Raw genomic sequence first — 64353 nt, forward strand, 5'->3', positions numbered from 1 at the left:
TTGCATTTTTAGCCTTTGCAGGGTCCCACAGTGATGTTGCGGCGTGCTATTATCCAGGAATCCCAAGGAAGGTCACCAACACTGTTCCTCTCGTGGTGGGCTTTGTAGTAAGTGTTTTGTTTGTGGTGTTTCCTTCCAGGAGAAGGGGAATTGGGTATCCATTCATGTTGCTTAGGGAAGCCAGGTACTCTAGAGTTTGAAAGATGTTTTGGTTTCTTAATGCATAACTCCATCCTTGTACCTAGTATTGCTTTTTTTTTTTTTTGAAATTTGTAATGTTATAGATAATCGAGAAATCAAATTGAAATTGAACATGATTGGTAATATCTTTATGTACTGCGGGATGATGTACAATGATCATCATTTCAAACACAAAGGCTCTTCTGAAATAAAAAAGGACAGCAAGAATTTAGATGCTGGAGCCAATTGTATAAATCCTGCCTGACTATTGGAGTAATTTATGCTATAAAATGCGGAACGGAGAGGCCAATCCCTCCTCAATGTTTGGGATTCATCTCTCATCTATTAGTAATTTTGTAAGATTCTTTATATATCTCATAAGGGGTCTCGTATTAACGAAGAATTGAATAAACGAAGAATTAAATGATTCACGTTTTTAATCCAATAAATATATCTGTTAAATAAGTTAAAAAGATCTTATTTATAAATTTAAAACTCATCATATCTCTTATTGACAATGAGATTCGTGACATTTTCCTCTACTTATTCTATATCTTACTGATGCGCGGATTATAACTTCTTTTTTTACTCAATTATGTAAAATTTTCGATTTGATTTGAATTTATCTCAAATAAAATATGAGGTAAGGTTTAATACTATTTGTCACGAATTCATATTTTTAATCCATAAAATTTACTTATTAAGAGTTTTTTCCCAAGAAAAACACAAATGGCCAAGGTTACTAAAAATAGCATGTAAAATGTAAATGGTAAAGAAGCAGCATGCTCAGAAGTAGAAAGTAAAATTTTCAAAGTCAACGGATGTAGACGAAGAAAATAAATTTCTCCACCCTCCATACATGGATAAACATGATTGGTTCTTCAACAGTAACAAAGTGACAGCCGTGTCCCTTGGGCTCTCCTCGTCCACTCCAACAGAATCTTGATGCCTCGGCTCCTCCCCTCCCACACTGCTCCCCTTTTAACCCACTTAACCACTTGCACGGTTCCTTCTTTTAAGTCTCCCAGGAATCAACAACACATCAAAAGTAATAAAGCTTAACACACACTTCCATTAAGCCCAAAACTCGCCCGAAACTGAAACGAAAGAGTTCCGGGTAATAATTGTCTTTCCTCAGATCTCAGCTTCTGTTTGTTTGAATTCTTTTCTTTTCACTTATGTTTATTGTGTGGGTTTTTGTTCATGTATAGCTTAACATATACTTTCTTGCTTTTCTTGGATTGTTGGGTTCTGGTTTGTTTGTGTTCTTAAGCTCAGAAATATGGTTTTCATTTGTTGGGAACCCGAAATAGGAAGGTTTTCTAGAGATGGGTTTCTTTTTTTATAGTCTCTTTCATAACTGCAAAAGTGAAAAGGGAGGTAATTGAATTGCATTGATATTCATTTTTTAGGGTTTTGGGTTGTTGAAATGTTGGATATGATTTGCATATTGAACTATAAGTGTAAGGGGATGAAGTGGTCTTGTGTTGGATTATGAGGTAAATAAGGCATAGTTTGATGGATAATTGGTTGTAATAATGAATGTAAACGACTATTCTTTGGACTTTTTTGTTGTATTGCCATTTGGGCAATTTATTATATCATGCACAAATTGCAGTTTAGTGTTTTGCATATGAGATTTGATCATAAACTTTTGGAAAGGGCATATCTTAAGAGGGATAGTGTGGTATAAATATTGCAAGGCTAGCAAGGCTGTTGGGCCATAGTTTTTCTGATGCACTGTGTAGGGTTTGTAGGAAAATCATAGTGCATTGATAAACATATTCCTCTCCTTTCATACATCCAACATGCTTGTGATTCTAGCATGATTGTTGGGCTATAGGTCTTCTGATGCACTGTGTAGGGTTTGCAGGAAAATCATAGTGCATGAATAAACATATTCCTCTCCTTTCATGCATCCTACATGCTTGTGATTCTAGCATGATTGGAGTCATTCTATTTCCTTTTAAGAATCAGCTCAATAGATCATTTGATTATTGGTATAATTTGTATAGGTCTGCATGTGCACTTATAAATGAGATTGTCATCCTTGAAACTGAGAAAACAAGTTTGATTGTATATACCACATCTTTAGTATAGCATGAATCTCTTCTTGTGCATCATCAATAGAGCTGGGAACTACTACATGCCAATTTTGGTGGAAAGACCTGCTAAGAAAGTTGCTTATTTGTTTGCCATTGTTTGCTTTGGTCTTTTGATGTTGATTGGGATATGGGGTGATATTCGATTGTAGTCATTTAGATAAAGGACGAGGGGCTCCCCTCACCGGAACATCTTTAGGTATTTACATTTGTTCGATACGTCAGTGAGTTAGATGCTTTCGTCTTTTTTATTCACAAAGAATGATGCACATTTAAGATATTTTCTAGCATTTTGTATACCCATTTATGTGTGGGTAACATAAGAAATATCTAAGGAAAGGGAAATTAATGCTTTAATCAGCGGAAACTTTGATAGTGGAAGACATAACAATGATGGTAGACACACATGTGCATACATGCAAACATATGGAGATAGGGTTCTTCCTGTTGGTAGTCCTCAGAAATTTGATGATGCTTGGCAATTTGCTTCTTAGGCATTATGATTTTGTTAATGGAAAACCTTCTTGCAGATTCTGCTATTTTCCTCGGAGATGTGGTTTATCAAAGGTTAAAGTTAAAATCTACCAATAGCCTGTGGTAGAGAAGGTAACAAGTGAAGGATGTTAGTATAGCAGACAGGGCTTAATTTTAGAATTTTAGCTTTACATTCATGAAACAGCTAGCTTAATAAGCAGTCAAATCACTGTTGGTGAACTGAGAAATGTTCTGGTTTATCTAGAATTTCAAAAATTAAGAATTGCTCTCTGGTTTAGCTTGTTATTTGGAAGTTGGACAATATCATGTTCTAAAGCTTAAGTTTTAGTTGGGACTCTTCCCCTGCCTTTTTTGTTGGCTAATTGTTGAAAAAAAAATGCAGGAATGCCATCAAGGCTTACAGTGTAAGAGTTATGCATTTTGCTTTCAATGTACCATAGGCTTTGATAAGTGGACTAGAATTCACTATGGAAACACTGTTTCTTTTGGGTTAAGATACTACATAAGCCCCTGAGCTATCTCGAATTTCTTAGAAAAGCTCCTATCATTTCATTGTACCCAAATAAGCCCCTATCCTATGATTTTTACCCAGTTAAGCACTTACGTTGACGATAAGATTTCACATGACACATGACTTTAGTGGCTGTTAAGCTTATGGCTAGCTGGCATCCTTTGTACTCGTGGTAGATGATGTGGCTTTTTTGACATGGTGAAATTGGATTAGAGTGACCATGTCTTGGAGAGAAATTTTCCCACTTAGCCAATTTCACAATGTTAGAAAAGCCACATCACTATCCACATATGTAGAAAATGTCAGTTGATCAATGATTGTTAAGGTCACGTGGTACAAATGACATCTTTTCGTCAACATAAGGATCTATCTGGACACAAATTATACAATAGGGGCTTGTTTATAAAAAGTGAGAAAGTTCTAGGGCTTGTTTAGTATTATAGCCTTTCTTTTTATATCTTATTAAGATTTGAACTGAAATCATGCCCCGGTTCTATCGAACATGTTTATCAATTTTTTACAGTTTAGGGTCTATCAAGCCACATTCTTTATCTTGTTTGAACTTCAAATAATGGCTGAAGAGGTTATATGAAAGATCTTGTTATTTTCTCTAATGTTGGCTAAGAAAATAATGAACCATATCTGTGGTTTACTTGTTAAATTACTCGAAAGAAAGGCCAAGTAGTCTTTCTACCTTGCATTGAATTTGGAATGCACAATATGCTTGAAATAGTTCAATACTTTTTCTAAGTTTCATGGTTTACAATCATATGCACACTTTTCTGGTTTTATCTTCTATATATTCTGCTTAATCAAGATTCATAGTCTCCATGTTGGGCTCAACTTAGTTTTTTGTGATCTTTTTGCATTCTGTCTACAACATCTTAGACTTAATCATTGAACATGCTTCAAAAGGAAAAATGAAAAACAAAAAACAAGTGTAAGTCTTTCAGGAAGTGGTACTGCCAACTTGATATAAATTCAGGCAACTGGGTCAAAAACCATTGAGTTATTCTCCATGATGATTGTTAACATTGAATGATAATGACAGTCAGGTTTGCAGTTCCTCTTAGAGTAATTACTTTAGTTTTGCTTGTTATAGATGCTGTGTATGTACTTCAAAATGATCAGATAAATGAACTATTAGCTTCTTTAGCCTCTTTCTTCGACATTATTCTTTATGCTGCTGCGCTGTTGTAAATTTGTTTATTTAAATTTAACAGTTACATTTCTGTTTTGTTTATGAAACATTTAACATTGATTCGTTAGCAGCTTTTTCTATTTGAATTCTGCTTTCAATAATATATAATGAACATATGCTATGGAACATTTACACTATATCTTCTTATATCTGTTTGTATTATCACAGGATAAAAAGGCAATCTCTGGTTTGAGGGTCTTCAAGGCCGAAACATGAGTCTTGCATGTCTGGTGTGTCATAGTGTGGAAAGTCCGTCTCACTCTTTTAGGAGTTACTCTGTTTCAAGTTCAGATAACGAGGGAAGATGTTCAGCCATTGCTAACTGCTTGGCCCGAAAGTCATCTCTTCCAGCTGGGAGACCAACTATACCATCAACCTCCAAAGTGACCCCACAACCAAATTTTCAGAACAGCGTTGGAATGGCAGGCCCCCCACGGCTGGTGCGTAGTCGTGCTGTGAGGAGGGATCTTGTGAGAGACTGGAATTTTGACGAGGTTGTGATGGAGCGCTAGTTTGTTTAGTGTGAGGTAGGAGAGTGTCGGGCACTCTCCTCTTTGGGATAGCGTTAGAACCTTAATCCTTTGCCTCTCTATTTTGTAATAGTTTGCTGTGGGTGCAACTGAACTTTTCTGCTAGAAGAGCATGTGTATCAATCTGAGTAATATTGAATGTGCAAAACATTTAACATTTCCTTGCTGTCATTTGCTTCTTTATGGTTTGGGTCTTGGTACAGCCATGGCTTACAGTCTGTATAACTTCCTCATCCCACTACAATTTTGGGTTAGACAGGGTGGAACAGAGCAAGCCAGGATACAGCACAGAGGCTCTTTTATGTCCCTTGTGCCAGCTGGGGCAGTCATCATTTCCCCCTCGTGGGAAACATCTGCCTCCATTTTACTAAAAAATAATAATCTGACTTGAGTTGAGACCACTCAAAACAACCTTCCTCCAAAACAACCTCTTATTGTAAGCTGACCGAAATACCCAAATCTAAAAGCATCCTTTTCAAATTCAATACAACCCCTCACGGTCACAGCCGAAGCTCCCTAGCCAAAATGAATGAATGAAGCGCACAAGTTAGAAGGAAACTAAGGAGCAAAGCAAAGGAGGAGAAACAATGGCGATGAAAAGCAGCTCTACAGCAAAATCTCTGTTTCTCACTTTCACTCTCCTCTCCCTTCTCTCCCTTTCTCTCTTCATCTTCTTGTTCTTCACTTCCCCTACTACTCAACCTACAACTTCCCTTTCCCAAACTACCCTCCCTTCCTTCCAGAACTCCATCAAAGTGTACGTAGCCAACCTTCCGAGATCCCTCAACTATGGCTTACTCGAACAATACTGGGCTTCCAATCACCCCGATTCTCGAATCCCCGCCGACCCGGACCATCAGATCCCAGGTACCCATTTCTCCAAATCCACCAAATACCCTCCTTATCCTGAGAATCCATTGATCAAGCAATACAGTGCGGAGTACTGGATCCTTAGTGACCTGGAAACCCCTGGAGAGCTGAGAACTGGATCTTTTGCTAAAAGGGTTTTTGATGTTAGCGAGGCTGATGTTGTTTTTGTTCCTTTTTTTGCTACCCTGAGTGCCGAGATGGAGTTGGGATCGGGAAGCGGTGCGTTTAAGAAGAAAGCTGGAAATGGAGATTACTCGAGGCAAAAGGAAGTGGTGGATTTTGTGAGGAAAACTGATGCTTGGAAACGGTCTGGAGGACGGGATCATGTTTTCGTTCTCACTGGTAATGTGCTTAATTTTGAGTATATTTTGTATTCTTTTAAATCCATATGTTTATTGCTTAATTTCTTATTCTGAGTTTTTCTTTTTGTTGAATGTATTGGGATTTAGTTATTTAGGCTGTTTAGTTGTTACCTTTTCTATTTGTTTTTCCTTCCCGAAAGTCATTCAAGAAGCTTAATTGTTGTCTTAATTGATTCAAAATGAATATTGTGACTAAATTTCAGTACTGATTTCAACCTGATTATGTTATAAAAAGCAAAATACTGAATTTTGGTCTCCCAAAAATATTGCATTTTTTTTTAATTTTCTAAAACTAGTACTACTTGCTTCGAAGGACGATTTGTGCTATAGACTTGTTGCTTTCTGTGTTTCTAATCGCAAAAAGAAAGTGGCAATATAGCAATCATACAGCACCTTAGTCAGTAGTGTTTTGATTGGTTAGTCTTACCGGCAACTATTTCCTGTCATTGTGGACTTGGCTGTAGACTTGAGGATGGATTCTTTGAGTTTCCTTGATATTTGTTCTTGGATGGATAGGTTTTATTGGGCGATGGAAAGTGGAGTAACTTGTGTTTTTATTTTTTATTTTTTTTGAAAAGCAACTTGTGTTTTTATTTAGTCCTAAGATTTATATTTTTCTACCATTTGATAGCTAGTTTGTTAGTCATTAGCAGCTAGAAGAATATGATTATAAGTAGTGATCTTGGAGGGGTGGTTGGTCTGCTTGGATTAGGAAAATATGTGGGATTTGTAAACATGTTAAAGGAACAAGCACTCATTGCCTAAAGAAATAGTAAAATGATTTTAAGAAGAAAGTACTTGGAACTGCTTCCACAGTTTCTTTTCAGGGTACCAACATGTTCTTTGTTGGTGCAAGGCTCACAACATTAGCTCTTAAGCTTTAGAAGACAACATCTTTTTATTTATGCGTTGTATGGATGCATCATCCTAGTTGCTATTCTTGTGTTAGGGAGTCCTCTACTGATATGCTGATCATTTTGTGCACGATAGTAATTTTTTTAGTTCAATGCAAATTAAGCTTGTAGCCTGTATTGAAGATGGTTGCACAGCTGCTGTGCAATTTTCATAGAAAATCATTGACAATGATATCTGACACCAAATTGCTGTGTTTGATAGAAGACTGCTACTATTGTATGAAAGTGCCCTTGATGAAGGTCAGATTTTAAGGCAGAGGATAGCATGGTTGTCAATTTTGTGTAATTAGTCTTGTGATGACATAGAAGGTAGTTTAGGACAAAGTGAGGTGTAGACAGTTAAGCCGAGCCCAAATTGGTCACAAAAGAGAGATAGAGGTTTCAGACAGCCAAAAAGGGGAAGAGTCGTGTGTCATTCAGCTTGTTTAGAAAGGGGTGGCCTATTGCCCAAGGTCTAGCATTTTCAAATTTATTTAGCTAGCTTTTTAAGTTTTCAAAAATTGGTGTTAGGTATATATTGGTTGAAATCTGTGCCCCTCAGTAACAATCTTAGAAGGAATAAGAGAAACTGATTCAGGTGGGCTGTTTTGTTAGCTTTGATGTCTTACAGCTTCTGTAAACTGTTTATTGTCTTGTAGCTTGTAGGTTATACACCGTTCCTACTCCTCTAACTTTTATGGTTTAATTGTGTAATCCACTTTCCCTTTTTTTTTCTTTTTCTTTCTATATCATTGTTGACTACTTACTTTGAAAATACTGTGCCATGTAGGGTCAATTATACTAAAATATGCCATGCCTTTGAAATTGGCTCTTCATATAAGAATATAGTGATTTGTTGATAATTTACCATCAGTGCCTAAAAAAGAAGGAAAAAAGTGGGAAATTATTATGCATGCTTTACAGCTTATGATTTAGTCTCTGGATTGTCAGGTTATGTTAAACCTTGAGGCATTCTTTGGCAGACCCAGTTGCAATGTGGCATTTCAGAGTAGAGACAGCCCCAGCTATTTTACTGGTTGTGGATTTTGGTGGGTGGTTTAGGCTTGATACTAAATCATTCAATGGTAACTCATCAGACATGATACATCACACCCAAGTTTCATTGCTTAAAGACGTGATTGTTCCATATACCCATCTGCTTCCTAGGTTGCAGTTGTCAGAAAACAAGAAACGACAAACCCTCCTTTATTTTAAGGGAGCTAAACACAGGCACCGGGTTAGTATCTAACAACCTAACATTGGAGCTAGCTGCATATCATCATATAAATTAAAATTGTTTTACTTGATTGTTGTTTACCTTTAACTGTATGCTGAGGGTTAAGACATTTCAGCTTTGAGCTTCCTTTATTATGTTGTTAATTTCAGGCTGGCTTTATCACAATTCTTGCTGAAATATTTGTCTTTCCTCTGCTTGACTGTGTTGTCAATGTTATTAAAATTTTCAGGGAGGCCTAGTTCGAGAAAAATTATGGGACTTGTTGGTTAACGAACCAGGAGTTATTATGGAAGAAGGGTTCCCTAATGCTACTGGAAGAGAGCAGTCAATTGAGGGGATGAGATCATCAGAGTTCTGCTTGCACCCGGCTGGTGATACTCCCACTTCATGCCGACTTTTTGATGCCATCCAAAGTCTTTGTATTCCTGTGATTGTCAGCGACAATATTGAGCTCCCCTTTGAAGGGATGGTGGATTACTCAACATTTTCACTTTTTGTGGCAGTCAGTGATGCTTTGAGACCAAATTGGCTTGTTGCTCATCTTAGAAGTTTTGCTGAAAAACGTAGGGATGAATTCCGTCAGAATATGGGCAAGGTGCAGCCTATTTTTGTGTATGATAATGGCCATCCGGGTGGCATTGGGCCAATTCCTTCTGATGGTGCTGTAAATCACATTTGGAAAAAGGTTCATCAAAAATTGCCAGCGATTAAGGAAGCCATTGTTCGAGAGAAAAGAAAACCAGCGGGTATATCTATTCCACTTCGATGCCATTGTACCTGAATGCATGATTCTTTTCTTCTTTTTTGGCACTTGATTCTGTTTCAACTTGCATAATGCTATGGTTGTTTGACACAATGAAAAGTTCAAATCTATAAATTATAATGAAATTGTTATAGCAAGCCATTTTATTTACTTGTTGCTTGTCTCAGGGCATTGCATTTTTTGTCCTTATATATCCCTATTGTCCTTCATTGTTTCTAAATCTCAATTACATACGGTTTAAGAGTTTGATCTCTATTTGTTTAGGTCAAATTTGGGATTGCCTTGAATAGTGTTGTTTGAAAATTTTGAGTGTTTGATATTAATGTGAAAAAGGGTTGTGGAGAGTAAAAATATATGAAAAGAACATTGATGTTAAAAAACATGAGTATTTTCTTTTATTTTTAAATAATTACTGTTACTATGTACCAAAAAATAATTATTTTGAAACTAAAATTTAAAAATGCTCACTGAAACAACATTTAAATTTTTTTTAAAAAATAAAATTACTTTAAACTAAAAATTTTAATAGTTATATTTTCATTATATATTTTTATTTTTTTGCAATGTGTTAAAATTTAATTTAAATTCAAATATTCGAATAATTAAAAGGATAATTTTATAATTTTAAAATAAATATAAATGAGTATTTTGATCATTTAATAGTTAAAAATGCTCTTAACAATCGCAAAAGTGTATGTGTATGTCATTTAGGAATTGCTAACATTGTCGTAAAATTTACACACACGCAAGTGTATGTGGCGCATAAGTAACATAGTTGTAAGCAAGTATGTCTCTACAGGAAATTGTATCTAAATTCTCGTTAATAACTAAAATTGGGCATCTTAATCTTATCAAAGTAATTCTAATTTGACAATTAATTAAAAATGAAATTAAAAGAAACAAGCTAAATTAGAGAATTAATGCTAAAAAGTGCTAGAGAGTTAGTGAATTAAGGTCTAAGATTGAGGAATTACTGCACCTTTCATTTGAATTTAATCTCCTTCTTTATACTTATATCAATAGGTTGGTTTCTAGCTTAGAATTTAAATTTATTTACAAGTATCTATCGAGATGTTGTAAACATACCTATAATAATTAATTCTCCATATATATATATATGTAAATTAATTAAAATAGGTTCACTAAGCTTATGCTATAAATTTGGTTGCACATGATATTTAGGTATATTTCTATCCTAAAGACTAATCAAATCACCTAAACTCTAAGTGAAGTGAACACATACTATTTAAACACTTGATCTATTTTAAACTCCTTTTGTCAAATTACATTTAGGAACCCAAATCAATCAATTGTTGATAAAATAATTAAAAGTAATAAGCATAGATTTGAAATAAACAACATAATACCCATTAATAATAAATAAATAAAATTAAAATATTCAAACTACATGAAGAAGTCAACCACAATCTTAAAAAAAATATATATATATATAACTCATCATACTTTTAGTAAAGTTCAATATTCTCATAAAATAAATCATTTCTAAAATAAAAGATAGAGAGAAAAAGAGTAAACTAGTGACAGAAATGAGCTGTTGCAGCTGATGAAACCCAATCTTTCTTGATTTCTCCCCCTTTCCTCTTTTGTAGAAAGCTGTTCTTCTTTTTCCTGAAGGTTGCTTTGACTTCTGGTCTTTCAGCCACAAAAGACCCCTTTTTAAACCCCTCTACATAGGTCTCCAATTTAAAAGATCAGAGGGTGCAGGATTTCTAAGTTACGTGTCGGCGCCACAGCGCTGGGAGCATGGCACCGTGACGCTAAGGCTGCAGCCTTGCGGTAATTTGGGTGACTGGGGTGGCGTCGCAGCGCTAGGAGCATGGCGCCATGCTTGCTGTCCCATGGCCTAGCTTGGCTGAACAGAGGTGGTGCCGCGGTGCTGAAGCTACTGTGTTGTTGCTCTGTGCTTTCCAGCCTCAAAGCTGTCCCTACTGCAGTTCAGTCATTTCCCATGTGATTTTTGGATATGATCTGATTGGAATTAGGCAATGTGATAAACACAAAAGTTGTAGAATTTTCATTTAGCTTTCTAGTGGTTTAAAAATCATGGCAATCGGATATTTGTAGCTCAAGTTGCACTCAAAACACCGCAGCATGTTCAGTACAAATCTGCACCTAGCCATCCTTGCATGAATCATTGCCGCTTAAGCCCTTTTCATTTGTGGACCTTCAAAACAAGGGACTAAATCAATAGAAGTTAAAATTAAACATTTCAACCTACAAATGAGCTAAAATAACTGAAATTAAGTTGACTTAATATGCTTTCATTAACTTAAAAAAAACAATTAAAACAATTAAAAGAACTTAAACTACATCTAGAACTCGAGAACCTAGCTATTTTAACGTCCAAAATATGACAAGATAACTCTATGTAATAGAGTTATCAATCATTTAATTTGATTCTCGAAATTATGGCACTTTATTTTGATCCCAACAATTGATGTTAATACTGATAGTAAAGTACTATCATCGATAAAAAGGTGAAAGAAGTAAAAATACTTGCAAAAGGAAAGCTTTTAGTTAGGTTTATTTAGGAAATTGATATAAATGTAAGTGCTAAATCTGAAAAGAGACTTTGAGTCTTTATACATGCAAAAGGATGCACCAATTGCTAAGTTCTCTAACAGGATTACATTAATTATTAATAAAATCAGGGTACTTGGTGAAGATTTTCCTGATAGCAGAATTGTTGGAAAAGTAATTGTGAAACTTCCTTCGAGGTTTGAGTCTAAAATCTCCTCTCTTGAAGAGTCCAAGGATTTCTTTATTATTTCTCTTGCAGAACTAATGAGTGCTCTTTAAGCACAAGAGTAAAATAAGGCTCTCAAACAAGACAAGGTCACTAAAAGTGCTTTTCAAATGCAAAGCCAATAATCTGACAAAGGAAAAAAAATTAGTTTAGTAAGAAGAACAAAGGGTAGAATGGAGAGAAAAACAATAAGGAATGGTCCAAACAGAAGAAATATCCAAGTTGCACACATTGCCAGAAGACAACACATCTGGAAAAGTATTGCTGGTGGAGGCCTGATGCAAAGTGTGGCAACTGCAAGCAACCTAGGCACATCACCAAAGTATACAACTCCTCAGTCAAGATTGGAAATGGTGATCTCGTGCAAGTAAAAAGAAAAGGCTCTATTGCAATAACAACATGAAAGGGTATCAAATTGATCTCTAATGTGTTATATGTGCCTAATCTCAGTCAAAATTTACTGAGATTGGACAAATGCTTGAAAGAATCAATTCTTTAGAATTCAAAAACAATACTTGCACTATTTTTGATCCTATTGGAACTGAATTGCTATGTGTTAATATGAAAAGCAAGAGTTTTGCAGTTTCTTAGAATAGCAGTCTTCTCAATGTAACTCGTGAATGCCATAAGAAGCAAGAACCCTAACCAATCAAGCTCTTGGCTTTAACGGTAGTATACATGTTTTCACTTGAACCTTTTTGCAAATGAGAGAGATTTTAACTATACTTCTGTGCTTACAAAAGGAGACAATGTTTTTCATTTTCCATTTTTCATAAGGATGGTTGAATCACACATTTGAAAAATTGCTTCAAAAACAATTTTTTTTTCTTCACAAAGTAGGTGACGGCACACAAAGAGAAAACCCTTTTTTTTTGACAACTCCTTCTCTTCATATGTGGAAAAATAGTTAAAAAAGATTTATATAGTTAGGTTAAAACTAACTTTAATTTTGCAATAAGGCCCATCAAATTATAACATATTACAATATAGGCTCATAACTTAATTAAACTATTTTAATTAAGCCTAATAGAAATTAAATTGAAATAATTTCCTTTATATTATTGCAATTTTGGCATTATAATTATATATATTATGCTCAAAGCTTAATTAAATTCTTTTTAATTAAGTTTATAGAAATTAATTACCTAGCGTATGATTTAAGTTTAACTTAAATCATCACTTTCCCAATTTTATTCAAATGCAATCATTGTGTGTGACTTATTAGGTTCTTAACATATTAGCAATGGAATTGATTTATGACTTAATTGATTAATATAAATTTTAATCAATTAATTTATAATCAATTCCATAAACCAAGATTGACATTTAGTAATGCATCATGGCCACCTAATTGTTAGGAGAGTCAAAAGGTTCTTTGACAACCTTTCAGTGTATAGTCTATTAGTGTAATTCATTCTCTTATCATATATTTTAAAGATGATAAGAGCTAGGTATAGTATCTACTCTTATTGACTTCCATATTCGTTCCTGTAGTCACATCATTAGTTTTATAGAGAGTTATGAAACCCTTTTATAATCTCCAAGTCATCTTGGCCAAGGACTTCAATAAGCTAATGTTAACCAAGAGTTGATAGGATATGTCCTTTAAAACACTTAAGGTGATGATTCCTATCTTGACTATTCATTTGCCTTCACATGCTTCATACTATACCTATAAGCATCTTGTTTAACCATATTCGGTTAGGCACCCATAGGGATGAATTTAAAGCATAACACTCTACATATAAGAGAACTTGGTGTCTCAAGTTTAGAGAATATTTATACGACTAATACATGAGAAGTGTTGCATAAACAATAGAGTGTATTAACAAATGCACTCTTCATGACGGGTCATGTTCAGTGACCTTACTCTCCTAGGTAAGTACCTACATTCTAGTTTCAAGTATCTCTATACTTCAATATATGTGATCGATTGCTTACTTTCAAAGTAATGAATATAGAATGTATGAGTCTTTAAGCGTCATCGATGTCCAGTCTCAATGGTACATTGATCAAGAATATTTTGAGATTATGCTTTGATGCATAGGGATCTCATTACTGCAACCCATTATGATTCACTTGCAAGGCATATTAATCTCTTGTACTTCATCTAATTAGACTTATAACTTATTATAATTAATGTCTTATTGATGAAGAAAAACATTTAATCATTTAATATGAATGATATTATTACATGATTGGAACTAAGTCTTGACCAATCTCAACTGGTTGCAGGGCTCATCGCCACACTTTCAAACTATGTTAAGTATTTAGACATTTCAAAAGCAAATGCATGGGAGTTTTTAACATGAATAATTTAAGGAAAAAACTCATTCAAGCAATTTTGATCATTTTTATCGTTTCAAAACTATAATTAATTTAAAGCTTATAAAGCTAACACGCATGTAATCAAAAATTCCTTAAACCGACGAATTGGAGTAAATAACTCTCACATGTTGCACATTGTTTGGCTAGCACACCTACCTCTTCATTAGCCTCCATAAGTGTATGTGTGACCATCGAATTGGAAATTGAGCTTTGCAAACAACCAATCTATACCATTTGCTGTTTGAAACGCAAAGGAACTTTCAAAGGATTATTTATCTAGTTGACCACATTATAAGAGTCGTTTTCAATCCATAATTTCATTTGTGAATTTTTTATATGTCTGCTAAACAATAAGAAGGCTTCTATTGTAATTAGAATTTCTACTTGATTAGTATCACAAAAAGCGATGGACTTAGCAAATCTCATATCTACTTCCCCTTTATAATCTCGAAGAATTCCACCAATACTTACCTCTCCTAGATTAGAGTGTTATTCCAACTTAACATTCATTTATATTTATGGTTACAACTTACAATTTGAAATATAAAATAGTAAGTAATATCATTTGAATAAAAAAAATTAAATGATACAATTATAAAATAATGATGTAATTTTCAATATCTTTTTATAGATAAATTTAAAACTATTTATCAAAAGTTATCACAATCCATAAAAGTTTATCACCTTTGAGTTTTGATATACTTGACACCTTTTTTAATTAGTCTCCTTTCTAGTAGTTTCTAAAAAAAATTTGTTTTATACTACCTAAAGAAATATGGTCTCACCTTGTAACTTACAATTTAATAGGACCAGTTTTTCCCACAATCTCTACTCAACCAAATATGTTTGATCTCTTTATCCAAATGGTCAGAAGTAGGACTCTAGGTGTACAATTAATTTTCAACATTTTGGTAAGAAAGTTAATGTGTTCTTCTCCGAGCAATAGACCATTCAGAAAGAGGATAAGGGACAGGACTGACATGGGGAAAGAAAACCCATGAAAAACTTCCCAACTGGATGGCTATCTCTTCAGTGTAATAACAAGCCGTGGGGCATGAATTCTGACATTATTAATTGAAAATTTAATTTCTGATTGTTGCAGTAATTGAGAAAAAAAATTATTTGATACATTTAAGAGAAGGAATTGGTTTGCTTAAATGTGATGGTATTGATGTCTAATGAAACATAAATAATTCTATTGAATATTGGTATATATGACTAAAAGGTTAAATGTAGATAAGATAAATGTTTAATTAGTTGAATATAGGGCAATAAGAGCTTTGACATAGAGAAGTTGCTAAGCACCTAGTGTCTCTTAGATGTCACAGTGGTGTTAAGTCTAAGAGCTTCAACCCATTAACCCAAATGAAAGGAGAGTAGATGCTGTGGTCATGCGAGAAGGGAACAGTGTCACATAATCATAGATTTAGTATATAAATTTTGTAAATGTCTTTGCTTGAAGGAACAGGACACTTTAAATACCCTAATCAATGAGCATAGCTACTCGTTGTCCTCAAAACTCACCGACCACAGTTACCACATTTATTACCCGTGAGACAACAGTTCCAGGAAAATGAAGTGTTCTCTGGCCAAACTTGTTGGAATTGACAACTTCATTCATGCTTTGTCATTTTTTTTTTCAAACAAACCTTTTCTTTTTTCGGTTGCTTTTTCTAAGATGATATTTGAGAAAAAAAATGTAATTAATGCAATAACCTTATTGAAATTAATGAGAATAATACATTAAATAAAAAATATTTTCAAGAACGATAATTTAATTAACCTTAACTGATATGTATAGACTAGACATATCTAGGAGCTGAGTTCTAAGCTTGCGTTAGAGCCAACCAAGCTTGACACTTCTTGAATTTTGGGTTGAAGCAAAAAACGCTACACCTTTAATTTAACTTTTTTCTTTATTTGAAAAAAGCTAATCCAATCAACATAATTCTTTGAAGAAGAATACATTGAATCGAATATTTGAATTTTATTTTAAAAATTGTTTTATTTTAATATTCCGATTATGTTTTTCAATTCAGATTTGAGCAAAGAGATATTATAAGTCCAATTTAATGTTTGTTTTTAATTCCTGCCTTAATATGGTTGAGCATTTAAGAGAGAGGAAGATGGGCAGTTAGGCCACGGAAGGAGATGCTAAAGGTAGAAGTTTAAAATGAATAAAATAAATGTAAAAATTTATATATGCCCATATCTCAGCCTGGACTTGACTCTTGTAGCTTTGTTCAAGGTGCTGCTGAGTGCTGACCCTGACGCCATAGTGCACTAGACTTATTAATTAAGATCAATAGTAGTAATAGATTATGTCCTTCAATTTTTATCAGTTCTTTTATTTATTTATTTCTTTATTTCTTTTGGGCAACATCTATTGCCCTTACCCCATTCTTAACATTATGATTTATGACGTTGGGTTTTGTTCTTTATTATGTCATTTGCAAAATAATAGAGGAAAAGTAAAACATATTTTACATATATAATATTTGAAAAAATTTATCAATTATTAAAGAAATTTTAAATAAATCATTATTGTTCTATTTTATTTAATTAAATTTATATATTTTTATTTTTTAGATCAAATAGATTATTATAATTAATGGTTGATTAATTGTCACTAGTTAAAATGTCATTTATTATGTTCTATTCACGTGGTGTTGATATTAAAAATAAAAAATATCACATATTATATTATCATGTCGCATCAATATATTAAATAATTATTTATTATTATATGCTAACATGTTACGTTAGCATTACGTAAAATATAATAACAGATGATATTTTAATTAATAATAAAAAATTTTAATTATAGGTAGGTTATAAATTAGATAGAAGCAGTTTAGTTAGTATGATATTAATAGGGCATACAAGGAAGTTGATACTGGCAATTATGACCAAACATCTGAATGAATGGTAAGACCTTCGTTCTCCGTCTCCATAAATAAACCTCTTGCCCCTTCCGCACAAAAAACAAAATTAATAAGCTGATTGTTCAAAGCCCAGACCAGGGTAGAAAGCTTTACCCCCTTTCTCAAAATGATGACTAAAAATACAGCAACCTTGCTTATCCTTTTCTGCCTCCAACTCTTAGCCTGTTTCTTTCCATGCAATGGTGGGCAGGATGGAAGTGATCATCAGATCAAAGGGATGTTTGTTTTCGGAAGCTCTTTGGTTGACAATGGCAACAACAACTACCTTCAATACTCGACGGCTAAGGCTGATTTCTTACCATATGGGATAGACTTCCCCAATGGACCTTCTGGCAGGTTCACAAATGGGAAAAACGTCATTGACCTTCTCGGTGAGAAGCTTAGGCTTTCTTCTCTTATCCCTACCTTTTCTGACCCTTCAACCAAGGGAAGAAAAGTTGTCGATGGTGTCAACTTTGCCTCTGGTGCCTCCGGTATATTAGATGACACTGGTTTTCTTGCGGTAAGACCAAAATTCTATTTACTATCAACATCATTTACACCAAAATCTCCGGTCACAATCACTATCATCATCACATTATTGCCATAATAAGCTTTTGCTTTTTAGCTATCCCAAACTTGGTATCATCTTAGTATTGCTAAATTTTGGAGGGGTTTGGTTAGAACATAAATAAATTAGTTAAGTCATTTTCTATGAAATTCTTAAACATTTATGAAAGGAGGTTTCACCGAACTATTAGAGCATCTTTGATATGCATTTTGGGGGTATTAGGAAAACCTTTTGCTTGTGTGACAGAATAAACATGTAGGATCATTCATCATAATAGTGATATATGCTGGAATTTTAGGTGTGAGAACAGGCCAAGTTGTAGCAGATAACCATCAATTTTTGCTCATCATCTTTACATCAAAAAAATGATATGCAAAAGCTTTCCCTTAAAACTTATTTCGCACCCTCTTTAAGGATAGCAGAATTGGGCTAATTAAACTCTCTATGTCATGGATTTGCATTAAACAGCGCCAAGTAATCACTCTGAACCAACAAATCAGGAACTTTGAGGAGGTCACATTGCCAGAACTGGAAAAACAGGTGTGCTGCGGAAGCAGGGAATTGCTTCCCAACTACCTGTTTGTTGTGGGAGCTGGGGGGAACGACTATTCATTCAACTACTTCGTTAGGAAATCCCACAACATTGTCAGCCTTGAAGCCTTTACTGCCAATCTCACCGACTCACTTTCCCAGCAACTCAAGGTGCGTTCACTTCTCTTCTTTTCATTTATGGTACAACCATTCATTACTAAAAGCTTACCTAAGGCTAAGAGTTAGCATGTTTTGTGTGTCTAGTGATAGGTAGGGAACATGCAAATCAATGTATTTAACATGGAATTAACTTGTATGACATCATACATATGCCATATATATTTAAGTAGGCAAGTTTTTTTTATTAAACGTCACTTGTTAAAACTCTTTCGTCTTCTTCATATTTAGTGCAATAACTATTAGTTTCAACCTATGACATCCTCCAGTTGACCATAATAATCTCTCCAAATAAATAGAGTAAAGAAAACAAACTAGAAAAATTAACGGGTATTGAGTGGGGAGAGGTGAAATGGCATTGATTTTATCTAGATCTTTTATCAAGCAATTGTGAGGATAAGATGTAATGAGGAGTCTAGCAGCTAAATGAACTTTGAGCTTCAACAGCTCGATGCAAAGATTGCACTGTTTATCGCAAGACAGACTTGAAGTGAATGGGACCTAGTCTCCTTCCACTAGTATTTGGATTGTAGAGTACAGGTCTTGATATTTTCTTCGGTGAGTGGCGCATATGGTGTCACGTCATCCATCCAAGTAGTCAAAGTACCTTAATTTCGAAAGTGTTTGTTTCTTGTCTTACCCATGACCAACAAAAAAAAAAAAAAGATTTCGAGAAAAATGAACATTGAAGTGCTGCAAGGAGAAAGCGATTCTGGTGAACAACAAACAATGATTCTTGGGATACTTCAATTACATAAATCATCATATGATATTTCTTTGTGTCATAAACTTGATTGAGGTGTTTAACTTGTTCAATTTGGACCCATAGAGATAGAGGAAAAAAATAAAGTAAGCTGCCTTGGATTTTGCAGAAATTGTACAATTTAGGAGCAAGGAAATTTGTATTGATGTCAGTAAATCCACTGGGCTGTACTCCTATGGTTACAGCAGTGCTTAAGGGCAGGTGCATTACAGCTCTTAACCATGCAGCTACTCTCTTCAATGATGGGTTGAAGTCACTGGTTGATGTCGCCAAAGCCGAAATGCCATCTGCTAATATTGTTTTTGTCAACTCATACAAGATTATAAGGGATATCATCAATAACCCTGCCTCTAAAGGTGAGATTCATGACATCGTAGAAAAACATATAATGATCTACAAAGGATTTGAATAACAAAGTCAAACAATCAAATGAAAAGTATTAATTCATATATATATATATAGTTCACTTTCCTCTTCTTTTTCCAGGTTTCAGCAATGCTGACAATGCTTGTTGTGAAGTGGTGCCATCGAGCCTATTAGGAGGCAGTGGAGTTTTGTGCAAGGAAGGTGGGAAGGTATGTGATGACAGGAGTGCTCATGTGTTCTTTGATGGGCTGCATCCAACAGAAGCAGTAAATATTGAAATAGCAACCAAGGCATTTACTTCTTATCTTCACACTGAAGTTTATCCCATGAATGTCCACCAACTTGCCAAACTATAGATTTTTAAGCTCTATTACGATGACATTCTAGATGTAATGGATCATTTTCTCAACGCTTTAGCCTAAAATAAAGTTGCGGTTAAGTCTATGTAAGTTAATTTTGTCAAACTGTCACGACTCGGTACTCTCCTCGAGCCCGTGACAACCACCGCAGTGTCCCGGTAGACACTTACTGCCCGGAATATCAACCCGAAACACCGCAAGGCTTTACTATCAGTTTCTCTGTTCCCTTGTGAGCAACCATTGTCAAATATCGTGTTCTAAAAGATTTTAAGCTGTTTCCAACTTTAAACAAATAAAATATTAATTTTTCGTCTCACAAGGGTAATTTGGTCATTTTTTCAAAAATTTTGAAACTGGCTAAAACGTAATATACAAGTACAAAACACACAATTCATATTCAAAATGAGTTTAAAAGTCTTAAATCTTCATTTAAAACGAAATTACGGTTATTTGAATATAATAAGAAAATAAAAGAAATATTAAGGAAAATATTCTATTTTCTTATAAAACAATATTTATAGAGTTATACGTGAATAATTTTTATAGCGTAAAAGCTAAATAAATTTATACATACTGAAATACAGTAAGCCAAAATATTTAATTTAATTTACAATAACAAGAGGGCCCCCGAATAAACAAAAGTAAAGAGGACTGTGAACCTACGGTTTGGAAAATGCAGATCCAATGGTAGTCCTCGATGAGATCAGCTATCTACAGTCTATACTGAACCTGAAATGGGTGGAAAGGAGGGTGGTGAGATTATAAAATCCCAATGAGTAAACAGACATCATCATAAACATCTAGAGTTGAGTACATGGAGACAATAAAGTAAATCATCATAAACTGGGTTATACAATTAGAACACATCTCGTTCAAAATACGTAAAAAGGCTTATGAATCTCATAAAAATCTAGGCTTGTGCCATAAATCCATTCTCGGGGACACCTTGGCCGAGGCATCCTACCGAGACCGCCAAGGCTATTAAAATTCACATTTCACATAAATCATGTTTTTGTTTTGAAAACATAGCCGTTCCTTGGCGTTGGCTGAGTTCCCCCTCACGTGGTGGTTTAGCGTGAAGTGAACCCTAAACTTTACCCCAGGAGATACCCTACGCGCCTCTCCGTTCGAGGTAAGAATATAATGGGGTTTACCGTGCCCCTCTAAAAGGCTGGTCCACAGAAACCCCCTACTGCAGTGATTAATTAATATATAATCCACCATATAATAAAACTCAATAACATGATATGGCAATTTTGTAATTCGTAGTTTTTCAAGGTAACCAAACAATTCGCATTTCAATACAATTGCCAACTAGCCAATCATGCTCGATTTATCATAAGCCAGTTAATTTAAACAATCAAATTGCCACAATTAACAGTCTCCGTGTACTCTATTTTTCAAAATCACTATTAATTTCAAAACAATTTATAATTTAATTTCATTGAAACTCATTTATTCATAAAACATGAAAATTTATCTTTTTAAATTCCTTTTTCCATAGAATTCATGAAAGCATCTAAAAACCACCCTAGATAATTAAAATGACAGTAAGTTTACTCACAATGTCTAGAATGCAGACTTTCGAAGCACTCTGTCTACTGGTCCTCGGATGCAATTTCCTTGCCTTTATCGGAGGACTCACCACCTTGACACAGTACAAAATCGAGAGTTTCACCAAGTTGGTACTAAATCAAAATTAAACTAATTTAGACTACCAATGCATGATATGGAATGCAAAAATGCACTGGTAACTATCTAAACCCGGTATTGGCCTAATTCGTCTTATCACCCGATTAAATTCCTAACGGGTCCGTTTAAACTCCAATTTAATTCTTTTCAGTTTCTATACCTCAATTGCACCCAAATTAACTTAATGTCCCTCAGTGTGGTGCAAATTATCAGTCCCAACAGCAAATTACGAAAATACCCCTAGTGGGTAAAAATTCGTATTTTTGCTCCGAAAATTCCCATTATTTTTCTAGGCTCATAATTCATCATTCCTTAACCAATTCTCCTAGAATAAAATCAAACTCATCCTCACTCACTACATGGTAAATTCAGCCATTAATGGTTGGGGGAGAAAATAAATTCTTTTCTTGTTGTTTTGTTTCTAAATATGCTAAACTAACTAAAAACACTAACATAAATTAAAATCAAATAAATCCAACAACTTTCTCTCTCCTAACCCATTTTTTCAGAATTGAATTCATCATGAAAACATGTAATTTAATCATGGAAAATAAAGAGAAATGCTTGGGAATAAGAAAACTCAAGCTTAATAGAAAAAATCTCACCTTTTTCACTTAATTTCCTTGAAAATTCACACTTTTTCTTTGATTTTCTCTCTCTAGGGTTTTGTTTTTTTTTTCTCTCTCTTCTTGCTGGTTTGGCCGGCCATGGGGTGGAAGATGGGCTGATTTTGTGCCTTTTAAAAAGGAAAATAATAAATTAATAAAGGCATGACACATGGCATCATGTCATTGGCCCGTTTTTAAAATTTTAAAAATTTAAACATTTTATCTCCACCACATGTTTAGTCAAGGGTCAAAGATGAAGACAAAGGAAGACCATGTGCTGGAAAAAATATCCTGGTGGTGGAAAATTACAATTTTGCCCCTGAGGTGGTAAAATTACCATTTTACCCCTATACTCTAAATTATACCGAAATTAAAAATTTTCACTTCTAAACCTCAAATCATACTTCAATAAGTCAAATTATACTCTAATAAGTCAAATGGGGCCAAAAAATTCTTTTCTAAAATTCCCATTTTGTCCCCAAGTGGCAAATGACCATTTTGCCCCTAGTTAGTGAAAATTCCGATTTGACTCCAAATTGATACTCAAACTCCAAATTACCATTTTAAGTCATCCATTAACTGTGAAACTCTTAATCTCACCTTAAAATTCCTATTTGATCTAGTTCGAAGATTAAATTAACTTTGTTGTACCTCTAGGTACAATACCGACTTTTGTAAATTTTTCAAGACTCTCCTAGCATGCAATCATGCTATCATCACATGTAAGTCATGAATAGTATTTTATAAGGTCGGGCTTTACACAAACCCTATTCTATAAAATAATTACGACGTCATTTACATGCTCAATAAAATGGTTGCATATTTTGGAAGTTTGAAAAATCGTTAAAAGACGATATTGCCCATAATGGGATCATTAAGTCGATTAAGTCTCAAATTAGTTCAAATAGGAATTTTAAGATGAAATTAAGAGTTTCACAGTCCAGGGATGACTCAAAATGGTAATTCGGAGTTTGAGGATCAATTTGGAGTCAAATCAAAATTTTCACTATTTAAGGGTAAAAGGGTCATTTGCCACTTGGGGACAAAATGAGAATTTTAGAGAAGATTTTTTTGGCCCCATTTGATTTATTGGAGTATGATTTGAGTATTGGAGTATGATTTGAGGTTTAGAAGTGAAAAATTTTAATTTTCGGTATAATTTGGAGCATAGGGGCGAAATGGTAATTTTACCACCCCGAGGGTAAATCGGTAAATTTTCATCCCTACACTTGTCAAGACCAAGGGATTTTATTCATCATGGAAATGGATAAACATGAGAAATATGTGGTAGAGAATTTAAGAATTAAAAGTCAAATATTTAAAATTTGGACCAATGGAAACATGCCATGTGTCAAGCTTAAGATATTTTATTATTTAATTTAAAAATCAGCATAAATCAGCCCATTATCTCTCCAAATATTCGGCCAAGCAAGGAAGAGAGGGAAAGAAAGGAAGAACAAACCTTAGGTGGAGAATTTCAAGAGAAAAAGTGTGAAAAATCAAGGAAAACAAGTGAAAAAGGTAGGATTTTTCAATTTAAACTGGAAATCTATTTTCCTTAAGCATTTTTCCTTATTTTTCATGGTTAAATTACATGTTTTCATGATGAATTCATGGCTGGTCAAAATGGGTATGGAGAGAGAAAGATGTTGGATTGATTTGATTTTAAGTTATGTAAGTATTTTTAGTTAGTTTAACATATTTAGAAGCAAAACAACAAGAAAGAATCCATTTTCCCCATGAATCTTCATTGGCCAAATCTTCCTTGATATGTGTGGGAGATAGATTGTTATTATTTCAAGAGAAATGGCTTAGAAAATGATGAATAATGGTGAGAAAATTAAGTAGAAAAAATCACGATGTTAGTGCACTGTAATGGCCCAATTTTTCCATGAAGAAATGAGGAGGTTTTGATGCTGAAATTGGTGTTATTTGAATAATGTTTGGTGAATTGAGGTATTAGAAAAGAAATGGAGTAATTTGGGATTAAATTAGACGCGTTAGTAATTTAATCGGGTAATAGGCCGAATTAGGTCAGCACCGCATTTAAGCGGTAGTCGGATAAGTTGCATGTCATATTATGCATATACACCAAGCCTGAATTGATTTATAATGGTCAAGCATTAATGTGGTGAATTATGTATTGTACATTGTGGATAAGTGGTGAGCAAATTACATTAGTAAAAGTACAGAGATTGTGCTTGAAGACTGAGATTAGGAGTACATCGACTCCTAGAACTGTGAGTAAACTTATTATCGTCTTAATTATCTAGAGTAGTTTTATACAATTGTGTGATTTTATAGAAAATGGGTTTAAATGGTAAATTGCTATGTTTTAGGACAAATTGTGATTTTATAAAATGATTTTATAAATTTTTTGGAAAATTGAATATTGGTTTTGAAAATAGAGTAATTGGAGACTACCTGCTTGTGTTATAAATTGTGTTTTAAATTATATGGCTTATAGCAATATGTAAGCATGAATAACAAAGTCGGTATTTGTATCAAAATTATATATACTATGTATTCAGTCTTGAGAGGTTAGATTGCGATAAATTGTCATGTCATACAGAAAAAGATTTTATAAATCAGGTGGTAGATAAAATAATCCATAATCCTTGCAGTGGAGGTTCTGTGGACCAGCCTAAGAGAGAGGGCCCAGAATTAGATATACCTTACCTCAATCGGAGAGCCTTGTGGAGGGTATCTCTGGAGGTAAAGATTTGAGTGCACTTCAAGTGGACCACTGCGTGAGAGTGAGACTCAGCCAACGCCAATGCATGGCTAAAATTTCGGATGTAAAGACATTTAACAGCCTTGGTGGTCTCGGTCAGATGCCTAGGCCAAGGCATCCCCAAGAATGATTTTGGCAGGAGCCAAGTTTTGTGAGATATATAAGTCATGTTGATTAATTGAGTAAACTGAATATTCATGTTATGAAACATATATCGAAAAAGAATATTTTAATTTGTCTCCATTTACTCGCCTTTAGATAGTTTAGATGGTGTCTGTTTACTCACTGGGATTTTATAATCTCATCACCCTCATTTCCTCACATTTTAGGCTCGGGGAATTCTATAGTTAGCTGACTTTGACAAGGACCTTAATTGGGACTTGAATGGGCAAAAGTTGTAGGTTTTCAGTTTTCGATACATTTTGGTTAGATATGGACCCACGTGTCACTGTAAAAGTAATTTTATACTTTGGTTATTTACTTTATAGTATATATGAATATAATTAACTTTTACGCTATAAGAATTATTTACCGATAGCTTTATAAAAAATTATTTTACAAGAAAATAGTTTATTTTATTGAATATTTTTATTATATTCAAATGGTCAAATTTTCACTTCAAATGAACGTTTTAGATACTTAATTTGTTTTTAAATCACTAAACATATATTTTCTGCTTACCTGCTACATTTTTAGCAAGTTTTGAGATTTTCAACGAAAAATGACGAAAATGTCCATGTGAGCTAGAAAACAATATGTTATGTTTTGATTTGGAAATGACTCATAATCCTTCGAATTGCGATATTTGATAACTATTGCTCACCGGGGAAGTACGAAAGCTGATACGAGAGCTTTGCGAGGTTTCAATCGACATTCGGGGTGAAGAATGTCTGTCGAGGCTTCGCAACGGTTGTCACGGGCTCAATGAGAGTTCCGAGTCGTGACAAATTTAGTTTAAGAATGTTTTGTAACTTATCCTAAATAATCAGTTTTGTATTGTATTATAAATACTTGAACAACTTTCAAGAAAAAAAAAAAACTTGAACAAGCAATAATTATCTATGTTAAATGGACTTAGGATAGAATGCTAGTGATGTAATGAGTTAGTGAAAATAAAGGTTGGCACTCAACTGAGTCTTTAAGGTTGATAATCAAGTTTTAAAAACAGAAACTTAAATTCAAATTTCTTTTAAAAAATGTTATTCAATAATTTCAAAAAAAAATTATCTAATAGCTAAGTCTAAGGATACTATTTATAATATCTTAATTCTACTTGATATGCAAGTAAATTTAAACAAGAAAGTATTCTACCCTAAACTTTCTTGGAATACAAGAAAAGTAAATTCCTAAACCTATGCTTACTTGTTATCAACATAAATTAAAATAAAAAGGAAATTATATTATACTTATAATTCCTAATAAGACTTCTAACTAAATAATAAAAATACTAAAATTACGGACATGTCTATTTATGACCTTTAGATTTTTCGTTTTGGCTTTTAATGCTCAACTTACTCTAGGAAGTCATTTGCGAGACTATCTACGTCAATCCCCACTAATTGAGAAAAATTTGACCTCAAGTTAACTTGTACATTTGGATACAAGGGTTCATCTGATGAATGAAATGTGCAAATATTTGTCACATTAAATGTTGTAAAAATTCCCATTATGTCTGGTAGATCCACAACATATGCATTGTCATTGATATTCTTTAAAATCTGATACGGTCCACACTTTTTAGGCTGTAACTTACTACAAGTTTCCATTGGAAACCTTTTTATTTGCAGAAACACTATCACTTGATCTCCTACTTTAAAAATCTACTTTCTGTAATGTTGGTCTGTAGTTCTCTTGTACTTGACATTAGCATACTCTAATTTCTGTTTCATTTTTACTTAACATCTTGCAAATGATTAGGCATATTTTCAATAGTTGCGCTAAATCCAAGAATTTTAGACAGCTTGATTAAGTCAAAAGCATGTTGTAGCGACTTTGTGTACACAATAGAAATGGAAATTTTCCTATGGCACTATGAACAACATTATTATAAGTAAATATGCTTGTGCCAATGCAAAGTCCCATTGCTTCGATTTATCTCCACAAATACTACAAATTAGATTGCCAAGGGTTTCGTTCATCGATTTAATTTAGCCATCAGTTTGTGGATAAGTGGTGCTACTGTAATTCAAAGATGAATTAAACATCTTCCACAAAGTCCTCCAAAAATGGCCAAAAAACTTGTTATCCCAACCTAAAGTGATGGTTCTAGGCACACCATGCAAATGAACAAGCTCCTTAAAAAACTATTTGGCTATTCCACTTACAATTGAAGTCTTCTTACAAGAGATAAAGTGTGCCATTTTACAAAACCTGTAAACAACAACAAAAATAAAATCCATGCCCTTTTGTGTTCGAGGCAATCCAACCACAAAATCCATAGACAAATCCTCTTAAATATTTTTTGGAATAGGTAAAGGCATATACAAACCAATATTTAGGGATTATCCTTTTACGGTTTGGCATATGTAACATCACTACACAAATCTTGTTACAAAATTGCTCTTAATGAGACATCTTCATTGACACGCACTCTCATACACATGCATATTAGGGAAAATAAATCTACACAAAATTTGTTACCTTTAATTTTATGCAAAACATCTATTTTTTTTTCCAGAAGCTTGTGCAAAACAAAATAATGTTGCAAGAAATGGTTTTTCAAATATTTTGGACATGGAGTTCAAATGGTACAAGAAGGGTGATATTAAACTGAACAAGAAACCGGTCGTGATGAATCCAAAACTTCAAGAATGATGTGAAACCAGAAACCCCTAATATAGTGGTGAATTGAAATGAGGAAGATGTGAATCCAAAGCATGAAATGGTCGTGGTACAGTAGGCCATATGTTACATGGTTGTGTCACAACCGGGTTTAGAGTTTGTGAAACGTTATGATGGGAATGTGTGACACATCATGGTGGAAATGTGTGACACGGTTGTGGCACGACAGGGTTTAAGTTTGTGACACGCTATGAAGGGAACATGTGACATGGCAGGGTGAGAATGTCAAGCCCGACTCTACAATATGTTTATTATGCCATTCTTACATAAGAATGCATGTTTGCTTACTTGGGTACCTCGAAAATCGTTAAAGGACGACAATGTACCAAATAGTACAATTAAGTTGAATTAAGCTCGAACTAGTCCAAATAGAGATTTAAAGATGAAATTGAGAATTTTAAAACCCAAAATGACTTAAAATGGTGATTCGGAGTTCGAGAATCAATTTGGAGTCAAATTGGAATTTTCCTGACCTAGGGGTAAAATGGTCATTTTGCCACCCGAGGTTAAGATGTGAGTGTCAGATGAAATTTTTGACTAAGATTGATTATTTGGAGTATAATTTGAGTTTGAGAAGTGAAGAATTTTAATTTTGGCGTTTTTCTTAGGATAAGGGCAAAATAGTCATTTTGCCACCCTAGGGGCTAAATTATAATTTTATACCACCTAACACTTGTCATGCCCATGGATTTCAGCCATTAGCATTTTATATCATGGATAATTGAAGGATTTTATGTGATAGTGGAAGAAAGCTTAATTATTAAGTTTTTAAACATGGACCAATAACATGGTGACAAGTGTCAAGCTTGGATTATTTTATTATTTTGGCTTTAAAAATCAACCCATAACCCTCCCAACTCATTTATCTTGGTCTGCCAAAGAGAGAAAAAGAGAAAAAAGGAAGAACAAAAACCCTAGAGAGAAAAATTCAAAGGGAAATTGTTGATTTTCAAGGAATCAATCCATTAAAGGTAAAATTTCTAATTCTAGCTTGTGATCTATCTTTCCTATGCATTATTTTGCATTTTCCATGGTTGAATCACAAGATATCATGAAGGATAGTGTGCTAATTAAACCCTAGGAGAGAGAATTTGATGATGAATTTAGTTAGAAAACATGATATTCTAGTGTTTTTAGTTGTTTGGTGATGTGTAGTATGAAAAGCAAGCAAGAAAAATTCATGTTCTTACATCACTTTCATTGGCCGAATATTCCATGTGGAATATTGATGATGAATTTGATTGAATTTCAAGTGATTTGATTAGGAATGAATGATTTATGGTGTGAGAATCAAACATGAAAAATTATATTGTTAGTGCACTCACCATGGCCGAATTTTTCAAGAGAAAATGTAAGGATGATTTTGCCACATTTCAAGTTATTTAAATTGTGTTTAATGATTTGGAGTATTGGGAGAGAAATGGAATTGTTTGGAATTGAATTGGACGTATTAGCCAATTAATCGGGTGATAGATCGAATTAGGCCAATACCATTTTATTTAGGTACATAATTGAATTTCTATTGAACACTGTATTTAGATAGTTACCCGAGTATTTCACATCCCATTTCATGCATTAGTATAGAGTCTGAATTGGTTTTACAACGGTTTAGCACAAATGTAGCAAATTGCTTATTGTGCATTATGTCTAGGTGGTGAGCATTCTGGCAAGAGTAAAGAGGTAGGATCCGAGGATTAAGAATCAGAGTATCCCGAATTCGATTCCCATTACAATGAGTAATCTTATTATCGTCTTAATTATCTAAAGTGTGTTTTTATCCAATTTTGTAATTCTATGGAAAATGTGTTTAAATGAAATGATTTTATAAATTGTTTTGAAATTTAATGATGACTTGAAAATGGAGTAATTGAAGACTACTTGCTGTATTGTAAATTATGTTTTGAATTAAATGGCTTATGATAATGTGGGCATGAATGGTCGGATGGGTATTTGTGTTGAAAATGTATAAACAGTTGTTTGCCTTGATAGGCTGGATAATAATAAAATTGCCATGTCATGCTGTTGAATTTTTATTGAATTGGTGGGTTATAGATTGGTCACTGTAGTGGTGGGTTCTGTGGATCAGCCTTTTTGAGGGGTACGAAATCCTAGTATATTCTTACCTTGGTTGAGGAGGCACGTAAGGTAACTCTTGAGGTAAAACTTTAGAGTTCACTTCACGCCAAACCACCACGTGAGGGTGAACTCAACCAACGCGAAGGAACAACTATGTTTTCAAAATAAAAACATGATTTATGCGTACATGACTTTTTAACAGCCTTGGCGAACTCGGTTGGGATAGCCCCATGCCAAGGTATCCTTGACAACTGAGTATGAGAATGATTTTGGCACGAGTCAAGCTTTTCAAAATATCATAAGCCTTGTTGTTTATTTGGGTGAAATGAATATATTTTATCTTATTAAAATAAGTTCGAAATGCTGTGAATCATTTTTATGCTAATCTATTTTATCTGTCTCCATTTACTCAGCTTTAGATATTTTAGATGATATTTGTTTACTCATTGGGATTATATAATCTCACCACCCTCCTTTCTACTCATTTCAGGCTCAGGATAGTCGGTAGATAGTTCATTTCGTTGAGGGCTACAGTTGGACTTGTATCCTAAAAAACTGTAGGTTCACAGCCTTCATTACTTTTAGTCATTTAGGGGCCCACATGTCATTGTTAAATGTTTTGAATACCTGGCTGCGTGTGCTACTGTATGTAGGAATTTATTTTACTTTTATGCTGTAAAAATTATTTACGTAGCGTTTTATAAAAATTGTTTTATGAAAAATTAGAATATTTTATTCATTATTTTTATTTTATTCCATTAGCTATAATTTCACTTTAAATGAATGTTTTAGATATCTAAACTTATTTTCAGTTATGAAATGTGTAAATTTCTCTCATATACTACATTTTAGCTGGTTTCGAAATTTTTAAAAAAAATGACCAAAATACCTTTGTGTAGTTGAAACTTCTCTTTGACTATTTTTGAATTGAAATTGGTTCATATCACTTTAAAACATGATTTTAGTAACTAATACTCACAGGGAAAGTGAGAAACTGATGTTAAATCTTGCGAGGTTTCGATTCGCATTTCGGGTAATGAATGTCTATCGGGGACATCGCAACGGTTGTCACGGGCTCGATGGGAGTTCTGGGTCGTGACAGAGAATATGTGACACGACTTGGTGGGAATATGTGAGACAACATGGTGAGAATATGTGACACGCCAATGTGAGAATGTGACACGTCAATGTGGGAATGTGACACGCCATGGTGAGAATATGTGAGACGGCATGGTGAGCATACATGACTCGGTTGTGACACGGTAGGGTTTAGAGTTCGTGACACACCGTGGAGGGAATCTGTGACACGGCAGGGTGAGAATGTGTGAGACGACATTGTGAGAATGTGTGACACGGTAGGGCTTAGACTTTGTGACACACCATGGTGGGAATATGTGACAAGATATGGTGAGAATTTGTGACATGGCATGTTGAAATTGTGTGAGATGGCATGGTGAACATATGTGACACGATAGGGTTCAGAGTTTGTGACATGCCATGAAAGGAATCTATGACACGGTAAAGTGAGAATGTGTGAGACGACACAGTGAGAATATGTGACACAACAGGGTTTAGAGTTTGTGACACACCATGGTGGAAATGTGTGGCATGGCATGTTGAAATCGTGTGAGACAGCATGGTGAGAATCTGTGACACGCCATGGCTTGAATATGTGACATTCCATAGCTTGAATATGTGACACGCCATGGTTTGAAATAGAAAACAAATGCGGACAAATAACAAGGAAACCGTTTGAACTTCCATTGAATGAATATTATAAGGCTATCGCATTTTATTATATATTTTTCAGAATTTGCAAAGGTTTGTGTGAAGGAACTAAGAGAGTTTGATTCATTCCTCATTCTCAAAGGGACCAGAGTGTTTAACTTCTTTCTTTGCAAGCTTAATGACATCACAGCAACAATGTCGGTTATCAGTGAAAAGGACGGTCAGTCTCAAATTAAAACTTTCTTCTGTTAGTTCATTTTTTGTTGGGTTGCTGTGATATGTTCGTGTTGTTCCATTTGTTATATTTTAAATGTTTTCTTCCTGGTTTTATGGTTTTTGGGTAAATTGTGGAGAGAGAGAACTATAACATTTTTTTTTTGTTGTCATGGTTTATGGTCGTACCAAAGTTTTGAAGGGGGTTTGTGTCTGTATATCGTGTAACACGAACTACAACATTTGATCTAGCGTGTAGTGGGTTAACTTGTTTTTGGGGTTTTTAGCTTATTTTTTGAGATGTTTCGCGTGTCACTACATTGGGTATTTTAGAGCAGTTTGTGTAACGAGTTAGTAATTATAGTGATTGGCGTGTCACGACATGGCATGGTTGGCGTGTCGTCACATTGGGTATTTTAAGGCAGTTCGTGTAATGGGACAATAATTATAGTAATTGACGTGTCACGACACGGCATGGCTCAACGTTGGCATGTAACAACATTTGACTTGGTATCTTAGCATGTAACAGCATTTTACTTAGTATGCATAGTGTGTAACGACATTTTACTTGGTACGCATAACGTGTAACAACATTTGTTTCTTTCTTCAGTATATCGTGTTGCACATTATGGGTTAACTCATTCGTGCATATGTGCCATGTTTTGCATATACAGTTTAGACAGTATGATGATCTTGACAGTTTGCTTGCTGTGCTGAGGGAGAAGTGGGTGTTCAAGGTCTCCATTAACACCCATTGTAAGTGGTTGCAACTACATTACATCAACAAAACTCTCCAAGAGAAAGAGGAGTATGATGCAATCAAGCGTACGTGCTTCAGAATGCTACAAGACGTATATCCACAAGGCTACTTTTGCACTAGTCCCCTGTAAAACATCATGATTTGTCGAATCACTGAGACAGAGTCAATGGACCATGAGCTATGGTTTGCTCTTGACAAGAGCAAGGCGCGTATATCAAAGCAGGAGTTCTACGTTATCACTGGACTCAAGTTTTACCAAATGCCCGATATATTCACACAACCATACGAGGTTGTTCCCGACAAAATTCATGTGAGGTACTAGAAAGGGCAGTAAAGCATTAAGCTGCAGGCGTTGCTTAATTTATTTCGGGGAGGCAACTTTTAGCGACCAGGAGATGCGACCAAGATGGCACTCGTTTTGATCGCGAATAACATTTAATTTGGTCAAGACTATTGTAGACTGGTGATGCCTTGGCTCTTATCATTGGTGGAGGACATCGATGCTTAGAATGTTTTCCTCTAGGGTCACTATGTTTGGAGGCTGACCAAGGACTACCAATTGAAGGGGTTCGAAGTGCTTGCCCCAAACTTGCAGAAGGATAATCGTTTATGCTACAAAATTTATGGATTCGTGTAGGTGATACAAGTATTGTCACGTAACATTTTTCAGTTTCCTTTTGACATAATAATTTATGGTTGCACTCGTTTATCATTTACGGTATGATAATGGTTACATTTGACTTGCAGTTTTGAGCAATGGAGGTGATTCCTACCTTTCAAAAAATAGTTACCCCCTTTAGTCTGAAAGACAACGTTTACCCACGTATGTGCAAATGGCAATGCAATCAGAAGCCGAAAGACTTCTACAAGGTGGTTGAGAAGCTGGAGTCGTCTTAACATGTGAGTGAATAGTTACTAATTTATGTTATGAATTTTTATAAAAATTATGATAAAATTTAATCAAAATACCTATTTTGTAGTTGTGGGCACTCGAAACCTTGGAGGCCACACAGGAGTATTTAGTGGACATCGATATCCCCTTATCTGAGGGGCAATAGTACATGCCAATAGGACACATGGAGGATCGAGTGGATTGGGGTTTAGGTGCGAGGGAAAAAAGGGGAAACCTGAAGGAGAAAAGAGTTGTTGGTCCTATTAAGCGGAGGCGCACTGCCGCTTCTAGAGACGATGAGCTGTCGAGCCTTGAGTTGATGGAGGAAGGGGACAACCATGGCAATGTCAGTGAACAGCCAATAAGGATGGTTTTAACGGTTTGTGTTCAACAATTCTATATGTGATTATCAAATTACATATCTGTGTTTGCAGTTGAACCATTTGACGACAGCTCCACAACGATCAAGAGGTCATTCTCAAATGCATAGTGCTAACAAGCCGTCGGTAAGAATGGTTCTAACGATTTGTGGTCAATATTTTCACATATATTTATCAAATAACATAGTAATATTTGTTATTGCAGTTGATAGAGGCGACGATAGATCCTCAACCATCAAGAGGTCCTCCTCAGACGTATAATGCTAACCAGCCGCTAGTAAGAATAGTTCTAATGGTTTGTGTTCAATATTTTCACATATGTTTATTGAATAACATAGTAATTTCTGTTATTACAGTTGACAGAGGTGATGATAGCTCCTCAACCACCAACCAGTCTTGCTTAATCGCACAATACTAATGAGCCGTCAATAAGGATATTAAAGTTCTAACGGTTTATATTCAATAATTCCATATATGGTTATTGAATAACACAGTAATATATGTTATTGTAGTTGACCTATTCGACAAGAGTCAATGACGGTGTATTCACCAAACGTCAGTTGTGACGGATCATACGCAAGCATAAAAAATACATGTTAGAGCTGAAAGCTTCAATTCAGTCATTAACTCTCGCAATGTAGCCGTTTGAGGATTGTATTTTTGGTCAGATTCTAGATGGCTTGAAATCACAAGTACGTTATTCTATCTTCACTCATATATTGGTGGTTTACATTTAGCTGGTGTAGTCCTATTTTCTATTCTTATTTCTCATTTGTCTCGTTTTGTAAGGCGGTGCTTCATCTCACCATGATGGTGAGCACCACGATGATGCTGATAATGGGTAGCATGATGAACCCAATGTTCACATTCACCATGACGTTGTTGGTGTTGAAGGAGAGAATTTAACTCATGTCAATGACGCTATTGATGATGATGTGGTAGGGGATGTGACCCTTCAATCAGTTGATGCTGAAGGAGACCATGTTTCTTAGGTTGATGCAGTTGTCGATGCATCTGCGAGAAGGGAAGGGGACCTTCACTTAATTAAGGTTGAAAGTGACCATGTTCCTCAAGTCGATGCAATAGTCGAGATAGCTATGTGATGGGATGGGAACCTTGCATCAGTTCATGTTGAGGGGGACCATGTTCCTTATAGCACTCCTGAAGGCAGCATGTCACGGTTGTCATCACCAGAGTTGTCTGATGTCTATCATCGTGAAACACTCATTTCAAACCCAACTAAATAGGCACATGTCAAAATGGCTAGCAAATACATAGCAAACTCGTACGTCTACCCATCAATGAGTCGTCGAGATCTGAAAAACTCAATGGTGGAAGTGTACGAAGCTTTCAAGAAAGACGAGTGTGCGAGGTAAGCTCATAGATAACATTGCAAATATTGTTTTTGAATAAAATATTAATCCACCAAGCCTTTTAAAATTCATTCTATTACATGTGCAAGCATAGCGTCAAGATCTTAGGGGATCAAGGGGTTGAATTTTTCACAACATTAAAGGATCTCAAAGAGGGAATGACAAGTGAACAAATTGACGCATCCCTCAGCATACTATGTAAGCGAATGATAGGATCAAAGTCTAAGTTGTACAACACTCGTGCATGCGTGGTTGATACGATATTCTTCGTAAGTTTATTTGCACATTTTTCAATTATGAAAATACTAAAGTTTTGGATTGCATGAAGTATAAGCTAATGTATACATATTTCACAAGACACCATTCGTACACTATACACAGCATATCCAATTGAAGATGGACGGTATACTATGGAAATTTCAGATGGGTTGCGAGGTTATGTGGAGGGTGATAAGCCGACATACGGGAAAAAATGGAAGATGTCGATTTCTTTCTCATACTTTGCAATGTGGGTGGGCACTAGGTGGTTGCGAAGATCAACTTGGTCAAGTGGACAATTAAGGTGGTGGACTCCGCAAGAACTTTGGCTGCTAAGGATAACGGAGTGCGTACGGCTCAGATGACATCTCTTACGAGGATGATGCCCATCATCTGCCACCAATTTGGTTATTTCAACAAAACGCGTCGCAAGACACTAGATTCCACGCCGATGCCATTGGAAATTCATTTACCAAAAGCATTGGTGCATTGTCAGAATGATAGCGTCAACTGTAATATGTTCACCATAAGGTACATTGATGATATTTTGCAATAGGAACTGATTAGAGTTAAGCAGAATATTATTGCTAATATGTGTCACCAATACGCTCTAGAAATTTTTAGCAACAGTTGTGAGAGCGAATCCTAAACCCTAGCGCCATGAACATATATGGAGTTGTATGTATATTTTTTTGTAGATACAATTAATTTTATTAATTTTAATATTTGTAAATTTTATACATTAATTTTTTAATTCAGACACAGTGCTTATAATGATCAAAAACTTAAATTAATTGGTTGTTTTACCTTTAACCTGTGGGTTTTTTACTGATGACGAGTTACAAAAAGCCGTAAATGACATCTAACAAGCTACAAAATTCCAATCAACGTGATTCTTAGACCATTAGAAAGATAAGAAGAAAGGCTATAACTTTCATGTTTATCACTTTGCCCAGTTCTAATCCAAGCATGGTCAAAATCGCGTTAGAAATAGCCTGACTATAGTAACTGTCCCTTTTAGCACAAACCCTTCACCAAATAGAAGCTCCAACGCTACAGCACCAAGTTCCCAGCACTGCAGCTTTGTCCAGCACTACCAACACTGCCTTAGAAAGTAAGCGTGGTGTCACCCCATAATACTGCAACCACTCAGCGTGTCACCATAAAATGTCATTGACATCTAACAATTGAGGCGTGGCATGTTACCCCATAATACTGCAACCACTCAGCGTGTCACCCTATAATACTACAACCACTCAACGTGTGAGCATAAGATGTCATTGACATCTAACAATTGGGTTTTGGCGTGTCACCCCATAAACTATTACCACTCAGCGTGTCACCATAAAATGTCATCGACATCTAATAATTGGAGCGTGTGGTTGATGTAGTAATGCCACGTCACCATTATGATGACGTGACACTGCCACGTACACTTTTGGAATGGATTGTTAATGTGGCATTTATGACATTGATTGTTGATGTGGCACTTATGGTTTCAAGCTACCATGTGGCACGTCAAGAGGCTGTCACGTCGCATTCTTAGACATTAACACGTGGTAATTTATTTTTCAAAAGATGCACTTGCTGAGGTTCGAACCCAAGACCTCTAACAAATAAACTAGTGTCATGACCCTCACACCTAAATGTTTACATTTAATAATGCCTTATTTGAATTTCTTTTCTACTTTTCTTCACACTTTTTCTTTCTTATTTTTGTTTTTCTTTTCATAAAACTACATCGTTTTGGAACTTTCTTATTTTTGTCATTTTATGGAAAGAATGTTATTTGTCATTGTTGCTCGAAATCTGAGTCTGGTGAGATCATTTTTTTATACGGTATCTTTCCATGATGTATTTATCTAAAATTAATTATAAAACTTGTTAAAAATTATACCAATTGACATAAATTAAATAATATATGATATTACATAGCAAATTATCAAGATCAGTAACAAACAATATGACAATTTTCTATTCATTGATCAAAACTAAATACTTCAAATAATCAAATAATATATCTACAAAATAAATCAAAAAAATAAAGACTCAGCTACAAGAGGAAACTGAAAAACACAAAATATGAATGAATGTAAGAAACTACATGAGGAAATTGCGAGAAAGGTATTGCACATAGCTCACAAATTTAGTTAGGTCAAGAAACTGTCTTCATCTACAAGACACTCTACGTTTTCAAACATTGTCTTTTGTATTGGACAGGTGTTGCATGTGTGATTGCTTTGTCAACAAGTTGAACATGCTTTCGGTCATCACACTCGTGGAGGCAACTATTGACTTAGAAATGGTGCTAGATTTATGGATGGAACTATACATGGGGATGGGCAATTCTGTCTATTATGCCCTTACCTCTTGTATTGCGAACATCTCTGTGCTTGATTGCCTTCACCAGCAGATGGAATCTTTTTCCTCCTAGGTTTTCTCGCTTGGCCTTGCAAAGGGGAGGGAAGATGTCCCACTCACTAAGAAGCCCTATTGGGCGAATGGACCCCACATAACCTTCCACCAAAACAGTTGTCTTGTATTAGTCAGCATAGAATTCAACGACTTCACATTTGCATTTACTGAAAAATACAATGAACTCAATGTTCAAGCACAATGTAAATGCTATGTTAATTAAGGTTCAAATAACAAATAAAGATATCTTGACTTTATTGTCGCAATGGCATGGCTGCATGGTAGTAGATCTGTCTGGAACTCACAACATGAACACGTCTTCTTGGATAGGTTTACAAGTCTGTCCATCTTCCTATCTTTAACTTCGAACTCCACTCAATTGATAGGTTTAACTACAAAGCGATGTGCATCATTGAACCACTTGCTCAACTATTGGCAACTTAAGGGCTGAGAGGCGTGGTCACCTTGACGACCTTTTCATACTGATCATGGAACCAACGCTGGAACATGTCTTTGATGAACTCAATCAAAACAGTGATTGGCATTTGTCTTGCATGCTTCAAGTATGAGTTAACACATTCCGCAATGTTGGATGTCATGAGTTGGTATCACCTTGCCAGTGAACGTGCACGTGCCCATCTCTCAAGGCCTATTCTCATAAAGTCAGTGTGGGCTCCCGCGTGAATCTGCTTAAGTTGGTTTATATGTCTGTTGAAATCGAAAACCTTATAGGAATCTTGAGCAAAAGTGAAAATCATAGAAATGTCATCAAACTTGAACTTGATTTTAACTTTTTTCTTCAAGTGGTAACTGCATAAACCGTGGTCCGCTTTTGGGTATGCATTTGGGATTGCTTTTTTAATACCTAGATACTAATCAGAAATGAACATAGTATTTTCAGGACAACCAGCCACATGACGTAGCTTGCGAAGAAACCACGTCCACGAGTCTTCGTCTTTAACATGGCCTATGCCAAATGCAACTGGATATGTGCACTCGTTCGCATCTTTGCATACAGTGACAAACAGAACACCCTTGAACTTGACTTTCAAATGTGTTGCATCAATTGCAACTATAAGACTCATTACATCCCCAAACCCCTAAATACAAGCCCCGTATGACTAAAAACATTATTTGAATCCTTATGCCTCATCAGTAGCCACTGTAGTGATTGTGTCAAGATTTTCTCATTCTAACATATAAAAATATGAGTGTAGTAGTTGAAATGACTCCTTTGAGGGACCAAAAACAAACTTCTTCGCATAATCATTCACTTGCCAGGTCTTACCATACAAGCATTCCAATCCCCACTGAACCTTCATCTTACCAATTATGTTTTTAAGTCTCAATGCTACTCTATTAGCTTGAAGCTTTTGTGACATAAGTTCACAAATTATCTTCACACTCGCAGTTCAAAATCACCTTTGCAAACCATCAACAGTACACGTGTGTACTTTGTGGAACGTCCAAACTTGCCAATGTTCTCCTTCAGGTAACTTCATTGCACACGCATCGAACTTGCATGCCTTGTCCTGGCAACCAACATTAAAACGACCTTTACATGACCTTTTTACTCTTATCTCAAACTGCTCTTTTAGAGCCAACATGTTCTAAGCTCATTTCAACTCGGCCTTCGAGGAAAACATTTTTTCTTTGTATAAGCGACCATCGACATATGTCAACTCTTCAGTGGTAATTGTTTGAAAGGATAACCTTTCTGCACCTAGAATTAGCCACATACAAGAAATCTCTGCATTTCCCTTTTCCTGATAACTGTCATCGATTAATGTCTCAAGCAAACGAATCCGGTTTTCACCAGTGATGAGGTTATTGTATATGGGTCATCACAGTGAACATTTCCTATATCAACACATCCAACAAGTTCCGTTTCACCTTCAACATTATTGCAAATTGGAATATCACTGTCGTAAAGCCAGTCATTGTTTAAACTGTCATCATGCCATTCATTAGTCCCGTCATTTGAATTGTCATCAAATCTATCTTCACCGACAGGGAACGATTCTCATTTCCTTCATCAGATGTAGTATTATCGTCGAATATCGTAGTGTCACCCTTCAACGTCGCAATGTCACCCTTCAACGTCGTAGTGTTATCCTCAAGTGTCGTAGTCTCATTTGAAAATGCCATTACACCCTCTATAGTTTCACTTGATTGTTGCATTTGTTGGACAAAAGCAAGTAATTGGTTCGATGGACATGCTGATCGAAATTATACAGCCAACTATTCTATGAATGTCTTGTGTCTACTGTGTTGCACAAACTCTTGTGCATACGTCAATTGCCATTGTTGTGGGTTACAGACCGAGTGCTGTTGTATAAGTGAAGCATTGTAAATCTAATTTTTATTAAGCTGATTACCATGTTGTACAACTTCTTCATGTGACATAATATTTGTTTAGCATTCCTTAATGGTGACATACCCAGTTAGAACATTCTTTTGTTCTAGCAGAATTAATGCAACATCCTCATCGTCTTTGATAATTAGGCGTGATAGCTCTCAGAGTGTACTGATCAATGCATGTAACCTTTGAATTTATGAGTTTACCCCAACAACATTTTCAACCAACTTTATCAAGCCTGCAAACGACAAATCACTCCTAACCCCCTGTATTCGTGACTCACCATCCTTGTAAATGCCATCCACCCACTGACCACCATGTCTTATCACAAGTCGCACAAATGAAACTCTACTGAAATTTTGAAAGCAAAAAATTTGTTAGTCATTTTATACATTACATGTCGTGTTCTAAAATTTGTCAGTCATGTTGTTACATGCCATTTTTAAAAAATCTTATACGCTATGTTCAAAAAATGTTACACGCCATGTTCAAAAATGTTACACGTTACTTTCAAAAATGTTACACGTAAGTTCTAAATTGTTACATGCCATGTTCACAACATGTTACACGCCATATTCAATAAAACTGTTACACGCCATGTGCTAACACATGTTATTTCAATATATTTTTTACACACCATGTGCATTATAGATGCATGCCGTGTAATAACTCTAGGCAATGTTTTAATCCATGTTCTAATTTATACAAAAAGTTTTAAAAATTAATGCATTGTAGTAATAAACCCAATAACATACCTTGATGTCATTTCTATTATAGGGTCTGTTTATCGATGACGATATGGCTAGATGCCGAGTGATAGACCATAACACTATAACGATGGTGCTCAATAGAAAGTTGATAGAGCTAATACAGTTCAGAGAGCTGAAAAACCTGATCACGATGGTGCTCAACAGAGAGTTGACAGAGTTGATACAATTCAGAAAGCTGAGAGAGAGTTGAGTGAGCTGAAATAGCTGATAATTTATTTTTATTTTCTCTATGGTGGGAGGGAGATATCAAGAGATTAATTTGTCAGGATGTTCTTAAGGGCATTTTGGTTTGCTCATGTTTGTTTTGGGTAAAAACAAATAACTTTTTATGGGTGGTTGTTTCTGGAATCACCTTATGAGGTGGGTTATTTCTCACAATTTTCTCTAAAATATATTTCTCATCATTTTTTATGGAAATAGATCATCTTGTAAAGAAGTGATATACTTTTTGTGCAAGGGAATGAAAGAGTTGTGATGTCAACAAAAATGAGCCTCGGTTGCTGGTTTGCTTGTGATTATGTTGATTTTTATAGTTCAGTTCAGGGTGTAAATTTTACATGTAAATTGGAGGTTTATTTTGTAGGGTTTGTTTTTATTGAATATGTATTGGGCGTCTATATAAGGATGGATGTTTTTATTTTAATCTTTGTTTACGGCACCTACAAAGGTGTTTTGGAGGTCATGCTATATTTTAAGAGTGAACAAAATTAATCCAGACCAATTATCCACCCAAATCAAATGCGATTTGGACAAAACAGTTCAATCTGATTAGTCCATTGGATCAATTTGTCTAAAATATTTGGTCAAATTGGTTTTTTGTTTGGTTCTCAGTTTTAAAATTTTTGGACCAATCTCACCTAAAAAACCCAAACTAATTTTTATATATTTATATACTATATATATTAATATATATAATATTTTTTATATATTAAGAAGAATTGATAATAAACTTAATTAATAATTTATTTAAAATATATTAGGGTATTATATGTACGTATATAAATCATAATCATAGTAATTTAATATTAGTTATATATATTTATTTATTTATAAATCTATATTAATATGAAATTACAAGTTATATTTTTTAAATGATATAAGTTATATGTTAACATTATAATATATGATAGTAAATATCCTACATATTAATATGTTATAATTATTACATTTAAATAATGTTTCGTAATATAAAATATTATGAATATATATATATATATATATAATTGTATAAATATATTATATATACATGTATTTAATTTATATAAACATTACTATAATTTATAATAAACTTTATTTATATGATTATACTTAATAATTTTATTAGTTATCACATTTGATTTTATAACATATTGTTTATAATTTGTTATTATTTTTACAAACTTTGATATAAAACATTATAACATATAAGTTATGTTATTAATTTCATATATATATATATATATAATAAAATCGTATATTATATATATTATATATACATATATTTAATTTATACATAAGTATTACTATGACTTATAATAGACTTTATTTATATGATTATATAAAACTTTTTAACATATAATTTGTATCATTAATTATATATATAATAAAGTAATATTATATATATATATATTTAATTTACACATAAGCATTCGTTAACTTATAATAAGCTTTATTTATATGATTACACTTAATAAGTTTATTATCTATCACCTTAGATTTTATAACATATTGTTTATAATTAATTATTATTTATACAAATTTTGATATAAAATATTATAACATATAAGTTATATCATTAATTTCATATATATATAATTATAAATGAAGTTTATAAATTTTAATATTATAATATGTAAAAGAAAAAGTGATAAAATTTTTTATTCATTGGGTCAAAACTGAACCAGTCAAACTAATTCTATATTTGGTCGGTTTAATCTTTTTTTATATTTAATCAGTTTTGATTGATTTTTTAAAAATGATTGATTCATTTAGTCTTTAAGTATGGTGGACCAAACCACGCAATATACCCATTTGCTCACCTTTACTATATTTGTGGTTGTATGGTTTATATGGTAGGAATTGTTGTAGAGGTTTTTTTTTTTATTTCATCTGCTGTTTAGGTTGTAGGATAGGTGATGTTTTCCTGCTATCTTGACTTGTTTGCTATTAATCTAATTTAGCTTTTTTGAAAAATATGATCCCACATCACTTTCATGCAAGATTATTGAATTCCTACCAAACATATGGTGATTTGTAAGATTATTTAATTCCTACCAAACATGGTGATCTAATCACTAAGCGCAAATTACTATAGATTTTGAGACGATCCCTCTTACACCAAGCACTACCTAAATGTATTGCTCCTTGAATTTCGTAAATAGCGTATGACCTTTATGTATTTATAAATCATAATAAATTAAAATTTTTACAAAACACTTTTTAATAATCTTGTGTAAATGGGTTTTTAAATTTATATTTATTGAAATTTAATTAATATAATTAAGATAAAAAATTAAGAAAAGGACGTTTTGAAATTTTCATGGACCCATGGCGACTAAGGGAGCAAGGCAACTTTTTAACTGCTCCAGAGTCCTTGACGTGAGAAAGCAAAGTTTCACTTCCGCCATGAGAAAATCGGCTAAAACAGTCTCTTTCATCCTTTGCGTTACTCAATTTCAACACTCGTCTCCTTAAATGCAATGATGGTATGGACTATCAAAAAGGGAAAAGAAAGCAGCCTAGAAAACATGGCTAAATTATTCCCTTTTCTGCTTCTTCAACTCCATCTTCTCTTCGTCGTTTCTTCATCGTCCACTATCATACCTCTAGGCTCAACTCTTCACGCTTCAGATGCAAATCAATCCTGGTCATCACCCAGCTCCACCTTCTCGTTTTCCTTCATTCCTGTAACTCCCTCTTCTTATGTAGCTGCCATCACCTACTCCGTTGGAGTTACTGTATGGTCGGCTGGTGATGGCAGCAATAGCGCTGGAGCCGTTGTTGACTCTGGTGGGACTCTACGTTTGCTTCTCACCGGAGCCCTCCGCCTAGTTAATGGCTCCGGCACCATTATTTGGGACTCTGGTACTGCTGACCGAGGTGTCTCACATGCGTCTCTTGACGATTCAGGCAACTTTCAGCTGCTTAACAATGATAGTTCCCCAATATGGTCCTCGTTTGAGAACCCAACTGATACCCTCGTTCCTTCACAGAATTTTTCGGTTGGCAAGATTTTGCGTTCAGGTTCTTACTCGTTATCTCTTAATGAAATAGGGAATCTTACTTTAAAGTGGAATAATAGTATAGAATACTGGAATCTAGGATTCAACTCTTCTAGCAAAGGAAATTTGACTTCACCTAGATATGTATTGCAGTCTGCTGGAATTTTGAGAGGCTTCGATCCTTCGTTTTCTAGTGGAATGATTATGGCTTATAGTACTGACTACGGTGAAGGGAATGGTGTGTTCAGATTTTTGAGGATGGATAGTGATGGTAATTTGAGGATTTATAGCACTAGTAAGGGGAGTGGGAATATAACCCCGACATGGGCAGCTGTAACTGACCAGTGTCAGGTTTTTGGATACTGTGGCAACATGGGGATTTGCAGTTACAAAGATGTGAATCCCATTTGCGGATGCCCATCCCAGAATTTTGAGCTCATTGATGCAAATGATCGTAGAAAAGGATGCAAGAGGAAAGTGGAGATTGAGGATTGTCCAGGGGACATTACCATGTTAGAATTAGGACATGCCAAATTTTTAACTTATCCACCTGAGGTTTCCTCTCAGACATTTATCGTGGGAATCGTAGCTTGTAGAATGAATTGTCTTGGGAGCGATTCCTGCATTGCTTCCACTTTGGTAGCTGATGGAAGTGGATCTTGTTACATGAAAACCCCAGATTTTGTTAGTGGTTATCAGAATGCGATTCTTCCTAGCACCTCATTCGTGAAAGTTTGTGGGCCAGCGGTTCCAAACGCATCACCATACCAAGATATTGCAGGGAACGATAACAATTCGAGGTCATCTGTGTTGATTGTTGCTGTTGTGGCTTTGGCCATCCTTTTGATTTTGGTTGCGTTATTGATTGGTTTTTGGTGCTGCTGTTACCCAAGTAGTCCCAAATTTGGGCATAAGTCAGCTCAATATGTACTTGTTGATTATGCATCTGGTGCGCCGGTGAAGTTCTCATACAAGGAACTACAACAGTACACAAAGGGGTTTTCAGAGAGGCTTGGAGAAGGAGGTTTTGGGGCTGTTTACAAAGGGACACTTGCTAATAGAATGGTGGTTGCAGTGAAGCAACTAGAGGGAATTGAGCAGGGTGAGAAACAATTCAGGATGGAAGTTGCAACTATTAGTAGTACACACCATTTGAATTTGGTGAGATTGGTGGGATTTTGCACTGATGGGCGTCATAGGCTTTTAGTGTATGAATTCATGAAAAATGGTTCACTTGACAATTTCCTTTTTATGTCGAAAGACAAGGGGAAATCATTGAATTGGGAAAATCGATTTAACATCGCTCTTGGAACAGCTAAAGGTATCACTTATCTTCACGAGGAATGTCGAGATTGCATAATTCACTGTGACATAAAACCGGAAAACATTCTTTTAGATGAAAGTTACACTGCTAAAGTGTCAGATTTTGGCCTTGCAAAGCTTATGAATCCAAAGGATAATAGGTACCTGTCCTTAGCAAGTATTAGAGGGACAAGAGGATATTTGGCACCCGAGTGGCTTGCTAATCTCCCGATAACTTCAAAATGTGATGTTTATAGTTATGGAATGGTTTTGTTAGAGATAGTGAGTGGAACAAGGAATTTCGAGGTCTCAACAGAAACAGATGGTAAAAGATTCTCTTTGTGGGCTTATGAGGAGTTCGAGAAGGGTAATATTGAGGGCATTGTTGACAAAAGACTAGAAGAAGTTGATATTGAGCAAGTGGTAAGGGCAATTATGGTGAGCTTTTGGTGCATCCAGGAGCAACCTTCCCAGAGGCCAATGATGGGAAAAGTGGTGCAGATGCTAGAAGGAGTCATCGATATTGAGAGGCCAGGAGCGCCAAAAGTGGTTGCTGAAGGGGCCACGAGAGGAACAGGCACAACGGTGAACAGTAATATCAGCGCATTCTCAACATATGCATCTTCATCATCCCAATCCATAGGAGTTTTGCCTTTCAGATCAGAGAGGGATATGGGGAGGGAATCTTCTTCCCTACTAGGCTTAGAGAGAAGTGAGACAGATCCACACTCGTGATTTGCCTGCAAAAAACAAGTTTAATGCATGGGAGATTTTAAATAATAAAGTATAATTGTTTTAGTAGATTGTTACAATTATTTTAGTAGTTCCAGTCAACTATCAAATCAAATTGTTTTCTAATTCTGCTTCCTTTAAACAGTTTGAAGTAGAGTTCCTCAAATTTTCACTTCCATTTGAGAATAAAATTTGACAAATCAACTGAAGTTTCTGCAACTTTTGTTCTGTTAGCAGAAAGAACAAGCATAGTCCATTATTTCAAGTCAAAGTAGTGTACATCTAAACATGACAGGAAAATAATTTTAATTGAAGAAGCTAATTATTTGAAACTTTTTCCCCTGTTGTGTGTACAGTGACAATTGCTATTGCTAGTGCTGCAATAGATTTTATAACCTGAATTTTTTCTTGAAGCTGTAATGTAACTCAATTCAATTCAAGTTTGAATTTGTCAAAACTAATAGAAACTTCTAACTGTAACATGCCGTTTCAATTAGGGTATTTGAATCTGTTAAAAACATATAATTCTAAGGGTACTGCTATAGACCTTCACTGGTACATGAGTATTCAATTTGGATTATTCATGGTTCAACTTCTTTGTTTGGTGGGTGGAGAGGGGAGAGAAGGTTTGTTCCGACAGAACAGACCAGAAGCCAATCCTTCCTCCTTTCGTGAACGACCAGCTGGAAACAGACGTGGAATAAACAAAACCAAAAGGCACGAAACAAATGACTACGGACAGTATCCTCCCTCTTTAAAAGACCGAAACTGGCATCCCATAACACCCCCAAACCTTAATACAGAAACAAAGAAAAAATGACCCTCCAATTCCTCCGTTTCTTCCTGTTCCTAGCAACTTTCTTCTCTGTTCCATCATCAGCCACAATCCCTTCAGGCGCCACCGTCTACGCCTCAACCCCAAATCAAACATGGTCCTCACCCAATTCCACCTTCTCCATCTCCTTCATCTCCACGAGCCCCAATGTTTACACTGCCTCCATCACCTACTCTGGTGGAGTTCCAATTTGGACAGAAGGCAGCAATGTTGACTCCGGTGGGGCCCTTCAGTTTCTCCACAGCGGAGCTCTACGCCTCTATATTTCTTACCAAAGATGATGATCTAATCACCAAATGCAAATCACTGTAGATTTTGAGACGATCACTCAACACGAAACACTACCTAAGCCTTTTACTCCCTCAATGTTTCATAAATAGTGTCGTTTGAGTTTGATTTAGATATTCTTAAGTTTGATCCTTATTTATTTATAAATTATAAATAATTTAAATTAAAAAATACTTTTTAATAACTTTGTATAACATGGTTTTCAAATCTATGTTAATTAAAATTTAAAAAGTCAAATAATTAAAATAAGTAAGATTAAAATTAAAAAAAAAAGAAACCAAAAAACGGACATAAAAGGGTGTTTGTAATCAATATGCAAACTTGCTATTGGAGCTTTGAAATTTTCAGGGACCAAAGGCAAAAAATGGGGGTCTTTTCACTCCTATTTCTTGTACTTAATTACAAACAAATTTAGGAAAATGGCTTGATATTTTATCACAGTTAGTTTTATAATGGTCACTTATCTCAACAAATAGACAATGACCCAAATGGTTTGTAAAAGTTGTGGATCGAGAAAGTATGAATAATTGAATAAGCATGTCAAAAGGTAAGGTATTAGGTATTTTTAACATATTCTAATCCGAATCTTATTATTTTATAAGATTTTGAAATTTATAAATATCTAATTAAATTTTTGAATTGTTATATACACTCTTATCCTAATATCCTAAACACTATTCATTAAATACATGATTAAATAAATTTAAACTAATTTTTATGTATAGTATTAGTGAAAATTAAAGTAAAATTAATTTATAAAAAAATTAAAGTTTAAAGGCATATCTATCTTGAATAAAGTATTATCTTAATTGAAAGAAATTTATGAAAAAAAAAAATATATAAAAAAAAATAAAATTTAATATTAAAAATTATTATTTATAGGAAATCCATTAGCATCCCCGAGTAAGAATGAAGAATGGAAAGGTGTAAGACCGACAAGTTTAAACTTTTACTACTTCTAACTTCTAAAAAGGGTTATTGCTTTCTTCCGTATCTCTACCAAAATTCTACTGCAAAAAGAGGGTGAACTTTCTGCCATGAACAAATTCTTCCCTTCCTTGACCGTACAATGTTTTCGTTCTTTGTCTTTACTCAACTTCGACTCCTTGTCTTGTTAAATGAAATGATGGGATAACAAAAAGGTAACAGAATGCAAATAAACACCATAGACTACAACATATGGCTAAGTTATCCCTTTTTCTGCTCCTTCTCCTCCATCTTCTCTTCACCGTTTCGTCATCGTCCACTATCATACCTCTAGGCTCAACTCTTCACGCTTCAGATGCAAATCAATCCTGGTCGTCACCCAGCTCCACCTTCTCACTTTCCTTCATTCCTGTAGCTCCCTTTTCTTATGTAGCTGCCATCACCTACTCCGCTGGAGTTACAGTATGGTCGGCTGGTGGTGGCAGCCATAGCGCTGGAGCCGTTGTTGACTCTGGTGGGACTCTACATTTGCTTCTCACTGGAGCCCTCCGCCTAATTAATGGCTCCGGCACCATTGTTTGGGAATCTGGTACTGCCGACCGAGGTGTCTCACATGCGTCTCTTGACGATTCAGGCAACTTTCAGCTGCTTAACAATGATAGTTCCCCAACATGGTCCTCGTTCGAGAACCCGACTGATACCCTCGTTCCTTCACAGAATTTTACTGTTGGTAAGAGTTTGGGTTCAGGTTCTTACTCGTTATCTCTTAACAAAATAGGGAATCTTACTTTAAAGTGGAATAATAGTATAGAATACTGGAATCTAGGATTCAACTCTTCCATCAAAGGAAATTTGACTTCACCTAGATATGTATTGGAGTCTACTGGAATTTTGAGAGGCTTTGATCCTTCGCTTTCTAGTGGAATGATTATGGCTTATAGTACTGACTACGGTGAAGGGAATGGTGCGTTCAGATTTTTGAGGATGGATAGTGATGGTAATTTGAGGATTTATAGCACTAGTAAGGGGAGTGGGAATATAACCTCGACATGGGCAGCTGTAACTGACCAGTGTCAGGTTTTTGGATACTGTGGCAACATGGGGATTTGCAGTTACAAAGATATGAATCCCATTTGTGGATGCCCATCCCAGAATTTTGAGCTCATTGATGTAAATGATAGTAGAAAAGGATGCAAGAGGAAAGTGGAAATTGAGGATTGCCCAGGGAATTTTACCATGATAGAATTAGGACATGCTAAATTTTTAACTTATCCACCCGAGGTTTCCCCTCAGACATTTTACGAGGGAATTCTAGCTTGTAGAGTGAATTGTTTTGGGAGTGGTTCTTGCATTGCTTCCACTTCAGTAGCTGATGGAAGTGGATCTTGTTACATGAAAACCCCAGATTTTGTTAGTGGTTACCAGAATGCGATTCTTCCTAGCACCTCATTCGTGAAAGTTTGTTGGCCAGCGGTCCCAAATCCATCACCATACCAAGATAATGCAGGGAAGGATAACAATTCGAGGTCACCTATGTTGATAGTTGCTGTTGTGGTTTTGGCCAGCCTTTTGGTTTTGGTAGCGTTATTGATTGGTTTTTGGTGCTGCTGTTACCGAAGTAGTCCCAAATTTGGGCATATATCAGCTCGATATGTACTTGTTGATTATGCATCTGGCGCGCCAGTGAAGTTCTCATACAAGGAACTGCAACAGTATACAAAAGGGTTTTCGGAGAGGCTTGGAACAGGAGGTTTTGGGGCTGTTTACAAAGGAACACTTGCTAATAGTATGGTGGTTGCTGTGAAGCAACTAGAGGGAATTGAGCAGGGTGAGAAACAATTCAGAATGGAAGTTGCAACTATTAGTAGCACACACCATTTGAATTTGGTGAGATTAATGGGATTTTGCACTGATGGGCATCATAGGCTTTTAGTCTATGAATTCATGAAAAATGGTTCACTTGACAATTTCCTTTTTATGTCGAAAGACAAGAAGGGGAAATGGTTGAATTGGAAAAATCGATTTAACATCGCTCTTGGAACAGCTAAAGGAATCACTTATCTTCACGAGGAATGTCGAGATTGCATAATTCACTGTGACATAAAACCGGAAAACATTCTTTTAGATGAAAGTTACACTGCTAAAGTGTCAGATTTTGGCCTTGCAAAGCTTATGAATCCAAAGAATAATCGGTACCTGTCCTTAGCAAGTATTAGAGGGACAAGAGGATATTTGGCACCCGAGTGGCTTGCTAATCTCCCGATAACTTCAAAATGTGACGTTTATAGTTATGGAATGGTTTTGTTAGAGATAGTGAGTGGGACAAGGAATTTCGAGGTCTCAACAGAAACAGATGGTAAAAGATTCTCTTTGTGGGCTTATGAGGAGTTTCAGAAGGGTAATGTTGAGGGCATTGTTGACAAAAGACTAGAAGAAGTTGATATTGAGCAAGTGGTAAGGGCAATCATGGTGAGCTTTTGGTGCATCCAGGAGCAACCTTCCCAGAGGCCAATGATGGGAAAAGTGGTGCAGATGCTAGAAGGAGTCATCGATATTGAGAGGCCAGGAGCGCCAAAAGTGGTTGCTGAAGGGTCCACGAGAGGAACAAGCACAACGGTGAACAGTAATATCAGTGCATTCTCAACATATGCATCTTCATCATCCCAATCCATAGGAGTTTTGCCTTTCAGATCAGAGAGGGATATGGGGAGGGAATCTTCTTCCCTACTTGGCTTAGAGAGAAGTGAGACAGATCCACACTCGTGATTTGCCTGCAAAAAACAGGTTTAATGCATGGGAGATTTTAAATAATAAATTATTATTGTTTTAGTAGATTATTACAATTATTTTAGTTGATTCCAGTCAACTATCAACTCAAATTGTTTTCCAATTCTGCTTCCTTGAAGCAGCTTGAAGTAGAGTTCCAGAAATTTGCACTTCCGTTTGAGAATAAAATTTGACAAATCAACTGAAGTTTCTGCAACTTTTGTTCTGTCAACAGAAAGAACAAACCTAGTCCATTATTTCAAGTCGAAGTAGTGTACATCCAAACATGACAGGAATATAATTTTAATTGAAGATGCTAATTATTTGAAACTTTTTCCCCTGTTGTGTATATAGTGACAATTGCTAATGCTGCAAAAGATTTTATAACCTGAATTTTTTCCTAAAGCTGCAATATAACTCAATTCAGTTCAATTCAAGTTTGAATTTGTCAAAACTAATAGAAACTTCTAACTGTAACATACCGTTTCATTTGGGGTATTTGAATCCGTCAAAAACATATAATTCTATGGGTATTGCTATAGACCTTCACTGGTACATGACTATTCAATTTGGATTAGTCATGGTTCAACTTCTTTGTTTGGTGGGTGGAGAGGGGAGAGAAGGCTTATTCCCACAGAACAGGGCTGAAGCCAATCCTCCCTCCTTTCGTGAACGACCAGCTGGAAACAGAAGTGGAATAAACAAACCCAAAAGGCACGAAACAAATGACTACGGACAGTATCCTCCCTCTTTAAAAGACCGAAACTGGCATCCCATAACACCCCCAAACCTTAATACAGAAACAAAGAAAAAATGACCCTCCAATTCCTCTGTTTCTTCCTGTTCCTAGCAACTTTCTTCTCTGTTCCATCATCAGCCACAATCCCTTTAGGCGTCACCCTCTACGCCTCAACCCCAAATCAAACATGGTCCTCACCCAATTCCACCTTCTCCATCTCCTTCATCTCCACGAGCCCCAATGTGTACACTGCCTCCATCACCTACTCTGGTGGAGTTCCAATTTGGACAGCAGGCAGCAATGTTGACTCCGGTGGGGCTCTCCATTTACTCCCTAACGGAGCTCTACGCCTCACCGATGGCACAGGCGCCACTCTCTGGGACTCTGACACGGCAAACCGTGGAGTTTCTTACGCATCCCTGGAAGACTCAGGGGAACTTAGGCTACTCACCAATGCTAGTATCGTAGTCTGGTCTTCGTTTGATAACCCCACTGATACTATCCTCCCATCGCAGAATTTTACTGTAGGGAAGGTTCTGCGATCTGGGTTGTATTCTTTTTCTTTTCTAAGGTCGGGCAATCTGGCTTTGGAATGGAATGAAAGTGTTGTGTATTGGAATAAAGGATTGAATTTTACATTACGTGCTAATTTAACTACGGCCAGCTTAGTGTTGCAGGCTATCGGAATCTTGTCAGTTTTTGATCCTACATCGACTAATGGAGATATCGTGGCTTATAGTAGTGATTATGCAGAAGGAAGTGATATATTGAGGTTTTTGAGGTTAGATAGTGATGGGAATTTAAGGATTTATAGTTCAGCTAGGGGTAGTGGAACTACAACAATTAGATGGGCAGCTGTTTCTGATCAGTGTGAGGTTTTTGGTTACTGTGGGAACCTTGGAATCTGTGGTTACAACGGTTCATACCCGATTTGCGAGTGCCCATCTCAGGATTTCGAGCATGTTGATGCGAATGATGGAAGAAAAGGGTGTAGAAGGAAAGTTGAGATTGAGGATTGTCCTGGGAATGCTACCATGTTGCAATTGGATCATGCCGTGTTTTTGACTTATCCACGCGAGGTCTTCTCTCAGACTTTCTTCGTGGGGATATCAGCTTGTAGATTAAACTGTCTAGTGAGTCCACCTTGCGTTGCTGCCACTTCTTTGGCCAATGGATCAGGGCTTTGTTACTTGAAAACGTCAGGCTTTGTTTCTGGATATCAGGGTCCAGTAATTCCTAGCACTTCTTATGTCAAGGTTTGTGGTTCACAGGCATAATCTTCATCCAAACTGTAGGAGTTTTGCCTTCAGCTTCAGAGAGGATTATGAAGATGGAATGCACCACTTCTATGCACGTCAAATTCTATATGAAACATGAAGCAATAAGCTTATTATTATATGTATTAAACTAATATATTACAATTTTTGGTTTCCATCAAATTATTAGCCAATTAACATATTTATTAGAGTGACAGTCCAACTTAAAACTCATTTATATGTATGGTTAGAACTTACAATTTGAAATAAAAAACAGTACGTAATATCATTTGAATTAATGAAAAGAAAAATAAATTAAATGATACAAATTTATAATTTAGGTTTAGAGTAGGTGTAAATCATATTATTTATTGTTGAAAAGAAAACATTAAGCTACTAGTAAGCTCTAAATTTACGATTTAGGGGAAGCTATATATGTTTTCATTTAAAGTATTTCTTTTCAGCTTTATATATTCAAATTAAATTTTTTTGGCTAAAACATGATAAAACCTTTTCTACACTGATGGTATTAAAATAATATTGTAGCGTTATTTTGTTAATTATTTTCATTTTTCTCTTGTGTTTTACCTTCCACTACTATTTTTTCCAGAGCGTAGTTGCAAGGTATGATTTTTATTATTTAAATATTTTAACTCTTTGAAAAGTATTTAAGTTTTTTTCTAAGATATTTTAATAACATTTTAATATAGTTAAAAAATTAAATATATTAAAGTAGTTACTCATAAACTACATTGAAAAATTATGTCATTGATTGGATTTTTATTTATTTAATCAATTAAAATTTAAATGTGTGCAATGCAAACAATTATAAAATAATGATGCAATTTTCAACTGATACATGCGAATATTTTCATAAACAATTAAATGAACTATCAAATGTAATTTTCATGGTGGATCAGATTCAATGAACTTATTCTTCTAACAAGCAACTACATGTTAGTTTCAATTATCTCCATTCTTCGGCTTATAAAAACAATTCCTTACTTCACAAGTAAGGAACGTAATATGTTCTAGTTTCTCAACTTCTAGCAATATCTTTTTTTTTAAATAAAACATTAACTAGAACTATTTAAAATGGTACATTGATGCAAGGAGGATTTCTTATAACTATAACATATTATAATTCCTTTGCGTGATATATTCATTCTAGGGATTTTATCTTATTAAGTAAATAACATAATTTGCATCAAATCGTAGATAAAGTTTACCTTTTATTATTGTAATGCATAAAATCAATATCAATGTTTTCTACAAGACATGTCTATGGACTTGCAAGGCACACATGTAGAACCCCAATTAATTTTTATGTAAGGGAAAATCGGTAACTTGACCCACTGATATAATGGACATTTTCTTGGTGAGCCTTTTATCCTTTATTATACATGATTTCAATTATTGATTATAGTCTTTTTCACATTTACTATCCTTTGCAGCCTTTGCAAACTTTTTTGGATGTCACAGTTAAAAGCATAAATTTTTCTAAGTCTTTTAGGAACAAAAATATGCAATTTTTGTAAAATGATTTAATGGAAATAAAAAATAACAGCAATAGTTCCTTTGATATTGAAATGACTTAAAATGATTTTTTCATAATTTTAGAAATACGTTTGCTATGATTAATTAAAGCTCAAAATTTATTTTCAATCAAACTTTTTTTATTTTGTTCTTAGAACCAAAACTTAGATTTTGATTCTTTTGGGATTTTATTTTTTAGATATTTTTCCTGGATCCGAATGGGGGGGGGGGGGTGTTTGCTTATTTACATTAAAAGTCTTAAATAAATGGAGAGTAAATAGGAAAAAAAATAAAAATGAGGACATTTACTTGAATGGTATTAAATGTAAATAAGCTTATGACCTATTAAGGACACCCAGAGTGCATTATGAACAAAATCTATTGATACATATGTTCATCATGTATCAATAGATATACAAATATCACCATATCTTGTAGTCTTGTAATCTCCATGTCTCCTTGACTCCTTCATCCTCCATTCTTGGAATCACAAAATTTTCTATCTAATCTAATCTTATGAATTCTAATTACATATTTGTAAAGAAATCTCAAGTTACATTTGAAGAGAGTAAGATGAGAAGAGAATTTTACAACTACTGAATAAAATAGAGGAAAGGCAAGGCACACACTCTCTATTTATAAAATAAACAAATACCAAATGCATTCAAACACAACCATCCACAACATATTATAGTGATCCAAGTCCATAATCATCCTTATACATTTATTATCATATAATGAACATATAAAACTTATGTTTAATTCAAATTGAAGATCTTATATATGATTTGTCAATAATATCACTCAATCTTCAAAGATATTAATCCAAATAATTTGATGCTACGGGGAAACAAATTTTTTCAAAAATTCAGTATAATTAAATTTCATTGAACCCTAATAATATTGACTTCTAGCTATTGCCTTTTGTCCTAAAGACTTTTAGGAAGTCCAATTAAAATAGATGTCCTAATTTCATAACAAGTCTTGTGCTAAGTTAAAAGTCCTAGTCCAACTAGAAGTACAATTAAGCATAGATTTGGTAATTCTAAACCTTTTAGGACTATAAATTTAAATTTGGCCCTTATTTTCAAAAAGAATTCTAATCATATTAGAAATTTAATATTCACAAGGAATCCTAATCCAATTAGGCTTTCTAAACCTATGAGAAAATTTAATCTTTGTCCTCGATTTACAATCCTAATCCAACTAGAATTAGATTTTTATCGCCAAGAGTCCTACTTCTTTGCCAATTTGATTTTAGAATTTGAATTGGGACAATCTTAAACTCTTTAGGATATATTCTACTACAATTAGGAGTCTAAATAAACGTCATAACCGAACGAGTATAGCTCCTAATTATACAAAGAAGAAATTGCACAAGCTAGTGCAATTTCATCAGGCCTGCATCACTTATGCTGTCTCTAATTCTTTGGAGCTCCATCCTCCATTTTTTGCTTCGATTATGGCACCAATTTAGAGATATCCCATGACCCAAACATCATGCCAAAAAGCTCTCAAACCCTCAGCAAGTTTGGAGTACAAACAACCATGATTTTGCAAGAGTCCTTGTTACACAAGAACAAGTTTCCAGCAAATTGTTTCTACAGAAACATCATGAGATCACCACCCAAATGAGGTATTTAGATGCTGTAAATTGTTAGAGGTTTAGATCATCCTCTTGACCTTCTATCCTCAAAAAATCATGCACAAACTCTGTAAAACCCGACCCTATAAAAACATGTCATGACATAAATGCATTGAGTAGCATGTTATTACGCTAGAAACGCACCTAAGAATAGACGAAACCTAATATTGTACCTAACGGTACACTTAAATTGATTTAACCTCGACTAGTTCAAATAGCAATTGTAGGATGAAATTTAATATTTTATAGTCCAGGAATGGAAAAAATGATTGTTCGGAGTTCGAGGTTCATTTGGGGTAAAATTAGAAATTTTGATATTCATGGGCAAAATCGTCATTTTGCCACCTAAGATAATAATTTTGTCATGGAGTGAAATTTTTTACCAAGATTAACTATTTGGAGTATAATTTAATGATAAGAAGTGAAAAATTTCAATTTCGGCAATTTTCGAAATATAGGGGCAAAACAGTAATTTTATCATCTTGGGGTAAAAATCGTAATTTTCACCACCCAAAACTTGTCAAAATCATAGGATTTACTTATTTTTGGTATGAATAACTATGGTATGTTAAGTGGTGAAAAATTGAAGTTTAAAGAATGAAAATTTAAAAACGGGCCAATGAAAAAGTGACACATGGCATTTTTTTAATTGTTTAATATTATTTTAATGAAAATCAGCCCATTTAAAACCCACATCAGGTGATGGCCGGCCATAAGGAGAAAAGAAGAGAGAAAATAGAGAGGAACGGAAGAAAAGAGAAAAACCAAAGGAAAACTAGAAAATTCAAAGGGGAATTCGCTTTTTTTGTCCGTTTACGCGTCTAACGATAAGATTTTTCGAGTTTAGCTTAATTTCTACCTTTCCTATGCCTTTGTTTTCATTTAGCATGCTTGAGGAGAGAGATCAAAAAGTGATATCAAGGGCTGGCCAAATTTCAAGGGGGAGGATTTTGAATTTTTTAGGTTTTGATTCTTAGTTAAATTGGTAGTTTTAGTTAGTTAAATGTGTATAGAGATCAAATTGGGCAAGAAAGCATGAAATTCTCACAATACCCACCCTTGGCTGAATATTCAATGATGTACAATGATGATGAACTGATTTTTATTCTAAGAGAAATGAAGAGAAAATGATGGAAAATGGTTAAAAGTGATAGAAAAACAAAGTGAAAAATTAACAGAGTTAATGTCCCATTTTTGGCCGAATTTTCCAAGGAGGAAAGTGAGCTGATTTTGATGATTTTAGAAGGTTGTTGGCTGATATTTAATGGTTAGAAATGTTGGAGAGAAAATTGGACAATTTAGAGCTAAAATGGAACGCGTTAGCAATTTATCGGGTAAAGTGCCAAAAATAGGTTAATACCGCGTTTAAGCCGTTTTAGGCTATTGCATTTCATACCATGCATTAGTATAGGATTTAAGTCAATTATATAGTGATTTAGCATCAATGTGGTGAATTGGGTAAATTTTGCAATGTGTTTAGGAGGAGAGCCTTCCGATAAAGGCAAGGAAGTCGTACCTGACGAACAGTGATCGGGGCACCTAAAAAGCAATTAGTTTGTACAAACGGTGAGTAAACCTATTATTATTGTAAATTATCTAGAGTTTATTTTTAAATGCTCTTTATGTATTTTATGAAATGAAAACGAGATTAAAACGGGATTTTTGATGTTTTAGGAATAAATGTGACAAATAAAAATATATTGTATTGATTATGAAATTGAGTAATTGGAGGCTGCAAATTGACTTGAAAAATATATATTTTCCTAGGAATGGCTTATGAGAAATGAGTATATGTGGCTATATTTTGTGAGTGCATTGGGAAATTTATGTAAGTTGTTTTTACTATGCAGGCTGGATAAATAAATAAAAGCCACGTTATACTGTCGAAATTTTATTAAAATTGGTGGGTTAGTCACTGCAGTGACGGGTTTTCGTGGACTGCCTATTAGAGGGGCACGGTAAACCCAGTTATATAGTTACTCCGGTTGTAGAGGCGAGGAGGGTAACTCCTGGGGTAGTATTAGAGCTCACTTCACGTCGAACCCCCACGTGAATGTGTAACTCGGCCAACGCCAAGGAACGGCTGGTTTTAAAAATAAAAATGTGTTTCACGTGTGAATATTTTAACACCCTTGGCGGACTCGGTTAGATGCCTCGGCCAAGGTATCCCCGAGGATTAGTTTTGGCTTGAGCCTTGTTTTAATAAAAGACATAAGCCTTAACAACTGTTTTGGTAAATTACAAATATTTTATGGTTTAAGAAATAAATTGAAAACATTATGAAATGGGTTGAAATTTGTTGTTTAAACTTGCCTCCATTTTACTCGCCTTTAGATATTTATGATAATGTCTGTTTACTCATTGGGATTGCAAAATCTCACCCAACTCCTTTCCACCCATTTCAGGTTCAGTATAGACTGTAGATAGCTGATCTCATCGAGGACTACCATTGGATCTGCATTTTCCAAACCGTAGGTTCACAGTCCTCTTTACTTTTGTTTATTCGGGGGCCCTCTTGTTATTGTAAATTAAATTAAATATTTTGGCTTACTGTATTTCAGTATGTATAAATTTATTTAGCTTTTACGCTATAAAAATTATTCACGTATAACTCTATAAATATTGTTTTATAAGAACATAGAATATTTTCCTTAATATTTCCTTTATTTTCTTATTATATTCAAATAACCGTAATTTCGTTTTAATGAAGATTTTAGACTTTTAACCTCATTTTGAATATGAATTATGAGTTTTGTACTTGTATATTACGTTTTAGCCAGTTTCGAAATTTTTGAGAAAAAAAATGACCAAAATACCCCTGTGTGGCGAAAATTTTATTTTTATTGTTTTTGATCTAAAATAGTATATATTCTCTAAAAACTCGATATTTAACAATGATTGCTCACAGAAAAGGAAAGAAACTGATATGTAAGCCTTGCGGGGTTCCGGTTGGCATTCCGGATAATGAGTGTCAATCGGGAGGTCGCGGCGATTGTCATGGGCTCGAGGGGAGTACCGGGTCGTGACGAACTCTTTCTTTAAGGCCCTTAAAAGAATTTTCAAAATAGATCTCGTTATTCTATCAGATTTTCCAGATTTTATTTTTTTAAAACAAATCTATAAAATCTTTAAGAACTTATTAAATCTAAATTTTAAATCCATAAATCAAGACGTTAAAGGCCTTTTAAACTATAAATCAGATTTGGAAAAATCCATTCAGAATTGTTTTAAATTTTTTTTTCAAACTTTGGATCAAATCAACATATAAACCAAAATAGTTTTTGTAATCTTCAACAACTAAACATAAAATTAGATTAAATCAATTAAAGGAAGCTCTGATGCCACTGTTGGGAATTTGAAACATGCTACGGCGGATCATACACAGAGAAATATTAAAATTTTTTCATCCCCCAAGTCATGGATCATTTTAATTGAAATGAATTTAGAAAAACTACAAAAGAAAGATTTTGACATATACCTGAAAGTTTGATGTCTGCCTTCCTTTAGTGGAGTCCTCCTTGGTTTTTTCTCTTCTTGTACATCAACTAGAACTTTTCAAACCATAGTAGCACAATTGTCTTACCTCTAATGGTGATCCACATAGTGATTTGCCAAAATCTTTTCATTAAGAGTGAGTGACTCTCTTGGCCAAAGTTTGTGCTAGAAAACTCCTAACTTTGAGCTCTCTTGTGTTTCTTTGTTTTAGTTGTGATCTTATCTCAATACATAAGAGACTAAACTTAGAACTCTTTTGTACGTCCAAGGGGCAGCTAAAAGATCCTTTTATAAAATGAATTGCATACTTCACATCCTATAGGAATTAGAAAATGTTTTGGACTAGATGGGCCTAATTGGACCTTTGTTTAATTATATAAATTTAATTAACTTTCAGATTTATGTGTAACTAGACCCAATTGTATTAAAACACATATATCAAGTCCAAAACAAAGCCGAAAGGATTAATTCATGCTAGGCCAATATCCCTAGCCTAACCAATAGAAATCACAAATCCCACGCTTTACGGATTTTGTTGATTTTTCCTTTGCTTTATAACTCATCAAATCATATTTGATTTAGCCCAATACTTAATCGAGTTAAGCCTTTATAAAATCAATTAGATCACGTCCAATTGAATTCAAATTAATTTTAATAATTTACCTTATGTGTGTGACCCATTAGGCTTCTACTTATGTTGACAATGAGTATAATTGTAAACCTAAATCGTATTTAGAATTAAATTAATCAAATCTCTATTTAATTAATCTTTAATTCTGTAATTAATCATCTATACTCATAGACAAAGATTGGTGTCTAGCAATACATCATGGTCCCCAATTATTAGAAAGGTCAATGTAATTTGACCAACCTAGTCAATGCACAATTTATCTATGTAATTCAATCCCATTATCATGTATCCCAAAATGAGTAAAAAGCATGGTTCAGTGTCTACTTTCATGTTTTTCCATGTTTGCTATTGACCTTGAAATTTGCTTAATGAAAATTCCATGGAAACTAATTTTCCTGAGTCTTCATTATACCTTGGCCAAGGATTTTCATAAGAGCAAATACAAGTCAACTAATCTACGAGATACTTTGCATTACTTATCACTTAGGGTGATAATTCCTTTCTAGACAATTCATATACCTTGATATAATTCATACTATACCTAATGAAATCTTTTTTAGGCATCCTTGATTAGGACTCAGAAAGATGGAATCAAAGTATAACACTCCTTATACAAGATAACAATGGTGTTACAAGTCTAAGGATCATTTACATAATTATCACTAGAGAATTATCCTTCCAAACATTTGAGTGATATATCAAATGGAATTCTCTTATCAGATCATGTTCAATGAACTTGTTTTAGCTTGAACACTTACATGTTTGTTAAAAGTATCCCTATACTATCAATCTAAGAGATAGATTGCCCACCAATATGAGGAACATAACATATGCCGGCCTTTGAGAATTATAGATGCCTTGTCTCTATAATACAATGGCTAAGAACATTTAAGATATATGCTTTGATGCACAAGAGTCTCATAATTATAACTCTTTACAATTTCTTTGCAAAGCATAAGTTTATCTAAGGGCTTTATCCAATAAGTGAATAGTAAACTATTTCACATGCATTGACTTATTGATAAAGTGAATACCTCAATATTGATTAATAAAAGGATAAAAGAAAATCCAAAATATAAGAAACAAAGTGTATGTCTAATCCAATTCGATTGGCTTTTAGGACATACACTTACAAATCCTGGATCCGCCACTAATACAATGGTTATGTGCAAAATGCCAAATAGATAACTAAAAAATAAAAGTAAAATTTTCAGGCATATGAGCCATGGACATTTCACATGGTTTATTTACACATTGATTTGAAGGCTTTTTTGTGGTTCCATTGAATCAGATAGTGATTTGCCTTTTGTCTCGGGTAGAAACAATACAAGTAGCCTAGAGACGAGTAGACAACATCCAAACAACCCATAAGAGAAAAAGTTGAGTCTTCTTGCAATAGAAATTAAAATAGGAGAGATGACTCCAACTAGGCGGTGTGCCTTACCCACGGTCGTTGTTGCAAAATTACGCACGCATGTTGGGAACAACTTGATACTATAAACAAGTAGGATATTGTAGGTTGTGTAGATTCCAAGGAATAAGCAAAGCCCATGTGCTAGCTGGGGAACCTTGTGTCCTCTACCTACCACCCAAGTTAAGATACAACCAATGCCTCCTATCAGAGACGTTGATAGAAAGGAGCTCTTCCTATTGCATTTTTCAAGCATGAAAAAGGTGATTAGAAGTGAACCTATTTCTATTAAACTGTTGAAAACGACACTCAAATGTAGGTTAAAATCCAATTGTCCAACACCCAACACCCAACATCAAATTGTAGTATGCCAATCCATTTCCAAAAGAACATAGGATTAGCATAATGAGACACCAAATAGCCCGTTTTCTCTCAAAAATATTTTTTATGGAAGAGTTATTGTTAGTGGATGTTTCCCCATGCAATGGTAGTTGCCTTAAAATTAACCTACCATGAATTTTACATGAAATCTGCTTTAAAGCAACTATAGCTTCTTTTGTGTAACCTTGCACGAACAACCATTTTGGTGATTCAACAACAAAATGATAAGCAATGATAGAGTAAATCAATATTGGGATTTCAGTGTAAAGACAAAGAATGTTAATATCATGATATAAAACTATGACTTAAAAAAGAAAGAAGTAAAGAGAGAACTAGTGAGCTCCTGATCAAAAGCAAAGCATTCTTTTATATGCATGATGATCACACAGTGATCATATATATTACAAAATGTTAGAGTCAATGACATCTGAGCACACCACTTAACAGGTGTTCAACTTACATGCAAACAACACAACATTGTTTTATTCTAACATTAGAAGTATTTACTGCTAATAGGTATGCAGATCATACTGTCCAAGGACTTATTCAGATTTGATGTCCACAAGTAACTTCCTCAGCCAAAGAGCTTGATTTGCAGCTTCAGTAGCAGCAACATATTCAGATTCTACTGAAGATTGAGCTACTACAGATTGTTTATGTGAATTCCAAAAGAAAGGACCATTACTAAGTGTAAATAAATAACCTGATGTGTTTTTTGCATCTTCACTGCTTCCTGGAAAATCAGAATTAGTATATCCACACAATGTAAATTTTGTTGACTTGGTATAATGAATCCCATAAAATTCTATTTTCTTTAAGTATCTTAGAATTCTCTTGGTAGCAATCATATGCTGATCAGTTGGTACTTGCACAAATCGAGAGAGAAATGCCACTGAGAATTGTATATTTGGTCTTGAAGCACAGATATAAAGTAGCCATCCAATTAGTCTTCTATATGCAGAAGGATCTTCAAGTTGGTTACCAGAATTTGCACAAAGCTTATTGTTTGCAACAGAAGGAGTTGACACAAGCTTGCAATCTAACATTTGAAATTTCTTGAGAACCTTATTGTCACGACCCGAAACTCCCATCGAGCCCGTGACAACCGCTGCGACGTCCCGATAGGCACTCATTACCCCGAATGCCGATCGAAACTCCGCAAGGCTTAACATCAGCTTTCACATCTCCCCAGTGAGCGACAGTTATTAAATCTCACATTTCAAAAAAATCATAAGTCATTTCCAAATCAAAACAATAAAATATTACTTTCTGGCTCACAGGGGCATTTTTGTCATTTTTCTTCGAAAATACCGAAACTTGCCAAAAACATGGTGTAAAAGCTAAATATATTCATACATACTTTAAATCAAAAACTGAAGAATAAAATTACTTTTACAGTGATACATGAGCCCCCAACTGACTAAGAAGATGTAGGGCTATGAACCCTTACTTTCTAGGATGCAACTCCGAGATTAATTCTCGTCTTAATCAACTATCAACAAATTGTCATGAGCCTGAAAAATGGATAGGAAGAGGGGTGAGATTATGATTACATAATCCTAGTGAGTAGACAGACATCATCAAAATAATCTAAAGCCGAGTAATAGGAGACAATTAAAATAATTCATCCCAACCCATATAAATAATTGGATTTCATTCAATTACTCAACATGGCTTATGCACTTTTCAAAACTTGGCCCTTGCCAAAAATCTATTCTCGGAGATACTCCGCGGAGGCATCTTATCGAGACCGCCAAGGCTGTTTATTGTCACACACACAAACACATTTCACCTCTGACAACACAGCCGTTCCTTGGCGTTGGCTGAGTCTCACTCTCACGTGGTGGCTCGAACGTGAGGTGCACTCAAATCCTACCTCGGGAGTTATCCTACGCGCCTCTCCAAACGAGGTAAGCTCAATAATTGGGAACCGTGCCCCTCTAATTAGGCTAGCCCACGGAACCTCCGTCACTGCAGTGCCCACTTTATAACCCACAAACCAATAAAATCACAATAGTATGACATGACTCACTTAACACATTCAAGGCAAATCAAAGCAGTTCACATATTCTTTAAATCATAAAAATAACCAGTCATACCCACCTTTATCATAAGCCATTTAATGTAAAATCATGGATAAACAACACAATCATAGTATAGGTCTCCAATTACTCTATTTT

The 64353-nt window shown here is 34.8% G+C and overlaps 8 protein-coding genes across 11 annotated transcripts in view; all 8 read left to right on the top strand.

The window, feature by feature from the left end:
* The window catches only part of LOC18593113, a 1273-nt gene extending 796 nt beyond the window's left edge, over window positions 1–477 (top strand). The window contains exon 1 of the mRNA XM_007020171.2: window positions 1–477. This exon is cut by the window's left edge and continues 796 nt beyond it. Within this exon, the coding sequence (XP_007020233.1) occupies window positions 1–200 (200 nt within the window). The 3' untranslated portion in view covers window positions 201–477.
* Window positions 4663–5178, top strand: LOC18593114. Its single transcript, XM_018126062.1, has one exon. It carries the CDS (start codon window positions 4702–4704, stop codon window positions 4999–5001), a length of 300 nt encoding a protein of 99 aa, XP_017981551.1. The 5' UTR covers window positions 4663–4701; the 3' UTR covers window positions 5002–5178.
* LOC18593115 (probable arabinosyltransferase ARAD1) lies at window positions 5277–9310 on the top strand. Its single transcript, XM_007020173.2, has 3 exons — window positions 5277–6231; window positions 8128–8381; window positions 8611–9310. The coding sequence occupies exons 1-3, from the start codon at window positions 5607–5609 to the stop codon at window positions 9160–9162; spliced, it is 1431 nt and encodes a 476-aa protein (XP_007020235.2). The 5' UTR covers window positions 5277–5606; the 3' UTR covers window positions 9163–9310.
* Window positions 17144–20020, top strand: LOC18593117 (GDSL esterase/lipase At1g29670). The gene is made up of 4 exons (XM_018125369.1): window positions 17144–17686; window positions 18203–18436; window positions 19315–19561; window positions 19692–20020. The coding sequence occupies exons 1-4, from the start codon at window positions 17291–17293 to the stop codon at window positions 19925–19927; spliced, it is 1113 nt and encodes a 370-aa protein (XP_017980858.1). The 5' UTR covers window positions 17144–17290; the 3' UTR covers window positions 19928–20020.
* On the top strand, window positions 34389–36155 carry LOC108663085. Of its 3 annotated transcripts, none has more exons than XM_018125661.1 (4): window positions 34389–34546; window positions 34644–35226; window positions 35322–35496; window positions 35585–36155. In XM_018125661.1, exons 2-4 carry the CDS (start codon window positions 35114–35116, stop codon window positions 35786–35788), a joined length of 492 nt encoding a protein of 163 aa, XP_017981150.1. In that variant the 5' UTR covers window positions 34389–34546; window positions 34644–35113; the 3' UTR covers window positions 35789–36155. The 3 variants fall into 3 exon arrangements, with proteins under 3 accessions (XP_017981150.1, XP_017981151.1, XP_017981152.1); XM_018125662.1 differs by having other exon boundaries at window positions 35609–36155; XM_018125663.1 differs by having other exon boundaries at window positions 35651–36155.
* Window positions 43724–46336, top strand: LOC18593119 (G-type lectin S-receptor-like serine/threonine-protein kinase At1g34300). Of its 2 annotated transcripts, XM_018125352.1 has the most exons (2): window positions 43966–44251; window positions 44383–46336. In XM_018125352.1, exons 1-2 carry the CDS (start codon window positions 44063–44065, stop codon window positions 46264–46266), a joined length of 2073 nt encoding a protein of 690 aa, XP_017980841.1. In that variant the 5' UTR covers window positions 43966–44062; the 3' UTR covers window positions 46267–46336. The 2 variants fall into 2 exon arrangements, with proteins under 2 accessions (XP_007020241.2, XP_017980841.1); XM_007020179.2 differs by having other exon boundaries at window positions 43724–46336.
* Window positions 48320–51252, top strand: LOC18593121 (G-type lectin S-receptor-like serine/threonine-protein kinase At1g34300). Its single transcript, XM_007020181.2, has one exon. The coding sequence runs from the start codon at window positions 48566–48568 to the stop codon at window positions 51077–51079; it is 2514 nt and encodes an 837-aa protein (XP_007020243.2). The 5' UTR covers window positions 48320–48565; the 3' UTR covers window positions 51080–51252.
* On the top strand, window positions 51405–53251 carry LOC18593122 (G-type lectin S-receptor-like serine/threonine-protein kinase At1g34300). Its single transcript, XM_018126015.1, has one exon. It carries the CDS (start codon window positions 51893–51895, stop codon window positions 53093–53095), a length of 1203 nt encoding a protein of 400 aa, XP_017981504.1. The 5' UTR covers window positions 51405–51892; the 3' UTR covers window positions 53096–53251.

The sequence above is a fragment of the Theobroma cacao genome, chromosome 8 (genome assembly GCF_000208745.1).
Source record: "Theobroma cacao cultivar B97-61/B2 chromosome 8, Criollo_cocoa_genome_V2, whole genome shotgun sequence".
Taxonomy (NCBI): domain Eukaryota; kingdom Viridiplantae; phylum Streptophyta; class Magnoliopsida; order Malvales; family Malvaceae; genus Theobroma; species Theobroma cacao.

What these genes read in the sequence shown, in the direction of transcription:
- LOC18593114 (XM_018126062.1), top strand. Translation starts at nt 4,702, where the DNA reads ATGAGTCTTGCATGTCTGGTGTGTCATAGTGTGGAAAGTCCGTCTCAC.
- LOC18593122 (XM_018126015.1), top strand. Translation starts at nt 51,893, where the DNA reads ATGACCCTCCAATTCCTCTGTTTCTTCCTGTTCCTAGCAACTTTCTTC.
- LOC108663085 (XM_018125661.1), top strand. Translation starts at nt 35,114, where the DNA reads ATGGCTAGCAAATACATAGCAAACTCGTACGTCTACCCATCAATGAGT. An exon ending in AAGAAAGACGAGTGTGCGAG is followed by an intron (nt 35,227 to 35,321) that starts GTAAGCTCATAG and finishes GTGCAAGCATAG; the next exon opens with CGTCAAGATCTTAGGGGATC. An exon ending in TGGTTGATACGATATTCTTC is followed by an intron (nt 35,497 to 35,584) that starts GTAAGTTTATTT and finishes ATATTTCACAAG; the next exon opens with ACACCATTCGTACACTATAC.
- LOC18593115 (XM_007020173.2), top strand. Translation starts at nt 5,607, where the DNA reads ATGGCGATGAAAAGCAGCTCTACAGCAAAATCTCTGTTTCTCACTTTC. An exon ending in TCATGTTTTCGTTCTCACTG is followed by an intron (nt 6,232 to 8,127) that starts GTAATGTGCTTA and finishes ATTCTTTGGCAG; the next exon opens with ACCCAGTTGCAATGTGGCAT. An exon ending in GAGCTAAACACAGGCACCGG is followed by an intron (nt 8,382 to 8,610) that starts GTTAGTATCTAA and finishes TAAAATTTTCAG; the next exon opens with GGAGGCCTAGTTCGAGAAAA.
- LOC18593119 (XM_007020179.2), top strand. Translation starts at nt 43,756, where the DNA reads ATGGCTAAATTATTCCCTTTTCTGCTTCTTCAACTCCATCTTCTCTTC.
- LOC18593121 (XM_007020181.2), top strand. Translation starts at nt 48,566, where the DNA reads ATGGCTAAGTTATCCCTTTTTCTGCTCCTTCTCCTCCATCTTCTCTTC.
- LOC18593117 (XM_018125369.1), top strand. Translation starts at nt 17,291, where the DNA reads ATGATGACTAAAAATACAGCAACCTTGCTTATCCTTTTCTGCCTCCAA. An exon ending in ATGACACTGGTTTTCTTGCG is followed by an intron (nt 17,687 to 18,202) that starts GTAAGACCAAAA and finishes TGCATTAAACAG; the next exon opens with CGCCAAGTAATCACTCTGAA. An exon ending in CACTTTCCCAGCAACTCAAG is followed by an intron (nt 18,437 to 19,314) that starts GTGCGTTCACTT and finishes TGGATTTTGCAG; the next exon opens with AAATTGTACAATTTAGGAGC.